Here is a 72089-nt window from a genome sequence, read left to right as displayed (position 1 = left end):
GTCTAAGGCAATTAGTGAGGGTCCATTTTATGAAACTAATCCACGCTTTCATAAATTTTCGTGAATACTATACATGAAGACGTCTGTTCCAAGATATCGGGTAATTATTCAGGCTGATAAATATATTCCCACCACCTGCTCTGCATAATTAACAAGTAAACATAACATATGACAAACTATAAGCAGACACATAAATGGCACATGCCCTAAGTTTACACATTGTTTTCTTATGAGACTTTTCCAATGTATCAGAGCAAGAGAAACTGATATCTCCTCTGCAAGAACGTTATATTATTATTTAGGAAAAATATATGCCCTTATATATGATGCATATCAATGTTTAGGGCTAAATTATTTGTTTATTTACTTTCTTATTTATTTATTATTTCTTCTTGTTATTGCTCTTCTTCTCTCACGGGACGAACAGGTATGAAAACGTCTACACTGAATACTTATGTACAAACTGAGAGGATGCTATTGAATACGTGTCTAGAAAGAAACTCCAAACAGCTTGTACGCTTTATGTATAAAATACCGTTCCATCAGTATCATGAAAATTGTCGCTAACTCAACTTACGAAGACAAGTTCTTATTGGATATTTAACGTCAGCCATATATATTACTCTGTACAACAAAATGTAAAAGCTTTTAGGGGAACAGTGAGTTAAGAATACTAACACCAATTTTTTCATTAGCTTATTTAATTATCGACACACCCGTAACTATGTTTGAAAATGATATATAAATATGAGGTGGATGGGTAGTAAAATGGGAAACGAAATTAAGCAGAAATCGAACTGCTTGAAACTTATGTTCTTGAACTAGATTGCAAACTTGATATTGTCACAATATTCTCATTGAGAGCTAGAGTGCAAAAAACAGCCAAGAAATGACCCGTCGATTTCTAATAGGTAAACCCAATGCTAACAACGTTAAGTTTAAAGATATTATGTTCTGCAGGCTGTTAAATATGACCCATCATTGATAATTATAATCACACCCCATCGATATTAATTGTACCAATCATTACCAAAAAAATGAAAGAAAGCAGTTTTACTTTATTTAGTTATTATTTATTAAAATAATTACTAAATAGAATGAAGGTACAATTTAAAGCGTATTTAAATAGTCACGTTCTTAAATTTCTATAAAATATCCGAAAATGTTAAATGCATGTAGTAAGGATAATTCATTTCATTTATATTTGTTATCTTTTGAGTTCTTTTGACACTAGTGGCATTGCTTTTACAGTTAGGCGCAAATAGAAACATTTTGACATGTCTTGTATATTCAGTTGTACTCGGTATATATTTTGGACCTTGATCCGTATCCTGCTTGCATAACTGTGGCATTAAAAAAATAAGAAGGTCATTCTTTTCATACAGTAATTGTTATAACGTTAGTCTTAGATTCTTGGCATAACTTGACATCTTTATTCAAACTTACGCATATATAAGGCAAATATACCAATTCATTTCGATATAAGATTATTATTAAACTATTATTAAATAAAACACTCAAATAAAATACAATTCTAAGATTTATATCAATAAGGTTTGTAAAACAAACTATCACATTATTCTTTAGATCGAGATTTATAAAGGGTGTATTATGATAAAGACACATACTGCATGCAAACCGATTTGGATGTCACGAACGCATGATTAGATTGGTTAAATTCTGCCTTAACCGCGTGTTGGAAACGTGATAAATATATGTGGTATTTACGGTATAAAGGTACACATAAAATTATCAAAATGTCGAGATAATCGACCTTGAACAGGTAGAGACCAGGGCACATTGGATCTTAACTTGCAAGTGATACAGCCGTCTTGTTTGATCTCTTATCTACATAGGTAAATAATCTTAGTACATTTCTACTGGTAATTACATAAAAGTAATAACGTAAAAAAACATTCTTAAGAGCATATAAATGTGTAAAAGTAACAGGAGTAAAACCCCAAAGAAAACATACAGTTGCATGATTAATAAAACAACATAGCGAATATTCTTTTTCTTCTTTTTTTAAAATTCTTTTTCTTGATATTACTTTGTCTTTCGTTTGGAAGGTACAGTCATATCAATTATCACAATCGTCACCAGCATTATTCGCCATTGTCATCAAAATAATTGTCTTCATCATCAATATGTTTGATAAAATCATTTAAATCATTGCCATTTTGATCGCATATTTACAACTTCGTACTCTTTCTTCATCATCAATATGACCATCATTATTATTATTACCACCATCATCGTGTTTGTTATCATATGTATATTCATATACACTATCGTCTTTCTTATCGTTAATAATATAATAGCGGAAATGTAAATAATAGCATTACATATGAATTTTATGTTGATGTCAAAGTTATGATATTATTGTAATGATTTTCATGTAATATTGTTATTGAAGTATTGTTTTGATTTCAAAATATGTTCTTTGTTGTACGAGTTCAACTCTCATTTTTCCATTTGCCATGTTAATAAAAGGGTAACTCTAGCTGTTCAGATTGGATTTCTGCTAATTTGTACTTAAAAGTGTCTAGAACTGGACACCTTTTAAAAACTATTCAGTCGTTGCAGTCCTCCTGTATCATCGGTAGCAGCATTAGTTGTAGTAGTAGCAGTTGTAATCATGAATCATAATCATCAAAATGTATTAATAATAGAGGTGTCAGTGATGGAAGGAATAGTAGTAGAAAAAATATTACTAGTAGTAATAATATTATTGGTAGAACAAGTAGCAGTTGTAGATTCTGGAAGAAATATATAGACAATGAAATATTTAAAGTGCTTACAGTTTTAAAACATAAACTGCTTGGAGTTGAAAAGAATTTAGCAAACTTCTCAAAACACCACGTGATTTCCACTTACAAATCGACATATTACAAGATGTAGTGTGTAGGACACAGAGGTGACCTCAACCATGATATAAATATGCAAAGTGTTTATCTCAAATCAACATAGATTACTTAGAATGTACTGCTGATGAAATTCTAGGTACCCCACCGAAAATCTAGCACACCGTACAACAAGTAGGACACAGAACGCAAATGCAATATCTCCAAGACCATGTAAGGAAATCAGGTGCGACCGTGACAGGTACCATGATTATTGTCCATTACAGTTCATCTGTATGTCCACTTGTGGTTAATGACCAACTTAGACATGAATTCCAGTTTAATCATCGTTCTAACCATTCATTATTTTATTTCACTAAAACTGACGATCTGTGATGTCTTATTAGCCCCAAATCCCCTACCAAAGGAAGAAAATAATCCCATTTCGTCAAATACATTTTTGCTTGTTTATTTGAACATTTCATTTTGTTTGCATGAATGTATACAATTATGGAAGCGTATGCACATCATGTAAATGATATTTGATATTTCATCAGCGTCATGATCGCATTGCCCCTCTCTCTGGTGTTTCTGGTGGCCGAGTGATATAAAGCGGTCACCATTCAAAATCCATGTTTTTCCTATTTCTGTGTATAACAAGACAACAGCCATTTTCAAATGAAAGGGTCTTAATCACGTAAGCACTAAAATATTTGTTTATTTAATCGCCCAATGACATCACATCAGGAAACATCACGTACTTGACTCCATCATCGATTTTCCTTGTTTCGCATTTAGTATGATTCACGAGAAAGACTTTATAAACCCACTATTATAAGTTGTCAGAATGCGATAAAAACACGTCTACACTCACAAGATAATATATTTTTCATTCATCATATTGGTAAACACGTATATCTAAAACGATCAAGATCATCACTTGTCTCCAGATGTTAGGGAGGGTCCATTTTATGAAACTAATCCACACTATCATACATTCTCTTTATTACTGAACATGAAGACGTTTGCTCCAAAAATTGGGTAATTATTCAGGCTGATAAATATATCCCCAACACCTGCTCGGTATTTTTAGCTTGTAAACATACAATATAATAAAACTATAAGCGTACACTTAAATGACATTTGCCCTAAGTTTACTAAATGTTTTCTACTTATATTTTTTCCAGTGCATCAATGCAAGAGATATTGACATCACCTCTGCAAGAATGTTATATTCCTATTGAAGAAAAATATATGCCTTTATATATGACGCTTCTCTATGTTTGTTGAAAAATTGTTTATTTATTTATTTATTTCTTCTTCTTCTTCTTCTTATTATTATTATTATTCTCTCACGTGACGAACAGATTTTTAAACGGCTACACCTTTTGAGAATCATGAAAATTGTCGCTACCTCAACTTACAAAGACCTGTTCTTGTTTGATATTTAACGTCACCCAAGTTGATTACACTGTGCAACAAAATGTAAAAGCCTTTTGGGGAACAATGACTTTATGATAACAACACGAATTTTGTTTCATTAGGGTATTTAACTCTCATCACGCCCATAACTATGTTTGAAAATGTTAAATAAATCTGGGGTGAGTGGGTGTTGAATGGGAAACGAAATTAAGTAAAACCAAACTGTTTGAAACTTATATTACTGAACTAAATTGAACAATTGATATTGTCACTTTATTGAGAGAGAGAGAGAGAGAGAGAGAGAGAGAGAATTTGCATCGAAAATGACAGTATAAAGTCGGTGATTTACAATAATTACAATGATAAACAATAAATATTTAAATGGTTGATATCGTAGTTACATTGGAGCATAATTTCTTATAGCCTTAATCGAACTTGTCTTCGGTGGGAGGTAGTTTTAGACGTGCAATATTTTGTCTGAAGTCTTATAAATAAATAAATGAATATATTTGCAAGATGCCTTGCAATGTGTGAAAGAGAAAGCATGAGGGTTTGCAAATCGGTATACAAAGAAAATATTTGAAAGTTTAATACATCGCACGTGTTATAGACATATTTCTGAAGCCAAGGAAAATGTTATATCAGTGTTGATCTCTATCAAGGTCAAGCTTTTTGTTTATGGAGACCACCGTGAAATACATTTTGAACGTTTCATACACGTTCCTGAGAGAAGTCGACAATAAATTCAATTTATTATGTGTATTGACGGATGACATGCAGATTTAGAGGAGATTTAAAAGTATCTGTCAATGTATTGAAATAATAAAGCGTGTTATACAACAAATTAATTTGAACAGCATTTCACTTAGAAGTGTAATAAATTTAAATTTGCGTGTAAGAAAGTATTTTCTATTAGAACACAACTGGTGAATTGAAATTTGACATGAAACCGAAGAAAAGCAAAATTCATAAATGTGTGGGCAATATAACAATAATAGGCACTCTTGCCTGAATTCTCATATTTAATAACACATGCAATGAGACTAAAAATAGAGAAGATATGATAATATCGAATTATTAGCAGATTAAAGTGTGTCTGATTGAGGTTTTGTGCAAAATTGTCGTAAAGGTGCTAGCCCAAAATTGGTTTTTCTTTTACGAATGAGGTATATTGATAGATGGCAGATAACACGATAAACGTACGTCGAGATAGCGCAAATCAATGGGCAAAGGTGGAATAGATTCCACTGTTATTTGGTTTCGAATAATTTATCTCACATAATTCCTTGGCAAAACAATAAAGACGGAAATTCGAGTCAAAGATAAATATGAGTTAAAGGAATGTATAGCACTGAGTAATTTGCATTATCAATGTTGCAAAATTATTTTGGAATTGAAAATAGTATAATAAACTCAATAACCCAAGTTTTCTGCATGTAGATACACGGCAGCATTTACAGGGCTGCAGGGCTTATTTCCCATGTAAACCTGTGTACTGGGAATCACACATGATACTTATATAACCAAACGTCTTCCGTTTCAAAGCTTTAAATCGAAATGAACAAGTTTCAATGCATTTTCTTCTGCTTTAGTGTAGTCGTAAATGTCATTGCTATACAAAATTAATTGAAAAATATTCACAAGTGACATCATTTAAACTGACACCATATATATTGGATAATTAAAATTCAGGAGGTGGCATGCCAAGTCTAAAAACGTTTCCCTTCCTAATCCAGCAGCATTTTTCCACATAGAACCTCTGTTTTCTATATCCTGTGTAACACATTTAATTCATAGGTATCTTGCATTCTGCACTATTACACAAATTTGATACGTGTGACTGATATGTTAGAATGACCATTCCTTAATCAATTTTATAAAGAAAGAAAACTCTAACGGTATACCTATAGAAACATAGCATTGGTACATTTATAAAAAACACAAATAGTATACTAATTTTGTAATAGAAACAAACAAAAGCTTTGGTCAAAATAGTAGAATTAGTTCTGACACGGCTTTTATTCCTGATATTTTTGGAATGTAAAAAACAATTACAAGTGATATTTCTTATTGTGATATCTGGGTTTTGTCTCATTTAGCGAGTAATGTAAACAACAATAATATAGCAGTGCTCTAAGTATACACTTGCCTTTGCTCAAAGTTAGTTTGCTAATAAATGTATAGTAAAATAATCAATCTAGAAGAGTTTTCCTTTTATGGACTCTTACCTTGGCTATAATTAGAGTTTCATCCCTTTAACTTAACTGCTGGCTTTTAAACAAATGGGTCATTTAAATAGAAAGAAAATCTCGAACCGTATAAAACGTCTTGGTGCCTATATGCAAGCTAGTCCGAGGAAGGACAAGGCTGCGTCGCGGGCACCAAAACATTTTAATTACGATAGTCATAAGTTTATGAAAGCAAAAATTATGAACCCCCGCAAAAAGAAAACGATATAAAAACAAAACAAATTGATACCGTACTGTGTAACAAGTATATAATTTGAAAGAATCGAATCACCTTACGATGTAATAATCAGTGCAGCAGCTACACATGGATCAGTAGTATAAATACCACTAAAATATCATTTCTTTATTTTATCACTAGCGTTACGTTGGTCAAATTTCATTGCATGCATAAGATTATTCGGAAGTTACATGCTCAGTTCCGATACACAGCGGGCGGAGTGGCCACCCTTTATAGTTAATTATTGTGACTGTTAATTTTGTATATTATGCAATATTAACTGCATATAAAGAGCTGACAACTATAAAGAATATCGCGAGGAATATGTTGGACAAACTTAACAAGAAGTTTGTAAAATAATTATTAAGCAGTTGTGTTCATATTGTCAATTATATTGATTATTATGTTCTTGTATGGTTCTCATTCATGCTCGGATAAATGAATAGACTGTTTAAAGACACTTAATAGAGCTCTAATTGATATACTTTATATGCCCTCATTTATAAAGTACAATAATAATAGCACCTTATACAATTATGTTTAACAGGTTATATATATATATATATATATATATATATATATATATATATATATATATATATATATATATATATATATATATATATATATATATATATGTATGTATGTATGCAAATTAATGTCGGGGTATATATCTATGTTTTATAAATTTAAAAGACTGGTTTGTCAACAAAGATATATAAATGCCGTCTATGTGTGCTGTATCTTTGATATACCACGAGATGCATAAAATAATTGACATATTTCATATACATCGTAAATACTATATATATGTAGTTTTTATACTATATACGAATAAAAAGCTATGTACCGAAAAGGTTTAAGTTAGATTTCCGGAGTTAACATTTTACACCCTTTTCAACAGGTCAACTGCAAAAAATGTAGTTATTAGGGAATGTAGATGATCACAGTTCTTTCTGAAACTGTTAAACAATTAAAGGATTTAGACATACAAATTGAGCACTAGGAACATTATGTAGTAGCACCCCTATCAGTGAGACCTTTTCTTTCTTTATCTGTCTCTTCCTATTGATCGTTAATTTCTGCCAGTTTTACCGCCATCGGGTAAACCTTAAACACTGGCTGACAAAACAACAGAGCGATGGAGCTTAACAACCACGTACTGTAAGAGAAAGTGAGAAACCTTCAGTTATTTCCATATTTGAAAAAGAATCCGTTTAAAAAACCTTTTGGTTGGAACATACAAAAACAAATTAAAACAAATAATAGATTTAATTTTGAAAATGAATGGCAAGAAAATTTCCTTTGTATCTACTCATCTGTACATGCCATTGCAACTTGTATCATGTAGCTCTGTTTACATAATTCCGTGGAAAATATTCACATACATACGGACTCTGGTTCATGTAGGGTACTTGTTGGACTTTCAAATTGAAAGTTTTCATCCAACTCAAATTATTGCTTCTCCCTCATTACAGATTCCATACATATTTTTCCCTTACGGAACTATATAGATATATAATAGAGAAAGCAGATAGGATTTTGGGGAAATAAATTTTTTAGCATATAATGTGTTGCTCTTTTTATATCCTCTTTTATCACTGCTTAGTAAGGTGGAATTCACCAGCGTGTTAGAAACTCTTAGAAAACAATCTGTAAATTTTGAACACAATCTAGTTACATACGTTTGTTTGTGTGCAAAGAAAATATCTATTTTTGTTTCTTCATCTAGAAAAGAAATTGTCCCTTTCGTTTTGAATGCCGTACACTATTTTATTAGGATCATGGCAGTGACACTCTACCTATACAGTGGTTTCCATAATTGTTGCGTGAATTTTGTGAACGTTATACGTGGTTTTCATTTAATAAAATCACCCAATTTTCCCGTTGGAGAATAATCACTATTTCTTTGATTAGGACACTTATCATCTGCATGCGTACACAATGAGCAACTAATCTGTCTCCCTTACATGAAAATGAGGACTCATGAATAACGATCTTCGCTCCATCATAATTCAAAATCGTTGGTGAATTGTACAGGTAAATATTATTAATTATTTTAATGGAACGAACTTTTGATCTGGACAGTTTACCTTTTGCTGTCCAAACCTTAATTTAATTTTAATTTATTTAATTTTTAAACTCTAGTTTAAAAGGGTTATTGCTACTATTATAGTTAGAGCACATTATTTTGTTAGAGACAATGTTTCGTATCACTAATATCAATTAATGTCTTTGACCATGATCATTCCCGTTAGAATATTACGTTCAAATATAGTGTAGCTGTCTGGTCTATATAGCCGTCAACTGCATATAAATATCATTTAAAATGAGTCCCATTTGAACATAATGCATTTTGCATTTAATTCATATAAAGGTGAACTGATACTAATCAGTGTATAACTGTCCCATGGGAAACCAGTATAGAATGGTTGGAGTTAAATTAACTATCTTTCAAACTGGATCATGTCTTTATTGCAATGTCAGTTTTTGTGTCATTTATTTACACAGAACACGAGATGTATCACTAACTGTGAGTAAGATGATTGACATTGTGAAAGTAGTTTCCAAAATTAGTCCACTTAATAATTAAGTGGTATACATACGCCTATGTCATCGTCTTAAATGAATCGGAAATGGAAAAACTTTGAGGGTGACGACCAGTGTCACCATTTGTATGTCGGGTTTTCTTTCATTACCCTTGCATTGTCGTTATCATATGCCTCGCTAAGGTATTGACAGTATCCAAACTTCTTTGCTTCTCCACTGCAGACGGAATTCTGAAAGTGTGCACCAATAACTCAACAACAGATTTCGTCCTTCACATTTTTGTGATTCAAAACTCAGACTTAGAGAGGTCATAAAGCATACCTCACACCAACCCCTGAGGACCTGTCAGAGTTATAAAATGTTGTAGAGCAGCAAAGAAGGTGAACATACCACTTTTTAAGAAAGCTATTTCGCGACAATAAAGCTTCCTATGAAACGTGAGAAAGGAATAATTCCGACAAATATTTTTTAGACAAGGTGGAGGGTGAACAGACCACTTTATAGAGCAGTTCATTTACAAAAATTATGCATTATACAAAAATGAAAATACAAGTTCAATAGCACTAAACCTAAACCTCTAACTGGGTTGGCGCATTTATATGTCAAATTTATTTACCGACCTGGGACAGCCACCCCATGTGTGTAAACAAAATGTAACGATTCTCTCAACCAAACATTTTATCGAGACCCATGCGATATCGCGACCAAGAATTATGTCAATTGATCGAGATATATCCATGAGAAATCGCTTGCGGGTGCGAGAAGAAGTTTGTAACCTTAATCATATCCATGTCCCTTGAAAGTCAAGTCTGGTGAATGTTTCTTAGTGTGTGGGTATCGACACCATTAAAAACAAACAGAAGATTGCAACTATCTCTGATCACTTTAGGTATTTGAGTATATCTCTGAGTAACATATTATATCGGTGTTAATGTGTGTGCCTCGGGAAAATATTCGAGCTGGATTTGTTTGTTTGTCTTGTCAGATTGTCATACACTACACAATTATTAATAGATCCATTGAAATCATCCACAGATGGAGCATAGCTGATGTCGGTGATAAAATCAATAATATCATTACCGTCCTCGTTCAATGACTTTGCATTTTCATTAAAATCTTTAAGCACGTTGTAGCCTATCTGATCACATACAGATGGTGCCACTAAATATAACTTGTCCCACTTGAGCCACCTCATTATCAGGTTAAGTAACATTCGCGTCTACAATACCCGGACGAACCTATGATAATTGCTGAGAATTCAATGACATTCATGTTGTAGGAATATATAATAAATATTTGAATTTATATTGTTTTCGAATGCATAGCGCCCACTACCACTGGAGGATTAAAAACAATAACGACGCGGAATAAAAAGCGTCCACTTACAGGCAAGTGTGTGATATGTTGTAAAATGGAATATAAATTTTTCTCTCATGAAACAGACGGAGATATGGCTGCTTCAATGGGAAAATTACCAGATTTGCAACAACGACATATTGCCGTCGTAAAGTTGATTCACACTCTAAAGTCGGTAAAATATTAAATATGTCAGAGAATCGCTTGCTAATTTTTTTTATAAGATCTGCGATGAAAGGTAAACTGGTGCTAGGGACTTGTAATTATATGGAGTTAATTTATTATAGCCCAAGAGGATACTTGAAGGGTAGAGGAGCGATTAGTAATCTTTCGGATACGGCAGGTTTCGCATGTTGTGTTGCTGAAGATTGCTTAGAACTACAGGCAATATGCTAATTTTTATCTACCAACACCTATACAGGTTCAGTACGCACAATTTGATGTCAGCACTCTCAATGAAGTTCATGAGGCACATATTTTGTTTTTACCACATGATACTATTAACGCGTTGATTGTTCTTGACGTTGCAAGTAGATATGAAGAAGCAGAACAATTATCAACAAAGACAGCACCTGACGTTGCATCTGTGATTTACAACAAATTATCAAAAAGGACCCTTCTGATGGCCATAGTTGCTATAGGTTGATCCTTACAAATAATTTCTTGGTGCAGTAACGTCGATGATGAAACACAATAACGTCAAAATCAGACGAGGACACACTACAATTATTCGGGACCAGGCAATTTAATTGAACACTTCCTGATCAATTGTTTGGATATCAGTATGCGCAGGAAATATCTTTGAACAGAGTTCAGGCGGAGAAGAGAGATCTCGCGAATGGGTTGCAAGATTACCAAGTGTGATAGCCGCATTAAATAATGAAATTACTCCTCGAATCTATGACACTTATCCATGCAATCACGAAAAAACACATACTAATAGAACGACATGACTCTTTCTCAAAACAACGAGTACTAGGCATTGTGACTGTCAAACATTTATATGAACCTGCTGAACTTGAAGGTGGTAAATAAGAGCGACTTACCAAGTCTGGAGTGTAACCACATACAATTTCCGGCGTGGTAAGATCCATGGGTAGACCTGAAACCTACAAACTAGCTTCAACTGCTCCTCAATGTGGATTTGCGCGTGAACAATTACAAGTAATTCCTGAATATACACAATTACCACCGCCTTCACGTTTGTGAACTGGCTCCTCGATTACACTCAAGACAGTTCAGAATCACATTTTCGCGTGTGTGGCCGTGACTACTATTAATTATATTCACCGTTAAAGGTCTTGGATTATTAGTCGAATACTGCCACAACATTACTGTGCTGTTGCAAGCAAAGTGATTATTCTGTCGCTGTTTCAGTGTCATGATAAATTCAGCATCGAGATCAAAGTCAAGTTTCCTTTTTTGTCACATCGCCTATAACCAGCTGATTTTTTCCTCACTACATCACTGCCATTGCACGTAGTTTGATTAATATTCACTGCGCAGTCTATAATAATCCTCCGCAGCTGAGACATTCGTCTGACTCGATACACTGCCAGATAAACTAAATCTGACCGTTCAATACGACATCAACAATCCAAATAATTGTATCGGAAATAGGTAATCCGTGTGAAAAATGAATCTTTATAGCATATCCTAACGTCCATGGAGATTTAGACATCGTTAGCGCGGTCTCAAGAGCACTCACAGGAACTAAAACAATATCATTTCACAAAAGATTTTGTTTATCACCGCCACCTTAAATTTTAACATTAATATTCTGCTTTCGCGTATCTGCTGGGCGATAACACAATGGCACAACTATATCTGAAAATTTTTCTTTATGGAACAGAAATATTTTCTGCTGAAGTGAATCACGAACTATCTTTCGACTTGAAACTATCAAATCAAGAGGACTCCATAAATGCCAAAAGACATTTATAGGTGTCTCCGGAATTGCTTCCCGTATTTTTCCACATTGAATCTTGTCTGGTTTTAGTCTGATTAATTTCTTAAACTCTCTTAGTTCTGGACCAAGCGCTCGGTAATCATCAGTTATTTCCTCATAATAATCCACGAATGTTTTCGGCAATTCATGTGGTGATTAAACGACAAAATGTGGTGGTTGACCACACATTATTACAACAGTGTTCATAGTTAATAACCAATCAAGAAATAGTTCTAACGCATCTAAATACGATGTGCATTTGTCGTCCCAAATAATGATAGTAGGAACGTATTTTTCGACATTTCGTTTTGGAGTCCATTTATCTTATTTTCATCTAAAGTAGCTGTGATAAGTGTGGGATTGCATTCTTTGCTCTTTCATTTCTCTGGCGAGCCTATGTGTAGGCGTCACAACAACCATTTCAAAATTCCGAAATAATTCAATTGCACGCGTTGTTTTATCAGAACCACTGCAGACGTTAAGATAAACAGTTTTAATGACTAGCTACGGCTTCATACACAAAAGGTACTGATGACAACGCTGACATAAGATTATTTTTATAATAAATATCCTCTGGAATATAATCAGTATTTTTTTTCTCTTTTTATTCTCCATTCGCCCCATGATGCATCGGTACCAATCTTCAAGACTTCCGCATGTTTGCATCCACATAAAATGAATTTTTAGCAACTCTGACTGTGGTATCATGAAATATGTTTATCTTCGATAATAAATTAATTTGTAGAAACACACGTACGCGAGTGTCGAAGATCTTAAATAAATTAAGTGAGGTGAGTCACCATCAATATAGCTCTCAACTGTGCATAATTTAGTTCCGTCCGACAAATAAGCATTATTTTAACTGATAAATGTGCCTTTCTCTGTTGTATCAGCAACTATAAAATCGAGTTCGGCATCGTCGACAATTAATCTTGTGCAATGTCGTTTATGATGACATAAACAACCCTGAGTAAATTTCAATTTCATCCCAATTACGCTCATTGGTTTCGTCGAGATCAGTCATTTCAACTACTGGAGGTGGTTTGGTAACCAGACTTGTTTCTGTGGACGAGACGATAGTATTGCTTCACTAACAGTCATCGATGCTAAAATTTCAGCATCAATCATATATCGTAATAGCATTGTTGGAACCCAATCGCGTTCGCTGAAATGACGACCAAACTAAACATAAAAAATCGGATGGAGAATTTCCCAAAACTCAAATTATTCAATTATGGTAAACCAGTTAAATCAAAATTTGGCAAAGATCATTTGTCGCAACTCTGGTCATCTCGTGTGTTGAATGTCCAAATTGCTTAAAGTATTTTGCACGTTTCGCTAACTCCAATACTAAGGTAATTTTTTATTTACAGCAGAACTAAATTGTGGATACGAATTTTATAAATGCAGATGCATTATGTACCGAGTTCCAAATAGAACCCAGACTACCCCTAGCGGTAGAAGACTACATTGTTGTTCAAACGGATGTTTCCTGATTCGAAAATTGCAGAAAATATGCATGTGCAAGAACAAAATCATCCAATATTGTTAGGTGTTTAGCAGAAGATAATTCACATACAACTACAGAAGCCATTAAAATTGGACCGTTTTAATATTGCAACAGACACGAGTAATGATTATGACAAAACGTTGTACCCAGACTGTGTAAGAGACTTCGACAATGAAAAGAGCGCAGTCAGAGTGCTCTTCTTTCATTACCAGAATTAACAGTAGATTCCACTGGAAAAAGCACTTTTTTATTTGCTTGATAATGTTTTGAATACTCATAAGTTGGCAGAACTGTATTTGGGTTTTCAGCTGATACTGCATCGGTGATGACTGGAATTCATAAAAAAGTTGCATTCTGTTTTGTTTTAAAAATGTTTCTATCATTGAAAAAGTCAGGTTGTCTCTGTCATATGTTGCACCACGCTGCAAGAGAAAGACTGCTAATAAATTAGAATGAGAACTCCCAAGTATCAAATTGACACTCTACCTGACAATGTACTTCATGCAGACAGAGTTCATATTTTTTTCATCTTATTTTCCAGCTAAAAGACCCAATATCTATAAGATATGAATTTCCTCTTCTTTATCAGGTTATGAAGGAATATTTTTTCTATACCATTCTACCGCTCTGGTGGCCTAGTGGTTAGAGCGTCAACCTCGGATGCCGGAGGGCGTGTGTTCGATCCCCGACCGAGTCATACCAAAGACTTACAAAAATGGTATTAACAGTTGCCTCGCTTGGTGCTCGGCATTAAGAGGTATGTGTTAAGACTGGTCGGCCTATTGTCAGGATAATGTGCCTGGGTGGGACATCATGCCACATGTCTGCCGCATGTTGCCGGAGTGCAACACATCAAAAAAACTGTCACACTGCAGATATAGTAGCGATATGACTGAAAAATTGTTAAAGCTGTGTTAAAAATCCAAATCACACACACACACAATTTACCATTCTAATGCTGACTGTGAGAGATTGTTCAGTATTGTTAACAAAAATAAAACTGAATTCAGATCCAGGCTCAGTAACCCAGCACTTAGTGCTCTACTCGTGTGCAAAACGTTTAGAGTCTCAGCTGGTACAAAGTGATTTGAAATGCAATATGAGAGTCTGTTGCTTTTTAAAGCTCAAAGCGCTATACATGAAAAATTGAAGCAGTAATTGATGTTGATGGATAAATAAATTATTTTGTACATATGCTCATTGAATTTATATCATATTGTGGATTACTCTTTTTCTGCTTGGATTACTCTTTTTGTCCATTTGGATTAAACTTTTTCCTCGCCAGGGGTTGGCATGTATGGGCTTATAATATTATCTGTTGCCTTTTTTCAGTACTGACCTAATTTCGATGTTAGACTCTTTACAGATCAAAATATTCCTAAACAATTTTGCAGGGTCAAATTTTAATGCTTGTTAATATTGTGATGAAGTTCCATGGATAGTTGTTTTGTTTCAAAATTTGGCTCAAATTTATATTAAAACTGCTGTTTTATGTGGTTGTTTTCAACATTAAACATGTGAAATCTTATTCTTCTTACTGTCTCACCACATTATTTTAAAATTAGAGTCCAGCATGGACCCTGATTGATCATGTTAAATTTTCCATTAAGTTTGTTTTATTTTCAGTGTCAACAGGTTTTAAATCACTTGTACTGTCACCCATATAATCGAACACCAATGAGTGTATGAAGGAAAACAGCCCTGTAAAAAGTCCCAAGATCGTGAGATTTTACAAGTCGGATGGTGAGTCTTGAGGGATGTGTTTCTGGACTGTTTTTTGTTGACATGGTCATAAAATCGAACAGTGTCCATTCTAGTTTACCGATTTTTGTCGTTTCTTTTGTGATTTTCTTTAATCGCTTTTTGCTGAGAATTTTGCAGCTTACATCTGTGGCATATTTGTGTCTAGAAATAATAGCCAAAGTGGTCCAAATGTTTGTGCTGATTATACATCGGGGAATAGCTGGGAAAGAACCATTTCAACTTCTTTTATATCTTCAAATTGTTTTTTTACATGCAAACACGTGCAAGTTGATATGTATAATTTTAGCAGAGAATGTCCTCAAGCTTTGAAAGATTCTGATGATATCAATTTTCATCCTATGCAGGTAATGGATATGACAAAGACAAACAGTCTTTCCACACATCCAAACCCGAAAGGTTGGTAGGACGAGAGAAGGAGGTTAATTAAATTCATGCTTTTCTCAAGAGACACATGATAAATAATACGACTGCTGGTAGTTTGTACGTATCGTGGGCTGCTCGCACTGGCAAAACAGCAAATCTGATGCACCTTCTTAATCAGCTTCAGGTATATTTATATCAGCTCCTGCTATACTTCTATCCACTTCAGGTACACTTCTATCAGCTTCGTGTATACTTCTTTCCACTTCAGGCACATTTTTTATTGGCTGCACATATACTTCTATCAGCTTCATGAGCAGCAGAGAGACTTGACAGTCTCTAATTGGTTCACTCTCCGTTTCGCAAAATAAGTCTTTCTCCTGGAAAATCGCGATTTTTCTCAGTATCCGATATGAGACAACCCTGGTAACGAACTTAATAAACACAAATTGACTTCCCGGTGTCCCAAAAAATCTCAGGAAAAACGCGATCGCGTCTGTGTCAAGTTGAGAGCCCAGCCCCTCTACTGCTATTAATTAAAAAATTATTATATCATAACATGGTGCATCCGGAATCTTCCAGAGCTAGGTTAGCTGGAGAGCAACTAGAAGCAATAAAAAAATTTGTTCCTGTTAAGACGAATTTAGAAAAAAACTTACAAGCGCGACAAGAATCACAAGCTGAGTACGCAGCGGAAACGGAACAGTTATTTAAACGCGTTACTGCGGTTACTGGAAAAGTCTTAACTGCTATTAGGGGGCCTGAGAAAAAGCCGGGGAAAAAGTAAGAGAGTCTTCTTCAGGTATTAAAATAGACTGCTGAAAAAATAGCTACAGCTCAGCCACAAGATGTCGCAGTTGACCCTACCACAGGTACAAAGATGGATGGTCCCTTTACGGAAAAATTTACTGATGGTGGTATACAAGAAATAAAAAGATTTATGCTAAAAACTGGTGAGGATATAACGAAATTTGGTTTGTTTGCTGCTTCAAGTTTTCCATCAAGACATAATTTTTTAAAGCCTGAATATGCTAAAATATATTAATCGTGAAACATGGATTGATTGGGTGTATAAAATAAACCGGAATATTAATCGGGTATCCAGATATGACAGTATTCATCACACTTTTTTAAACGGAGTAGCATTGCATGATGAAATTCAACAGAAACAGCGAGAACAAGAGCGAAAAGAAAGGGAACAAAAGAAACCAAAACAGCGAAGAAAACACCAGGAAGATCCTTCCTATCAACTTCCTCCTCCGCTGCAACACACGGAAAAAGAATCTGGTGCTACTGGCAGTGGTTTGGGAAGTAATATTATTTGTCCTGATAATATCCTCAACGATGTGCAGCGGTTAGAAGTTCTCATCGGGGGTAAACGAGCTGGAAATAACTCACCAGAAATACTTAATGAAGCAGCTGATATTTGTCGATGATTATTTCAAGGCGGTATTATGAATATCGATATTTACTGAGAAATTATTGATGAGCTCGTTGATGATTATCATAATGACTAGTTGTTAGATAAATAACAAATAAAATAAAACGATCATGTACAATAGGCATTATAGACCCGTACACGTCAGAGCAGTAAACTCACGATTACCAATCTACAAAGCAACTTACGGAGATGGACTTGGTGATGTTGTTCAGGGGTTATTCGCGGGGTTAGCATCAAACGTTGGGCCTCTTGCAAAACAATTATCGATGAAAGCTATTAATGTTGTTGGTGATAAGGCTCCTGGTGCAATCGTCGATGTTGCTGGTTAAGCGTTCTCGGCAATCCAAGAAAGACTAGCACGATTAATAAGACGAAAATCACCGCCAGTAAAATTACCAAGTACTACAGATATGCCCGAAAATGACAGTAAGGTAGTAAATCAAACTGCAAATAAAAATCTAACAGACCTGGTTAATGAAGCAGAAAGAAATATAACAGCGAATTTGATAGCGGGTGGAAGACTTCGTGTCAGACGATAATTTAGATCACTATTTGGAAAATACGCAATTATAATAAAATTTTGAAACGCATATCTGACACAGCATTCGACATAAATGAACCGGTCCCCAAAGATAAATCAGTACGTGATTATCAATTTTATTCATATGATGCAAACCAACCAAATTAACGGGGACGTATCGAACTTCAAGTTCATGATACAAGTAGATATTTCTTACCCGCTGAGACTTTTATTGAAGTAGAAGGTGAACTTTTAAAGGCGGATAATACTGCATACGATGCCAATGCACGAGTTGGTTTTGTCAATAATGGGATCATGGCATTATTTGATAGCGCCACATACATGATTGATGGAAAAAATATCGAATCGATTCAGAAGGATGTCGATGTTGCTACAACAATAATTGGTCTAGCAAGATATTCTGACGACTTTACAAGATCAGCTGGTCCATCAATGATGTTTGCTAAAGATATTATCAACAACGCTGATCATATTCAATATATTAGGTTACAAACAACACGAAATACTGCAGTTGATCCACAACCAGCTGACCCTGGATACGAAGATGGACCACCTGGTGCATTTGATATTATAAAAGGTGTTAATGCGACTTACAACTTAGGATTTGCAACACGCCGAGCAATGTTGTCAGGAAATAGAAAAAGTTTTTCGTTTGCGATTCCACTGTCTCACATCTTCGGATTTTGTAGAGATTTTAGAAAGGTCATCTTTGGGGCTAAACACACAGCTATGCTTTTTAGAAAAGGTGATGATAATGATGCGATCTGGCGAGGTGCTTGTGTTGCTGATGCTGGTAAAGTAAATATTACAAAACTCTCACTGTGGATGCCGGTATTAACTCCATCATTTACAGAAGAAGAGACAGTATTGTCTTTTATGAATCAAGGTGGTAAATCGTTGCTATCATGGATTACAGTAACCACAGACACTATTCAAAGTACCGTCAAGGGTGTATTTACTTGGCATATAGCATCACAACAGGGTGTTTCTGCCCCACGACATAAAAATCGGACGAATAGTCAGGAAAGTTCACATAAGATATTCGACCAATTCGACGTTACCGAGGTTTCATTTATCATTAAAATTCGCACATAATCATGTGGCACGCGCATATCATTGCTTGCTGACATTCCTGGCACGTAATCTAAATATTGATACTGGGTTGCAAATATCACAGTTAGATTTTACAACGCTGTACCCAATTTATTATTTTCCGCTGGAGCATCTTGATTTATCCAAACAATCTGTCGTTGATATACACTTCCGAGCTCGTGTTGATGATCCACCAGCTGGTGGTCCCGACGACGGCTACAGAGCAATCGCAGTTATACTCAGTGACATAGCAATGTTACTTGAAGGCGGTAGTGTCGAATGAGAGTCGTTGATGCACCAGTAGAAAAGATGTAGACAATTAGATCAATCGCATTAATTATAAAAATGTCATATAGTCACGTTAATGTCACTCTGACTCCAGGTCAGGTGAAAACATTACAATCGAAAAAAGCAAACGAATGCGGGACAAAAATAACATTAAAGCGAGATCAAATTGCTAGTGGTGGTCCAAACAAGCTATCGTCGACTAAAACTCAACTAAAACATTTCAATAAAGCGCAACAAGCAAAAATCGGAGTTCAACTTTCATCTTTCTCCGAAAGCCATCAGCGACATAATTAAAAGAGGTCGTATATTTCCACTTCTCGCAGCAATTACCAGCCTTGATCGCTGCTGCGGCCCCAGCTGTTGCAAAAGCATCCGCGTGAGGTGCTGTTGGAACCGCTGCTGGAATGGCATTAAAGAAAGCAACTGGGAAAGGATATAGAAAAAGGGAGCGGGTCTAAAACTTCAAGGAACTCCGCCCTCATGGTATCCGAAACGGTTTTGAAAACCAGTGGTTTTACACCGATGTCAAATTTTGATTTACTCGATGCCGCTAAACAATTAAATGTAAAAAAATTCAGAGGTGTTTTTATGCGAGATCAGTTGCTATAACAACCAAATAATCCAGAAACAGGAATTATTAATCTTGATATCAGCGAACGCCCTGGAACTCATTGGGATGCTTATGCGATTGATCCATGTGGGTATTTTACCGTCAGTTGAATTTCTGAAATACATTGACGGATTTCAAATTCTAGTTTGGTAGTCAACGCTACCAACACAAACATTAACCGATCCGCCAATATGCGGCCGTGAAGTAATTAATGTACTTAACGCGTTATCGAGATCAACTAAACCACCTCACAATGTCGTGCAAGATTTAACATTTTAAATAATCCTTAAAGATAATAATGGTTGATATTTACGGAAGATCTCTCGGTGAAAGCAAAAGCAAAAAGCAAGATATTGATTTATCAAGATATGCGACTAAAGATGAAATCGACGATCTTTTAAATTTATACGGGGTAGACCCAGATGAGGTTGTTTTATTTCAGGATCGATATGGCAAGCTAAAAACCAGCAATATCAAATGGAATGACATAGTTCGACAAGTACTCGGTGCTGTCACGGATAATATCCCTGTGTTTACTGACAGCGGCAGAATCAGAGACTCAAGTATATCGTCTACAACCATCAGAGATTAAATCACAAAATATGTCGCCGACCGCTTAAAAAATACCGGTGGCACAATGACAGGTGAATTCAACATGTACGGAAATAAAATAGTGGTGTTAGCGGATCCAACATCTGACGAGGACGCGGAAACAAAAAATATGTTGACGTTAACTACAGCATCGTTGATGGTAAATTATCCACGTTGCGGGCCGAGTTTGACGTTGACGTAAACGCGTTTACAAATCTCCGTAGAAACTTTAGAAAAATTAATGAAACCGCAGAGAAATTCTTTGGTACTCCGCACACCGCTGATATTAAACTCTCTGATATCAAGACAAATATTGACACGATTAAAAAAACACAAGAAGATGTCGTAAGTGGGATTCCTGGGATCGTTAACAAAATTAGTCTGATTAAAATTCCACCCGGAGTTACTCCATGGCATATTACCAACATAGTATACACAGTATCATCCGGATTCGCAATATGGTCAAAGCAAAATAATGCTATCAAATATACCACAACAGTCACTGGTATGTATAGACTGTGTTCAGTGCTGCAAAATTTGAGATATTTACAACATACCCCTGGAGGCATTCAACCGACAAGTTTTCTGGAGTTTTGACTATCATATTAAATAGCGGAAATGAAGAAACATTTATACTGGAAGCAGCCGATAAAAAATTAACCGGAACATCTTACTGGTGGTGTCTAGAATTTGTAGCTGAAACGCCTCAATTGGTTAATGCGTAAAATAATAATGTCAACATTAGATGCACAACAATATAGATACGATTAAGTACGCGAAAGGCAGTCAGTGTTAAAAACCATCATTGACCAGTACACGCTAAAAGTAAAAACATACCAGCGACGTGTAACCGCGTTGGATCCTATAGTTTATTCAGTATCTGTGGTAGTTGCGTCCACCGGAGTAATATCATCAGCGTTAACGCCAGTAACAACTGCAATCGCGGTAACAATATGTGTTTTATCATCGGCTACAATCGCAGGTGTTTTTAATATTATCGCGAAAAAGATATCCACGTGCACAAGCACAAAACTCAACAACGCGGTTGTAAAATTAAAAACAACCACGAAAGCGCACTCGAAAGTATCATCGTTGATATCATCAAGCCTCAGCGATGAAGCGATATCGGATTGTGAATTCGCGTTAATGGTTAAGATAACGATGAAGTAATAAACCACCATTTGAAAGAAAACGAAAATAATAATGACAGAACTAACTCCGGGTCTCATATGCCAAACATATATATGATCCACGTAGAGAACTTTTAATTGATATAAAAAATGCAACGTCGTGTGATTTTAAATTTATCAGCAATGATAATGTGAGTTGGAATTTTCCTTATAAATCAGTTATTACATATGTTAATTCAAGTAATCTTTATTTTCTTTCTGAAGGTATTAATCGTGAATATAAACAACAACTACAACGACTAAGAAAAAATGTTCAAAAATTTAACTGCAACGGAATAGTTAAACAAGTTGAAATATTAATACAACTCGTATCCGACATGGAATATATTAACTAGCGGCTGATTCAAGCAATAATTAATAACGAAGACGAAGAAACAAAGTTTTTAACTGCATACTGGCGTATAGGAGAAGAAAATCTACCTGATTTTAAATTTCCTGGATATGACGCACCCGAGTTAAGAGAATCCACCGCCGTGATATGAATTATAAGTTTCTTTTTGATATATTTATCTAAAAAAACTATTTGAAAGCAACGAAAATAAATAATGACAGAACTACTTCAGTAGATAGCCGCAAATACAACCCCGGCAAGGACCACGATGATAACAGTAAGCTCAACCAAACCGGAATTCAGTATTAATTTTCCAACTGCGATTCCGGTAAGCGAAATCGCGTTAGCACAATTACAAGTATACCACAGTTGGCCAAATATCAGATCAAAATCATTTGGTAGATTACCAGCAAATAATTTGTTTGTGTTTGCAAATAAAAATAAACCAGATTGTACACCCGACTGGAACGTCATTGGGATACCAACCGGGAGCTGTGAAATTGAAGAAGTCAATGAGGAATTGCAGCGTCGAATAAAAATGTCACAGAAAAAGAATCCAAAAAAGAGCATTAACAGCTCATGAACCAATGCTGTCTTCCGCGGTCGAGATAAACTCTCCCGACTACGCCGTGGACATATATCAATCTTCGATCAGAACAGTGTTAGGATGGCCTGAAATTTCACCTAAAGTACCGCCACCACCGCCTGAACCTAAACAGTCTGATTTCATCAGGGACATGCAATTATACCACGAAATTTCTCTACCCTACCCATACAGAGAACAAATACGTGATATAAAAACTGCAACGTTGACTGGTTATATTGGGTTCATCGATAATAATATATCTTGGCATTTTTATGCTGGACCAGCCTCCACAGGAGGAACTAGATATACTGTTATTCGTCTAGATGAAATCGCTAGATATTTCAGAGATATTAATCAAGAACATAAGCGACAACTACAGCGACTACAGCAAAGTTTCCAAGAACATCATTTTGATATAGCAAGTTCACGTAGCGAAATCGTTAAACAAATTGAAATATTAAATGAACTTGTATCCGACATGGAATATATTAACCAGCGAGTAATTCAGTTAACAATTAATTCTGTGCCTGACCAAAGACAACGAATTCTTGACAAATAAAAAATAACAGAAGCTGATCTGCCAAATTTTAAATTTCCCGGGTATAACGTAAACGAACTAAAAAATTAAGCAATGATATCATCGATGATTACTTTTCTGACATACTTGCCAGGTACAGAGAATCACTACCGCGGCCAACTATTCTTAGACACAACAATAGTCCACAGGGGACAGGAGGATATGTTTCTCCTGAAATCGTAAATATAACCCCGGTGGTCGCGGTCAGTCTTCTGTGTGATGTCATTGTTGGAAGCTATAGCACGGATACAACAATATCAAATCAAGCCCAGCAAGGATTTATTCTTTACTCGTTCACACCAAAAGAGCCACCCGGATTTCTGATTGTTCAGGAGCCGATCAATCCGGTCTATCTACAATGTCATAATCCACTGTTATCAAGAATATATTTCAAACTAACAGACCAATGCGGGCACTTGCTGGATTTGAGAAATAAGACAATTAATATTAATCTATTTGTAAGTTCGTAAAAATCTACGAATTTTAAGGATTTCCAATCGTAAAATTCAGGCTGATTTGTTAATTCTGAAAGTATCAAGATAGTCAAAGTCATAGAAATCCAACATTTCAGTGAAAAACAAAAAAAAAAAAATATAATAAATATAATATTTTACTGAAATCTGTCAGTGTACAAAAATACTATAAGAACTTTTTTTACTGAAAATCAGGCTGATTTGTTAACGTTGAAGGGTATCAATGCAGTCAAAATCGCATAAATCGACTGATTTCTCAACGTTTAAGGGTATCAAGGTAGTCAAAATCATGCAAATTCAACAATTTTCAGTAAAAAAGAAAAGAAAATATAATATTTTACTGAAATCTGTAAGTGTACAAAAATATAATATTTTACTGAAATCTTTCAGTGTAATCAGAAATTTATTTTTACTGACATATTACTTTCGATTTCATTTCCGCGTACTTGATTTTATCAATGAGTCTAACTTTCGTTTTCGTTAGACAGAATTTTTCTTAGTTGCCTCACACGAGTATTAATTATCTTCTTTGCTTTATATTCATGAGATAATTCTGATCTATTTTTTTCGATTGCACGAGACAACGAAACAAATTCCTTTACTAGCTCTTCTTCTATTGTAGCAAACGATTGAAACATAGCCGTCTGAATCCTCTTTATAAATCTGTATTGAGATGGTAAAATGTATCTTCCCTCGTCTTTACCCTCCTGCAGTGTTTCAAAATCAGAAATAATTTTTTTCAGGATTTAATTCATCAGATAAATTTATACCGTCGTGTTCTAATTTTTTAATAGCAGAAATTACATCGATATTTTCGTAATTCATTATTTAGTATATTATATATATCAAATATTATATATTTAAAAGAAAAAAAAATTACACTAAAGACCACACAACTCCATATGAATCTCTAGCTTACCAAATGATATGCTAGCGGGTTCAGGAGCACGGAAACACAGCCCTCTGTGTAAACCTCTAACCTGTCAAACAACAGTCTAGAAGGTCCAGGAGTGAGTGTTTGCGAGAGGAATACATATAAGGACAGTACAAACGTATGTGTGCTCCTAGATTGTCTTATAACATTCTAGCAGGATGAGCAAGTACATGTATCTTGTCCTAAGGACAGCACAACATATAATCTTAATTCTAACTTATGCTAAGGACAGCACAGCATGCATTTTTTAACTATAACTTATACTAAGGTCAGTACAACATGTATTTTTTTAACTATAACTTATACTAAGGACGGCACAAACATATACGAGGTTATTTTCTACGCTCATCAGATTTGCACACCCTCCCCCAAATCAATCCCGTGAGGTGAAAAATATCACCGCCTCGTGGTGTTATGGTGGAAAGGTGTGTTTGTTGTTGAGCGTAGAAAACCTCTGTAAATGATACGGACCCTATAGTATAGAAACTAACTGGTACTTGGAAATTCAAGAATAGCTCATGCGATGGGCATGGCTTATTTGCTGTTTTGTATTTCTCTTTTTCTTAAATATAATCGCAGATAAAATATAGATAAACCGTAAAACCAGACGGACTCAGGAAAACAAGGATATTGTCTGTGAAAAAAATATTATTTATCTTAAATAAGCGATTACATCTGTCCGTGTTGACAGTCCCTTGATAAAATCAGGGGGGAAGTAATTGGAGACATTTACTTCCGTGTTAATCCGTACAGGTAGAACGGAGAATTGTTTAACTGTACATGATTTGGTGTAGTGTGTATACAATAGACGGTTCGCCACAAGACCTTATTTCAGAACATTTATTTTTGATTGCAAAAAAATAATTCAACTTGAATTTAGTTCTCGAAATTTATTTACTTTTTGGATAATACCTATAATGACGTGTATTGTGAAATTTTGTGTCTAAGTCAAGGGGAGGGAATTATATCATCGACTTTTACACATTCGCTGCAGAGTTATCTCCGTTATTTGTATCTAGCACCAACGAGACATAAGAAAAGGAAATCCAGTTTCCAAGCTGGTATGAATACGATGATTTAATTATATTTTCTGCAACACGTTGGACTGAACTCGAGTGAATACCGAAATTTTTACCAGCCGCGCTCATTGACTGAAATATCATCTCTTCACCGGTATCTACATTGAAAGATTTAATTGCTCTATGAATTTGTCAGTCCCCCTCGTGCAGAATTTTCACTTTGTGTAAGAGCTTGAAGATTGTGTAGAGAATTATTAAATTTATCTCCGTCAATATGAGCGATTACAAGACCGTCTTTGATCTCTCCATGATAAACCTCAAATACGAACCTATTCCAAGATGACCTTTTCTTCCCAACGTTAAATCTAAGATAACCGGAACTAGCAACAGTAGCAACTGGTTTTACAACCTACTATGTCTAACAACACCATCACGATATGCTTCATAATTCTTAATGATAGGATGTCTGACAAATTCTGTTTGCTCGATTTATATATAATTTATTTGTCTAAATTATAATTTGTCTGAAAACTTATTTAGATAATCCTCTACACGTTTTATAGCTTTATCGCCACCTTGTGCACATAGCTGTGTTTGTCCTCCCACTCTGACACCACATGGTAGGCAGGGTTTTGGACCTACACTATCCCTACTTACACTTTGCGAATGTTTTCCGCAGAATTCATTTACAAGGACTAACTATTACTGATACAGTTGTTTGGATGGTTGATCATCGTATCGAATGGTTAAACTTAGTTTATCTCGCAGTGTCCAGAGTCAGGAGAATATCTCTACTGCGAAGGATTGTCTTGGACACGTCAGAAACTATCAATGATGACCTTGGTGTCAACGATATAATAAGAAAAAAATTCGCTGGTTATCAACAAAGTGACAAAAAAATAAACGCGATTTTGACCTTGATGTTGAATTTATTAACACGCTGAAACAACAGCAGAATAAACATTGTGAAAGTTGTAATTGTGTAATGTTATGGCAGTATTCGAGTAATAATCCAAAACAATTTACCGTAGATAGAAAAGGTAGCAGTCGCGGTCATAACGAGAAAATGTGATGCTGAACTGTTTTGAATGTAATCGACGTCGGGGTGCTAGTTAAGTGATCGGGGTGGTAATTGTGTGCCATTTGGGAATTACTTGTAATTGTTCACGTGTAAATCCACGTTGAGGAGCAGTTGAATCCAGTCTGTAGATTGCGGGTCTACCAGTAGATCTAGTTATGTTAGATATCTTGTGTGTCGTGATGCTCCAAATAGGATCAGTCGCTCTTTTTATACCACCTTCAAGTTCACCGGGTTCATATAAATATCTTACAGTCACATTACCCAGCACTGGCTGTTTTAAGAAAAATCACGTCGTTGTATTGATATACGTGCGCTTTTGATTGCATTAACGGGTTTCAAAGCAGTTGTTCGAGTTATTTCATTATTTATCGCAGCTAGCACACTTGGTAATCTTGCAACCCATTCGCGAGAGCTCTTGTCTTGAATGAATTCCTTCGCGTATTAATATCCAAATAACCGCTCAGCAAGTGTTCGATTAAATCGTTCAACGATCGCTTGATCACGATGAATTGCAGTATGTCCTCGTCTGATGGAGACGTTTTGCTGCTTCATCAACGATGATACTGCACCCTGAAATTCCTTGCCAGATCAACTTGTAACAGCTTTTGCTATCGTAGACCACCACGTTGATAAAGTCGTTTAAACGCAGAAGCAACCTCAGCAGCTGTCTTTGTTGACAATGGTTCTGCATCTTTGTATCTACTTGCAACATCAACTACAGGTAGCGCGTACTTGTATGTTATTTGACGTCTTTGGATTTTAACGGTATGATGAGGTAAAAATAAAATATCAGCCTGATGAACTTCATTAGGAACTCCAGCATCAAAATGTGCAAAGTGAATTCGGTTAGGGGGTGGTAGATGAATTTGCCATATTGCTTGTCGTGCTAACCATTTTTGAGCAGTGGCACGTGTAACCTTTGCTGCTTCGGCGAGTTTATTGATCGCTGTGTTACCTTTCCAATATCCTCTTGGAGAATAATAAATCGATTCCATTTATAATTAATTACCAGCACCTAGCGCTAATTTACCTTTCATTGCAGATCTTACTAACCAATTAGCTACTTTTTCCTTGAAAGATTTATCAGTAATGGAATTTAGCGCATGAATTAATTTTACATCTGCGATATGTCGCTGCTGTAGATCCTTACTTTCATAAGCTACATCATGAGCATGGCAACCTCCATCAATTTCATTTATCGGATATTCACTGGGTCTTGGTTGATCTTGATATAAAGTCTGGTACCGGGTCCGCAGTAATTATATCCCGGGAGATGTTTTTCTCCTGGTAACTTTGTTAATTTTGATGAGATATCACCTCCTCGTTTTTTTTAAACCCGACTGTGCGGGAATAAATTTAATTTTTTTGTACCGCATCATTCCCACTTACCTGTAACCGCCGACCTGTTATTTTTCATTGTGATAGTTGTTAGATCACCTGTGGGGGTATGTGTCGTGCATTTCACAAAATATAGATCCATATTCTTTAGATATATTTCTATAACATGGAAATCACTGACTTTTCTGCAACAAGAAAACGAGAACCGGTCCAGCATTATCCAACGCTGCCAAATTCCATTGGAATGATTATCATAGGACCATCTGGAAGTGGTAAGACACAACTGATACTTAACTTGATAATGCAGCGGATGAAGTGGGATAAGTTGTATTTGGTAGCACCATCAGTTGATGATCAACGATGCTACGATGTACTAAAGGATTTTAATGAAAGCGCAAAATCGTTAAATGAAAACAACGAGGATGTTATTGAATTTATAAACGATATTGACGAAGCACCGTCTGTGGATAATATTGATGGATTCGTTAACAATTTGGTCGTTTACGATGATGTGATGCTGGATAAACAATCAAACCTTGCTCGGATATTTTCCAGAGGCAGACATAAAAACACAGATGTGATTTATGTAACTAAGCGATATACACAAATTCCTAAAGTGATCAGGGATAATTGTAATATTCTTGCTGTTTTTAACGGGGTCAATGCACATACACTGAGAAATATTCATCAGACACCAGGTCTGATGTAGCGGTTGGATATAAATAAGTTTAGAAATTTATTTAGACAGGCTCAGTTATCCCCAGATGGATTTATCATGATAAACTTATACGACCCACGGTCACTTTATCGAATTAGTCTTGATAACATTTTTAATTAATAGCAGCAGAGAGGCTAGGCTCTCAACTTGACACAGACGCGATCGCGTTTTTCCTGAGATTTTTCTCGAGACTGCGTAAGTTAATTAGAGTTTATTAAGTTCGTTAACAGGGTTGTCTCATATCGGATACTGAGAAAAATCGCGATTTTCCAGGAGAAGGGCTTTTTTTGCGAAACGGAGGGTGGAGAGTGAACCAATTAGAGACTGTCCAGCCTCTCTGCTGATTCATGTATACTTTTATCAGCTTCAGGTATATGTCTATCAGCTTCAGGTATGCTTCCATCAGCTTCATCTATACGTCTATCAGCTTTATGTATACTTATATCAGCTGCAGGTATACTTCTATCAGCTTCAGGTATTTTTCTGTCAGCTTCAGGTATACTTCTATCCACTTCATGTACACTTATATCGGCTTCACATACACTTCTATCAGCTTCATGTATACTTCTATCCACTTCAGGTAAATTTGTATCAGCTTCATGTATAGTTCTGTTACATGTTAGAGAGAATGAAGGGTCTTGTCAGGATATTTGTATAGCTTGACAGATATTATGTGTAGTAGACGTGTTTTGGAGTTACATCAATTTCACTTTACAGCATAAAAACAAATGTTCCTTGCTCTGGCAACGAAAATGTTGGCTGTGCTGATATCTTACCACAGTATGAAAGATAGGTTGTTTCATGCACTAGCCTATTATAAACATAAAATGAGTGACAACGATGTATGCTGTTAACAGCATTATGAAGTTAGTGTTAGGATTGGTCGGCATAGTATCAGGATGTGACTGGGTGGGACATAATGCTACATATCTGCGGCATGATGCTCCCGTGCTTGACATTACTATAAACTGCCATACTGCATACATCGTAGCGATATGACTGACATTTTTTAAAACTACGTTAAAAATCCTAATCACACACACAAACGTATATCTGGATTTTCTGAATGTTGTGACCAGTTTATTTTTATAGAGAACATTATTAGGCATCATATGCATTAGGCTGTTTGCTATTCAGTCACATTTGTTTAAGCACCTAATTGAATTGAGACTAGAAAACATGACGCGTGCTAGCTAAATATGATCAGCTTTAAATGATCAGCTTTATAGTAATCATATGTTTTTCAGACAGTCGCGTATTATTAATGTAACTGTAGAATTTGTTGTTGAGTAACAATAACAGTTTTTAAATATTTTTGAAAGAAATGTATTTAGACACTACATCTGCTAACCTCTGGTAAATTGGGAGGGGTGAGTTAAAGGAATTTGTGCCATGAAACAGATTAGTGGTAGAGTAAACAGTAGGAGGGCTTTAAACATAACACAGCTACTGTACCCTCCACTGAACCACTAATCATTTTCGGTATGTCCTAGATCCCTTTGGAAATTTGTTATGGGTTTCATGCTCAAAGTAATTGTCTAAAAGGTGACATGTGATTAGAGCACAATAACATCACAGACCTGCACACAACTTTGTGGCTGACTTATTCCTGGGGTATGGAGGAATCCTGTCGATTTTGAGTCATTGGAACACAGGAAGTAAATGGTTTCTTGCTGAAAAATATCAGTTTTGAACCATGTTCGAAAGTTTCTGAATGACTTGCACCTTGGGAAGAAAGTATCCTTTCGACTCTTGAATTAAAGGTCAAGGACACTGACTGGAAAATAATTTTCAAATAACTTAGTTCTATACCACCTTCCTTGACTAAAATTTGTGAATGGCTTTGCATTTAAGGTCTATTTGATCTTTGGGTCAAAAGTCCAAGTGACAGTGCCATTGTGGCCCAAAGAAAAATGAGTTTTGCAGAGAAAATTTTGTTCTTTTTTAAGTTTGTTGACCAAATTTAGTATGTGTCTTGAACATAGGGTAATAAAGAAATCTCTAAACTCTATCGTGTATGATCTTGTTCATTGTAAATCTGATAAGACATTAAAAGTTTTTGCACGTAAATGCAATTCATGACTGCATACCTTCACCAAATTTCCAAATGATTGAGACACAATGCTTAATGTACACAATAACGCAGAATTGCCTACATGACTCGAAAGTAAACATATGATGCGCAATATGTTATTTATGAGTCTCTCGTTATACAATGACCGCATTCTTGTTTGCAGGCCTGGTAAGGTTTTGTTTTTCACAAATATTTATTTTGTATGTGGGCCTGTGATTTATGTTTTTGCAGGACATACTTGGTACATAAATAAAGAACTATTTGAATTGACAGCTTCTTTCCCAAGATCTTAAGAATTTCCTTTCATGTACACAAACTGTAATGCTTAAAATAAACTTATTTTTCACTCAATTATTTATGTTGCCCAGTCATTGACATTTTCATAGTTATTCCTATACGAAGTTATAATTGCATCAATTCCTTTCTTATGTTGTTAAAATATAAGCTTTTATCCCTGTTTCACTTTTTCTTTTACGGTGTTTCCAGCTAGAATTTGAAAAAGATAGGGTCATTACATCTTAAAGGGGAAAACATGACATTTTATAAAATGGCATTTAATTGTATGCAGTGTTAAGAGACATTACATATTCAGCATTTAATAATGATATTTTGTGCACTTTACATACCATAGTGAATAGATATACTACATAGTTTATTACTGTGCTTGAACGTTTAACATTTGGTATTACGTAATTCTGGTATCCAGTTTATGGAGTGTGTCTTCAAAACATCTTTTAGTATCGTTAATCTTTTATGTGGTGGGGTTTCTGTATTTCGATTGTGGTAGTGATTCAAATTTCCACTGAATGGAGAAGACTTGAATTCTTGTAATGTTTACTGAAAACGATATCTTTCCTTTCCAAAGTTATGGTTCTTGATGAGAGATAGATCAATTAGAGAGCAAAAGTCAGGAGATCCTGTATACTATCTTTGAATGGCCATCAGTTCCTAAGTCGAGGCTTATTTTGATTGGTGAGTACAAATTAAGAATTTGTGGCAAATGAATGTAAATAGAATTCATATGAGAAGTTCACATTTAAATTGCTTGTCAAACATTTGCATTTACGACTTCCTTTTATGACTTGTTCTTTTTTCTGGATGTGTGAATGTTGAGAAATCCAGAGATACGGTCAATCAGTATAACGTCAACATCTAGGTTTCAGAACCATATTTCACTTGTACAGGTGTAGGGAGTGCTTAAGTAAATCAGTAGGATTCAATTAAGTGTTATTGAATAAAATCAGTATACATAAGCTACTGTTGCGGCTAATACAAATGGGACTGACCAAATTACACTTGTACAGGTGTATGCTGTACTTAAGTAGATCAATTGACATATGTTTTTGTTATAGCATATACATTAGATTGGTCATATTACACTTTTGCGGGTATCGGGTACCATTAAATCTAGCCTGATAAATCGGACCCCAAATTTGTATCTATTCTGATGGACAATTTGTGGGTCAGGTAGCACATAATCGTAAAATGAAATAAACATTTTCATACAAATTTGTTGGCAATATATCGGGATACGTTTTAGTCACCACTATATCTTGTCCCTTGGGTTATTGTTGTTGTGATTTTTTTTCGGGGGGTGGGGGCAATATGTGCAGAATATGTTCAGATCACGTCCTATGTTTGGTGACTTGTTAATCCTCATGGTATAATACAATCCTTTTTCCTGTTGCCATTTTGAAGTTTGTGCTAGATATGACTTTAAAAATATATTGTTGTACGAGGGAGTGTTCCAGAAAAATTTGCATACAGCAGAATATGGTGCTGAGCTGACATCCAATATGTCCACCACAGAAGCAAATTTAAAAAGAATTTTATTCATGAAAACCATTAGAGAATGTTCTAACAATTGACACTACGAAGAAATGGTCCTTTCTTGATTTCCTGCATTCGTTTTACCCAGTAGTGTCAGTGCTCATGAGGGGTGCTTGTGTTCATTGTAGAAAAGCAACAGTACATGCAGAATATCTGTACAAATGAACATGGTCAATTTTGTTTTAAAGACTTAGTCATTAATATATTCCTTGTCACAGGTATTGCAAATGCCATATATCTGTCAGATCGTGTGCTGCCTCGACTATAAGGAGGCCGAAGTGCCGACCTCAGCTGTTCAACTTTGCCCCTTACAACAAAGAGCAGATGACAGCAATTCTCAAAGCGAGATTAGAAAAGGTGAGGGTAATTCATATAGAGTTCTCTGTACATTAAGAACAAAACTGTGTTTCATTTTCAGTTAACTGCATGAGAACCTCAAAGCTGTATACCACTGTCTCTATAATAATAAGACAGGGCAACATAAATATAAAATCCCTCTATGCCTTATGGCAGAAGTGGGCAAACTACGGGCCGCCAAGGGTTTTCATGCGGCCGAGGAACAAGTCATCATTCACACTGACTGTTATGTTACTCGGTTTATCATATAAATGTGCTTCTTCTGAAGTTTAAGTTTTCAAATATTAACAACTGAAAATTAATTAGATGTTTTTTAGAAAAGCCTTTTGTTAAAATATTAATTATTTTACTTAATGAACTATGCGACCCGCGACAAGGTGTAAATTTGTGTATTCGTCACTTGCACTGGAAAGTTTGCCCACCTCTGCCTTATGGCATAGTTTGCATTCTCTTTTGCTGAATATCATTTACATTACTAATAACCATAACAAACGTTTGCCTTATTAAAATTAATACCAATTTATGGATAGACTGGCCTCTCGTGTCAGTTTTATTACCAGAGAGGCAACACAAGTTTAATGATATATTTATACCTGATAGTCAACATCTCGTTTGGATATTACACCACTAGAAACAGTACAAAATTGTTTTAAAGAAAATTTTACACATAATATTTCAATAGTTAATATAAATTATCTATGGCCATAAACCACTAATACATTTTTAACAAATATAAAATAAATTTGTAGCAATTTTGTGAATGACGTTAAGAAAGACCTTTAAGAGCAATAAATGTGGACCTGCCAACCCTTAGAATGTTTGCCGTATGTTCCAAGAAAATTACCATTGAAATACAGACTTACGGAATAAAAGCAAAAATATACAGGAAATTATTGTTGCCTTAAAATGCAGATAATTTGTTCATTGATGCTTTGATTTGGATCCATGTTTCATATTAGATTTAGTGGAGTTAGGAGGCCAGACTAACTTTACAGCAGTCCCTTGGACACTTTAAACCGCATTGTTTCATGAGAAGCGTCTTGATGATCAAATTGTTGAATAAAGATTTTGAAAAAAATTGGGTCCAGAAGCAATGCATCTTGAAGATGAAAATGAATATAAGCATCTTAAAAAGTGTTAATAATCCGCACAGAAGTAATATTCAAGTTTTTGTGAATAAAAGTGGGAAGGGACATAATTATGTTTATTGGACATCGCGTGTCAGTTTTAGTCTCTTATCTTATGGGAGCTATGATTGACGACGTCATGTGAAATGTAAAACAATTCCAAGCTTATAAGATAGCAAGAATCCACTGAGTTGCATAGTGTTTGAAGTTTGTACAAGTGTACCAGTGGTAAATAAGGTTTACTTGTACATTCCAAACTGTACAGTTGAACATGTTTACTATCGCTGCATGTTTCTAATGCCAACTTTGTAAATACATATTTCAGCTTGACAATCGCAGTTTGTGCTATTTTGTTACACCTTGTTTTGTTTTAAATTCTGCAAGCATAGCATAAGTATAAACAGCTATTTTATTTTTAAATATAAAAAGGACAAATAATTGAAGGTAATTATAATCTACTTGTTTCTATTCTTAAGCAAATACCCATCATAAATATATCCACTTGAATATCAGACTTGCATCAAAATGTTAGAGGAATAACGACTTTACTTTGGATTTCAGCTGGAAGAAGAAGGAATGGTTGTGATGGAACCATTTGCTATGCTGTTTTGTGCAAGAAACATGTCTGCAGTGGCAGGGATGCAAGAAAGGCACTGAATGTTTGCAGCGAGCTATTTAACGTTTTGAGAATGATGACAAAATGCAGCAAGTCCTGAAAATCTCATCATTAGGTGTAAGGTTTAGTTAATTCATCTTCCAAATTGATTGTTATTGCTTAGATATGGATGGAACACGAACCTGCCAACTCTTACGATTTTGCCGTAAGACTTAAGAACATTACACTTAAAATACAAACGTAAGGCATGCTAGTAAAAACTACGGAAAAAGGAACGTTGCAGAAAATTCCGGATAATTGTTTATTAGAGTTAGTGAAATTATTCAGGGAACCAGACTAATTTTACAGCAGCACCCCTGACGCTTTAAACAGCACTTATTTGTTCCTCTGAAGCGTCTGCATGATTATAGATTTATTTTAAATGGTGTCCATAAAGAGATCCATGTTTAAGACGAATGGGAAAATAAGCTTCACATGCCAATTTGAGTGTCGCGTGGCGGGAGAGTTGATTGCCGTCGTTATGTGCAATAGAATTTCCAAGAATGATGTCAAGTTGAGAGATAGTAAACAAGACGCTGAGTTTCATATGTATGTATACGGAAGCCGTTCTGCAGCTGATGAACAGGAGAGAGTTCCACTTCAAAAACAAGTAGCTGTGTGTTCTATTCTACTTTTCCTCAAGGAGGGAAAAATTGAAGGAAGTCACTGTTGGAAAGGTATTCTTTGAAAATGGCATTATCGAAAATTTGGTTCTTTTGGTTAGTTTTTGGTGATTTGTTGTGTGTTGCTTCAGAACATGTAGTTCATAAATGTTTCACAATTGTAGTGAGATTTGAGGATTTTTAATCGATACATATTGTTTGAAAATAAAATCTAAATTTGAAACTAATTGCCTACTTGCCAACTCTTTCGATTTTGCTGTAAGTCTTAGAAAAGAGAAATTAGTCAGGGAACAGCAGCATCCTAGTCGCTTTAAGCTGCACCGTTTTGTACATACGAAGCGTCCACCTGATCAAACTTTTGATTTTAGAATTTTTAAAAATGGCGTCCAGAAAGCGATGCATGTTAAAGACGAAAGGGAAAAAAGCTTCTAGAAAAGTGTTAACAATCAACACAGAATAATAAAATGGAGTACTTAAATTTTTGTGAATCAAAGCTGTAAAGGACACAATTACTTTTATTGGACATCAAGTGCCTATTTGAGTATGACTTGTCATGGGAGATATGAGTATCGTTGTCATGTGAAATGGATTTTTTCCCCATGAATTATGTCAAGTTGAGAGATAGCAATAAGCCATTAAGCTGCATAGGGTTTGGTAATAGAGTTTGTGCAACTGTGCTATTGGTAAATAAAGTCTACGCGTACATTACAAACATTTCAGTTGAACATAATGTTTATCGTCGATGCGTCAAACTTTTAATTACGTTTTCCAGCTTTGCAATAGCATTTGTTGATATTATGTTTCGCCTGACTGAAAACTGGTCAATCTTACGGCAAACATCAACTGCTTTACTGAGACGGACTCATCACCATTGGCATGTCTGCAACTGTTAATCGTTTGCATAATCATTATTTTCATTTTATTGAATTCCATGTTGCACTCACCTATGTATATATTATTAAGCTTTTAGATATATTGTTCAAAATGATATGATGTAAAGCAGTAAAAAATCTTGTTTATTACTTTTAGAAATATTATTCACCTATGTTAGTTTTGTTTAATAAAATAATAAAAAAGAAGGGTTCTATTGAGCACTTGCACATTCAGAAACTACATAACTTGTACTGAGGACTATTCCATTTAAACATACATGGCACCCAGACAAAGCACTTTACAAAAATTTATGCCAGGGTACTATGATTACTCTGAGAGTTCATATGAAAATGATACAATGTTATAAATTCCATCTATGGGTAACCACTCCACATTAAAATTGCCTTCCCTGTGTCCCAAGTAAATTTTACTGCAACAGCCCTGATCCTGTAAACAACGTTCTCATGACGTCTTGAGTAGCCAATGAAACCATATGTGTTGTAAAAGTAGGCTACCAGCAACATGAAGCATGATATGAAGGTTGTGTATGCATCTCGAGTATGGATCAGTTGCCCAAATGTAGTGCTCCTGGTAATTTGCGATGTTTTAATTGGTTTTCCAATTATGTCAAGCATTTTACTGACTGCATTTTTTAGGCTGTAAAATGGCAGTAATTGGTCGTAATATATCTGATATTATTACATGCAGTTATGATTCATGATCAATGTCATTGTTGCTTTACTGATAAGCAAAAGATAAACTGTTTGATCTTCATACAGTTTTTTTAAAACACAAGCCCTATGTTCATGTAGATAATATTCTAAAATACATATTTTCTCTCCTCAACCCACCACCACTCTCCATCCCAACAAAAAGGAAAAGAAAGAGGTAAAAAAACCCACCCTTATGTAAAATTATTGTTACATGTTTGATCAGAAGTAATACAATCTAATGTACTTGACTTTACTGTATTCTAATTCAGCTTCATGAAGTTTACCGCAGTGTATGTCAGATTCAGCAGATTGATAACATAGACTTTCCTAACTGCAAGGTATCACTACACTGTTGGAAGCTAGGGAAATCTTTGTAATAAAGAAAGCAAAGGAAGCTAGAATGTCAAAGGTATGCATTTCTACATTTCAAATTACAGGAAACAATAGACAAATTATTTATTATGCATACTCCAACATTAGGTTTTGACTTCAAGGATTATAAGCAATTATTTAAAACTATTCAGTTATATAAATATAACAGTTTTCTAATCCCTGTGAAATAATTGGCTTTATTTGTATTTTTTCTTTTCTAAAAATGTCTGTCAATATAACAATATAAAGGTAATTTTATCTTGACACAACCAATAATTTTATGATCTAGTTTTCATGCTGTACTTTGCCTTGCAGATTTTGTATTACACATGGGCAAATAATGCAAGACAGCATTGCGCAGAATATTGGTTCTGTTGTATTTGATCAAATTTTCTAAAAGGTGTTTATAGTGTGGGATGAAACATTTTATAACAACATGATACTAATTTTTATTCCTTTTAAGCGGGCTATAGTGGCATCAGCATTAAGATTCTATATTAAAGATTTGCAATGGTTTTCTGCGAGACAAGGGAAAAGATACTGCACAAGTTGTTAGTGAATCGCTGCATTGCTTTGTAACTTTATATAATGAAATGGACTAGTAAAGATAATCACAATGTGATTTAATTTCCAGTGACCTTGAAGCTAGATGTGAAAGAATGGAACACACTCTTCAAGACAAAGTGCTTATGTCAACAAGTTTGAAGCAGGGCTTCAAAAAATGAACTGATGTTTTATAAAATAAATATATATAATTCTTTGAATTAGGTTTGACAAGCTTCTTTTAACCTGTATGATGACAGCTGCAGATGACATAGCTTGATTACAATTAGGTGCAGATAATGGACACAGAACATCATTCTGCAATTGATGATTGTTTTGATATTTTGGAGAATTATGTTTTCAGAATTTTTAATACAGTAGTCAAACCTTAGTAGCAGTAATAAGTGTTTCATTAAGTTTACGGGCTTTTATGCAGCTTGAAGTAATGTATATACTGTGACATTCCTTGTCACTATGTAGATAAGTCATGTTTCAGTAAATGTGCATTATTTTATCAGCATATTATATTAATCGATGATAGTGATAAACGTTGTGACATGGCTGTAGGAAAATCTGGTCTCATTGTCCTTAATTTCTTTGTTTATAAATTCAGCACTCATTTGTATTGTAATGTTTTTCTTTAAAACAACTGATGAAAACCCGTCAATACAAAATCGAAATCGTATTTTCAGCTGGCCCATTTTAGAGGTAAAAAGTATATTACTTATCCAGACTCATTGAGAGGCATGTCCAGATTATATTTTACCTGGATAAATGCTAATACATGTATAAATTGTGTACACAGGGTACACTGTTTTGGTCCCAATGGTCACTTTGTTATTGGTGCAGCATGATTTACGTAAGTATACGTTGCACTAGAATTGTGTTTGTAAACATTTGTTCTAGTAAGTTGCATCAAAATGCAAGCATAGCATCATATCTTGCCCTTGCACAATGTGCCAGTAGATCTGTCTATCCAGTTCGTTCAGAGTAATCATTAGAACGCACAACATATATCCGGATCTGTGTGCACCGTATGCAACTGCAGATTATGGCCTACGCAGTTTATAGTTCGACTCGACTCATAAGTGTTTATATATGGTATATTTTTTCCCAAATCTCCTGTGGTATTTGATTGGAGCATAAATGGCACTTTCAATGTTGTATTGCATTCAATGCTTGCTGTTTATCTTGAAATGTTATGTTGTAATTGTATTCTCAGTCGTGATAAATAATTTGGGTGAACTAAATGGCAGTTTCATGTCCCACCACAGATGTAGTCGGGGTTTAAAATGTTACCCTTGTGTATATGTGCATGACACCTTAATTATGTTTCCAGGCATTGTTTTAATGCATTTTTGTATAAACAATTTTAACTGATTTTAGCTATTTTAAACCTAGACAACCTTTAGTCAGCATGATGTGTATTTGTTCCATAAACAATCATGCATAATTGTCTCTACAATTTTAATCTTTTATCTTTATTATATATGTAGACTTTTAATTACAATTGTATTTATAATATATGCAAACATTTTTGTTTATTCTTAGAATAGATTTTAGTGACAATTATGTTTGTATGCCGTTGAAATGTGAATATTATTTATTTGTGTGACTGGTTAAAACATTGAAGCTGATACCTTGACAGTTGCTGTTTGTGTGGGGGAAACAAGAAAGTAAGATTGAAGAACATTTTACACAAACTGCTGTACATATTATAATGATGAATGAGCCCAACTTAAGAATCAATTAAGAATTCTGCACACGAATTTCCTTTTGACATGAAAGATTAATTTACCAACTCATATAATATGCTATTATTTTAAACACGATCATATCGCCATCCACAATAAATTAATTTGGAGTTGAAGGTTTGTGTATTTGTCATTCAACTGGTGAAAATCTCATGAAATATGCAAACACAATGTTTCAACTTTAATGAAATGGTGACTGATAAGATGCTGTTTTTACATATTTTACCTGTTTTCTCAAAGCTTCCAAAAACCAATTAATGCAGAATACGTTGAAATGTATAAATGAGGAACCATTAGGTGTCGTAAATTAGCAAGTAATTAAATATTAAAGTAAAATCATATGATTAGTATATATACATATTTGAAATTATATAATTTTGTATTTATAGTGATACATTCTGTCAGGTTTGTTTAAACATTGTAATATTGGTAATATTTGTATGTATTTGAATATTTCTGTCATATTTATGCTACAAACCTTGCTTATTAGTGATAAATGAATAACCTTTAGCCATGCATGTAATTTTTATATAGTTTTATGTTGAAATTATGTTTTCGAGAATGTGCAGTTTATGTCATCTATTTTCCATTAAAAACAATAGGTAATACAATTTTAAAATTTTCTTAATATTTAAAAACTTTTCTTCTTTTTGAATTAACTGTTTTTGTAAGCAGGAAATGCGAATGTGTTATAACATAATGATGAAATGAATTGTATCCTGCATGACTTTGTTGAATGAATGTGGAACAACAAGTTTTAATGTATACAATGGAATTCTTGATATATGTTGTAGTTCATACTTTCAAGTTGATTTACGTGTGTTATGCATGATAGGATTTTAAGTATGCATGAATTCCATGATGCAATAAAGTTTGTTTTTAAAATTGTTCATTATTCTTATTAGATTGGCTGGCCATTATGTCAGTTTTGCTTATGTTTGGGTTGAATCAAATAAATTGCATATTCATAAGCGATTGCTGTTACCACTCTTGAAGCCATTTTCTGATCTGATTTTCATCAGTGTTGGAGTATTGGGTCATATCGTCAAGATTTCATACAAGTTCAGCAATAAATGGGGTCATTGTACATCTAATAGGCGGAACTTTCGACAATGTAGCAATTTGTTTCTGATCTTTATTTGTCAAATTAGGTGAATTGGCACATATGAACACACTCTCAAATGAACATAATAATGAGAATATATATGCATATTAATGTGATGATATTGCATGTGATGGAGATCAATATATATAATGCATACACGTATTAATAATATGATTCATGGACAAGTAAGACGTATAATAGGTTTTTACACGTATACCGATATTGAATTATTTAGAAAATGGATCAAATGGAACTCCTTGTACGTAGTTTACAGTCATGGCGTATTTCCGATTGTTTGGTTCCACAACTGTTATCAAATAGTCAATGAGTACCCATGGATAGCCCACCCCTCAGACTGGCAAAGGAACCCTTGAGAGCTTTTTCATTCCGTTGGTCCTAAATCTTTGGTCTCTTACTGCTAGTAAATCAATTGTGTCCTCTGAGCCAACGTCACCAATGACAGCAACCAGTGGGTTACATGAAACCTCACCGAGTTCTATGACTCCAATGAAACAGCTTAAATTACAACGACTGGTCCTTGTAGTACATGCGGTAAAGTAAAATGTCAATACAATATAATATACAATACAACATGCAATACGATACAATATACAATAAATACAATATGCAATACAATACAATACAATATACAAGACAATATAATATTCAGTACAACATAATATACAATATAATCGCACAAGCATGCACATAAACTGGCATTGTTACTCGGTGAATTATTAAATCAAAACTATTGTGTAAGATTATTATACATTTGAACATTATTTTACGAGAATAATTTCAATGGGTTATAGGGGCCCCGAGTGGCCGAGTGGTCTAAAGAGCTCTCCGTTACGGAACACTGCCATCTCACCTCTGTCTTCTTAGGTTCGAGTCTCGGATTCGGCCAATGTGGGTATGTGAGAAAGCTTGCCAGTAGCTTCTCGAGGGTCGGTGGTTCTTTCCGTGGTTTTCCCGGGTTCTTCCTCCACCATTAATACTGGCCGCCATGTATAGCCTATCGTGTGCTGAAAAATGGCGTTCAAAAACCCTACCCTACCCTACCCTTCAATGGGTTATAATAACTTTAACTTTTCACGTTCTTTAATGTATGCAGCGTATAATGAATTACTTATCTTTTCAATTATAAAAATGGTTAACTTTAAAAACAACAGTCTATCTGATAGCATGGCATTATGTGACATAGGATTGACTCTCTACAATTCACAATAAATTTTGAAACGTCCATTATTTAAAAGAATTATATCACAGGATGGGATGAAAGAATACATTTTCATTTTCACATACTTCTCCGGCTAAAGATTGTTTCTGCAAAGTGTACAGCTTCCTGACATAACTCGTATTGTGATAATACAGTGAGAATGTAATTTATAAGTTCTCTGGTCAATTATGCAGCCATGGAACATGATCAATTGGGTTTATCACTGCAGGGACTTTGTGTGTGAGGCAGTTGTTGAACCAAATTCTGCATTTTGAAATGACTACGGCTAAAAACAACAACTATCTTCATTTAATGTTCCATGTGGTAATTAAACCAGAGTATATTTTTATTCATATATCATGGATTGACGTTAAGTACACACAATTCCTTTTACCATCCACTTCTCTTTCAGTCTCAGAAAATGTATTTTTTAAATGTTTTAGTATTGATAGGTATAAGATTGTGAGGTTAATTTACATGAGGATCAACAATTGTATATGCCTGTGTTAAGTGGATGTAGCATGTTATGGCGTTTTCCATCAGTCTGTTACCAATTGTTTGTTCAGGCCATAACTTTGTGATGGTTGATAAACTATCTTTATATAAATAAGAAACAAGCAAAAACTTTATGCAAGGATATAGCATGAATATAGGAGTTGTTCCACAAAGCTTAACTATGCCTTCTGCCTTCAGATCATGGTCACGACATGGGAAAATGTAATTCAGTGACTTGCATCCTTGGCTGGAACATAACTTTTGAATTGCAGGAAGTATTTTCATGGAACTTAGTTATGGCCAATTATACATAATACAAAGATGGTGTCAACCACGGTGTCCCATGCCTCCATATCTTCGTAATGTAAAGGACAATATAAATTACTACAGATCTTTGATTGAGACTTCACCCAGCTCCACGCCTTATGCATAGTCAAATCCCTAGCTAATAGGTCAAGGTCGTTAGTTGTATAAAGGTCACAAGACGAGGCTTCTGAAATGTCATTTGCAGTACGCATGCTTCTTGTAGTTTTACTGTAAAGTTAATTTACATGTGAATTTTAGGTTACAACTTGTGTTGTTTTGATGGAAACTATATCGAATATGGGGTGGGTTTGGGGCTTAATGATATATATCAAATGGATTCATGATGAAAGTTTGCCATATGATGTCGCCATGATTGGCGATTCATCGATTTTGATATGTTTCATATTTGTTTGTTTTTCTGTAATTACGCTTTCATCGTTATAGGCAGTGAATGTTTGAACGTGCATTCGAACACCATAATGGACAAGACAGAACATGATGAGCATGTGTTTGTGAAAGTATATTCAATAAAAGAGGAGAGTGTATTTTTAAAGAATTAGATAATAGTTAGTGAAAGACAATAAATTATGAGGAAATATGTACTTGGATGTGACAGTATTAGTGTAATGGAGAGAGAGAGAGAGAGAGAGAGCACTATACAATAACTGACATTTTAGAAGATTTATATAAATATGGTGATATATATATATATATATATATATATATATATATATATATATATATATATATATATATATATATATATATATATATATATATGTGTGTGTGTGTGTGCGAGAGACAAAAAGAGATATAGAGAGAAAGAGAGAGAGAGAGAGAGAGAGAGAGACTGAATTTCCAGCGCCCTATACTTTGAAATGAGAGTACCAAACGTCTGTGTTGTAAATACAAGAATATTTTATTTTCAAAACTACAACATTTATGTTATACAGACAATCTATTATCAAACAATGTTTTACATATGTGCAAATGGCTGCATTTTTATATTCAAACAAATATGTGTATCCTTTCATTGATAAAATAATTTTTTTTCTTGAAAAAAGCCCACATGTAGCTCATTTCCACTATTAAACAAGAGAATGCTCACGTTGTCCTCGGTTACTCGCTCTTAATCACAAACATAGCCTCCTTTAATCAGAGGGACTGATCAAACCCATATCTATATTCATTTGTTTTCGTGGTCTTGTGAAAATAATATTTTGGTCAATACTCGTGTTCGTGGATTGGGTCAAAGCCCTATTATTGTTCATTTGATATTGAATTTGATTGATTTTGTAGCATCCACCATATTTACCAACATTGGTATCAAATTTGAATTTTTTTAATTCAGTGTATGCCGTAGAGTATATGTGTACAGCCATTTCCAGTTTCCAAAAGTTATAAAACTGTCACCAATATAGAATGTTGTCAACTATATTTTTAACAATGGCACACCGATATTCAACATGCTTATGATAGATATGATCTCCTTTATTTCGAAAAGATGCAGTTCTGATTATAATTTAAAAAAAATAATAAGTAAAATGTATTGGGCTAAGTACGATAAATAGAAAAGAATACAATGTTATGAAAATTAAAAGAAGAACAATGAATGTATTTGCAAGATGATTTAGGTTAAAAAAATATTACCCCGGTGTCCTAGTTCTGAAAGAAGATCGTCATCAGCCTTTGGTGTAAAATAAAGGCCTTTATACAGATATGAACTACACGTTTCTTTTACTGTTTTGGTTTTAAAGACTCATTTGAAAGTAATCGGAAACGAACACCCTACAACACGTCACTTCCATGCTTGATTATGTTCAAGAGTTTTGACGAGTACCATTTTACCCATTTCATCTGTTTTACACAGGCGTGTTGATGGCCTTGTTTATCATGAAAAATGGGATTCAGGTTTAGAATCATGCTGAGCGAAGGTAAAACAATATAAGAAATGTGATTTACACTGGACCATATTTTTGGTCACACGTGCCATATGTCTATTAGTAAAACTCCTTACTGTCAATAATCTTGTCCAGTACAATAATCTAACAGCATCTAATATAATAAAATAATCCACTTTATTAAATTATTGCGCGTGATGAAGGTATTGTTCGTGGTTACGGAACTAGTTTTTCTGCCAAACAGTCAAAAGGTTAAAATTGATATCTACTTCTAAACAAGCAGGGTGACTATCGCCAATTTTTCGGAAAAGCTATATCCTTACGGATATGCTCTTACTATTTAGTGAAATAATAAATAAACACACAATACCATATAAGGATAGAAATTAGTTTTCATGGGTCTTATGATTCACTGATAGATAATTACGTCAAAACTAAACTTAACCAAAAATGGTAAATAGGAAACTAAGTCAAGTTATGTAACATATAAAACGTATCTGACGTGATGGTAAACATGAATAAAATACTGTGATATTACATCGAGATTGTGTGCCTAATGCATGTGTGCATGCGGATGTGTGCGTGCTTTTTTCTTCTTCTGTAAATTATATTTAATATTCCTAGATTATCTGATAACCAGACACATTTGATTGTAATGTGACATTGGGATGGTTACCCGACCCAGTGGGCAACCTATTACGGGGTTAAAAAGATTCATTTCATGCCAATATATATTGTGCATTGAGAGATGAATAGACTAATTAGAGTTTCTATTTTCATAATTTACATAATTTGTAACTCAATGGTCTTTATAACAAGGTATTGTATATAATTACATAAAAATTTCAGAAAAGAATTGATATGTTGTATATCCATTATAAATATATAATTGCTTATACAGCTGTCTCTATATTATTATTTAATTGATTTAGTTTCTTTAGAGACTCTTGTATCTTTTTGATCCTGATATACATATAAAATTGTTATGATGATGCATATAATTTATGAAGATAAGTCAATGACGTAATTGTTATTTTAAAACATAAAGACGTCATCCGTTTCTTTGAAAACGGCAAAAATAAAACTTCCCTTCCTCGTCCCATGAGTTCACTAAAGGTTAGTTTTTGGTTCTGCTGAAGATCCCCACAAAGCATGCTCTTCACTGGCTTGGTTTGGACGCTAATCGGCAGATCCCCACAAAGCATGCTCTTCACTGGCTTGGTTTGGACGCTAATCGGGCTTTACGATTGGGGGCGATACTGACATTCATCATTGCACCAAATCCACCTGAAAATAGAAATGTCGAATGCAATATTTTACTGCAAAAGCTACGACAGAACCATTGTAGCTCAGTTGGTAGAGATTTATACCCACACTCCAAGTTGAAGGTTCAATATCCATTTAGCTCATCCAAGATTCGAGGTTCTCTTGGGAACAACACCTAGCTCCCACTTTCTTGATATGATATATTCAACAACGTGTTAAAAGTGCAGGTAAAACGACAGTAAAGGAAATAATAATATTATTACTGCTTGCAAGAGACATGTTTGATTGGTTAGGGCAGGAAACTCAGTCTCGTCTCAAAGGGTTATGATTTATATGCCTTAACATTGAATCTTCTTCTAATTATGAATCATATTTTATTCTCAGTAAAGTATGTCATTTCCCTGTCGTTATCTTTGCAAACATATATCCACAATAAGCGTGTTTAAAAGTAAAGTTGGCATTTTGGAAGATGGACATCGAGATATAACTGTCCCTTGCTTCTTCAGTTCAAGATTTAGTTTTTAAAAACATAGGTAAAATACCATTTAGAAAAGCAGCAAATCACCACGCAGTATGCTTCTCTCATTCTTGACCTTTTGTGACTTCAAGATTACTAATTAATTTGGTATGCATTATTTGCAATATTTCGTTGCATAAGAATAACATTTCAGTTGTATCATTAGGTTCCGATAAAAATTACGAATCATAATTATAAAATCTAAGTTAACGTTTAGAAGAAAGAGCCGAACAAAAAATCTTTAAAAGGTTCTACAAGTAATTAAATGTGGGTTTTTCTTTGCTCTTTTTGAGGACACGTTATATTGCATCAATGCACCCACCCCCAGAAAGAACTACTGAAAGATGAGATAGACCTGGTTATATGGATAATTTGTGAGACAAAATGAGTAAGACAGGAACAATCAGGAAAATACAAAATAATCTGAGCAGTAAAATGGAAGATTGAGGTCGAAAGTAACGGTGAATATTGAGGTCGACTGAAACTGTGAAGATTTTATCTTACCAAAAATGAAAGGAAGATCATAAAAAGATACACCAGCTAGATTCATTGGATAAAATACGCAGTAATTCGGAATCCTATCAGTTTTCACTTGCTCCGTTCGAGTCTGCCCAATTACATTTAGTTGTCTCGTTTTAACATTATTCATTTTCTGTACGTTTTGATGTTTCATTAATGTATTTGTTATTGCCTGGTCCATACGATACACAGGTACAGTGTTGTGAATTCTCTATGCGTGGATTTTATGAGTGAGTTACAACTGCTATATTATCCACTTCTGATCTTTTATTGCCGCACTTATTCTCGAGTTGATTAAATCCCTTATGAATGTTTGAACTACAAATGAAGTAAACTAGTAATTCTTGTTGACTTCTGTCTCCATGTTTTATTATTGCATGAAAACATGGGGGCAAATGCAAATTATTGCTTTATATGTAAGCTTCCAGCTATATTAGCTGATAACATTTGAGGTATCCCCTCATGCGACGCAACATTTTCAAAGGATTTTATAAGTTAATTTGGCCCCCAAAGGTCTGTGATGTTGTAACTTAGTAACAAATCAAAAAGAATTATTTGGATATAAAGCTTTATCTGACTATTAATTTAGAATTTTGGGTTGATCTTTCCATGCCATATTAGGTACATATCAGGGTACCCTGTCGAGGTACCCTGTTCAACAACGTTTCGAAGAGTTACAAATTGATATGATGGTGGTCGTACTTCCCAGTAAGAGAACAGATGTCTAAAAGTCAGGTTGCTTCCCCCAGCTTCTCATCATTGCTAAGAAGAAAGAGTTCACTAATATTCACCGCTCTTACTTGGGGTGGGTGTATTGTGATTATTTAACTGTTTCTTAAGAGTCTGGTAACAGCTGCAACATGATAATCGTTTTAGCTAATATAACACTGTTTTGAGAGGGTATTTTGTCTTGGTCGTGGAAACCCCGGTAAGAACAACCAGGCTGGGCCTGAGACTGGAATTCACGCTGACAGAGGTGATATAGCAATGATCGGTAAGGCGAGAGCTTTAGGCCCGTCCCCCAGGGCCCCTACAAATATAGTTGTACACGGCTTATTACGTGACCAATGCTTTCTTTATTCGACTTCATTTCCATAACTCATACAGGTGCATGCTAAACAAATCCTCTACTATGCTTAAAGTCAAACAATAAAGTACTTCGTTCGATAATTAATTATCTTTCGCTTACCTTTTTCATAATCTGATTCTCGTAGCAAGACATCAAATTCCTCATCAGTCCATGGTTTGAATTCTTGATTAGGTAGTTCCTTCAGGAGCTCTGCCTGCATCTTAAATGCTTCCAACATCTCAACTCGCTTTTGCCATCCGTATTTAACTTCTCTCTTTTCGGCTTCTATGAGTAGTTCTATGTATTCTATTTGGCCCAGAGGGTTCTGTTTTAAGGCTTTCTGGTTTAATTCATTGATACAGTTTCTAGCCTGCTTGATCAATGTGAAAACGTTTCCGCACACCTGATTAAACTGCACCTTTACTTTTTTTAAATAAATAGAATGCTGTCTTTCGTTGTCTCGAGCGATTTCATATTTTTTCTTTAAATCTTCAAATGCTTTTGTGACCTTTTCGGGGTAGAATTCAAAACGGTATGGATTATTTACATGATGTGACCAAATACACCTTTTGGGACAGCTGGTGCAGTAGCCGGAACTATCCATAGCCGAACACTCGCGTTTGTTATCGTCATTTGGAATCTTGCATGGGTAATGACATGTTCTATTACATGTTAAGCAATTGGTTGTATATTCGCCTGTAGCTAAATCAACTTTCCTCTGATGTATTTCTTCAACTTCATACTCAAATGCTTTGTTTGCCTCGATGTCAGCCATGTGTTGATCAATGATTATTTTCTCCTGCTTGATTGTATTGATCACGTGTAAGCCTTCCTGCATTTGTGGCAGCAGTCCTTGAAGTGTTGCTTCCAGTTTTTTTCTTGCATTTAACACGTCGGCGGTGAGCTGAAGACTTCTTGTTTCCGTTTTGTCAAGCTCATCAAAGAATACCCTGAAGCTTTCCTTCCCCATGTTCCAGAACATTGGTCCAAATGGTACTTTCTCTGGCCGTTCTGTGCTGACAAATAGGGCGGAGTTGTTAAATTCAAATGTGTTTTTAAACGGTACTTTAGCAGCTTCTAAGGCCTTTATTACGGGTGGATCAGTGCCATCCGCAAACGTTATGAGTACAAATATGTTCTTTGATATATCTTTGCCAAAGATAGAAAGAATAGAGTCAAAGATGTAGGTTTGATGTGGTGTCAGTCTTGCCAAAGGTGCTTGTGTCACAAAACATACAGCATCCAGAGTTTCAATGCCCTTCGGAGGAGGCATCGTGAAGAAATCCTTTATCTGATCAACTGTTGCTTGGTCTCGTTGGATTCCTCTAGTATCTCCAAAACCAGGAGTGTCTATGATATTTAATATATAATTCGTTTTTCTTGTGTCTGGTACATGCATTGTGTAGCATGTAATCCAGTCAGTCTGGGATTGACTCTGAAAATATGAATATTACAATGAAATAGACAAGAACCAAAACAATCGTGTGCCAAGAAAGATTTTGTATTATCTGCATCTCATACAGTATCCGTCGGTTATCCAAACAGTTCGAAAAATAATTTGGAACAAGGATAAATGACCATTCTATTACCCCGTTAATATTAAGAACATATATGAATATCCAATTGGAATTAACATTAGAAAAACATATATACTTACTAATTATTAGAGTCAAACTGAAAACGGCACGGCACGATGATCCGCCAGATCAGGGTCTATGTTGCTTGTTCCACTATCGACTCCTAGCAATCTGCATAGACCATGAGATCTGGGCATGTGCCGCTTGTAGTTGGATTTCACTTGTAAGATAGTAATAACATTACGTGGTGTCGTAGTTTAAAACTGATATTAGTATAGTGTACCATTGTGGTTCAGGCAATGATTGATTCATGCTTTGCATCAAGCAGACCAATATCTATTTTAAATTGCAACTAGTCGCTTTAAGATCTACTCTTCATGTTGATGTAGACCGCTGTTAATTTATAGTGTCATGACACAACTATATTCACCACGGTTTCATGTCTCGTTATATTCAACTTTTGTCTTCTGTTTATCAGTTTGTTTGTTTTACAAGATATTAATGGGTTTAATAGTGTTATATGGTGATTTTAAAAGGAGAATTGTTATCGTACAAGGTGTGCGAAAGCATCTTTATGCAAGCTGTAGAAATGCATCAAGCGTAAGAATCAAACTTCAAAATTAGATAGAAATAATTGTGTTGTCCAATTTGATATACACTATCTTAATTTTCATTAATGAAGAAATGTCCTGACGATGAGGTTCAGTCGATTTTGATATTTTACCTGGTCACTTTTCTTCCCTTTTTCCTCGTCCACGAGGTCAATGATGGTAAATCTAGATTTATCTTCCCAGTTCACACCCAGGAGGTAATTCACCATCCCGTCAATCAGTGTACTTTTTCCAGATCCAGTAGCACCCACAACCAATATGGTCTTCTCACTTATGGCGTGAATCCCTCTCTTCCCTACAAAATAGTACAAAGGAAAAAATAAATACAGATGAGTTGTTGTAACTCGTGAAATGTGAAAATTCTTCTCTTACATGTTTAGGCGGTAGGCAAAAATATTGAGTAGATAATACATCAGAAATAAAATTGTGAGAGCGCCGGAGAGTAAACTTGGTAACATCATCATTCCCTTTGAACGTGATACACGCGCACAGATATACATGTATATCTATTAACACTCGTTTGAACGCAATGCAACAAATCACGATTCTAGTATATCGCGAACAAATTGCTGAGAACGGGGTTACAGACTAAAGTCAGAGTCTTACCGGCACTCTCACACACTCCAGTATCATTATGTACTGTAATCGTCTCGAAAAATAATTGTTTTGAACAGCAATTGTCATTAATGTATTATGGACACTTTAACTACAGCTATATTATTGAAAAGTCACGTGATAATTGAAAGTAGATCAGTTCGATTCAAATGAGAGGTACCGTGGTATGAGGAATCACATTTTCCATGAACAATTCCTATATTTAATATGAGTTTTAATTTGAAATTGGGATCATATGCATTGCAGTAAAGAAAAGGAACAATACCCTAATTAAGAAATCTAAATATTTGCAATAAAATAGTTACAATTCTCTTCAAATGTGAATATGAATCCAGTACACAACTGACACTTTCTGATACAGGTGTCCCTTGAACTCATGAAAGATAATTAAATATCACACTATTTACCTTTAACAATCTTCGATTATTAATGATTCAATTTGACTGTTTCTTTTAAGTTTATTCCATCGCTCTTTATTCGATATTTATTTTTTGTCACATAGGCTATATGTCTATCTCTCCGTACATCCTCATGTAAGTGTATGGTCATAACACCTCTAATCGCCAATGTCTCTGTTACGTAATTTTTTTCTTATGATAAATGTTACTATTCATCCTTTATCGGGGGTATACTCTATTTGCATTTACCAAAGATCTTCACGTTTTTTCTGTGCTGTACTTAAAAATGATTTACAACTGATTTAAAAAAAATGTTCTTCTTTGATAAGCCGAAGGAACGCGCATATTTATTTTTCATCCATTGGACGACGGGAGAGAAGATTTATAAAAGAGTATTATTTAAAAAGAACAGGTAGGAAGCCTACCAAAAATACATTTCCTTGTTTTCGATTTATGATTGACAGATTTATCGTTTCTGTTCAACGGAAGCTTGTAGATCGCCGGCTGACCATCTTTGATCTTTTCAGCATCAGGGAGTATATCGTCTATCATAGATTGTCTAGTCACGACGTGTCTGCAGATGTCACTGAACGGTCCTTCTTCGCCGTCGTCAAATATGGCTCGCACTTTAAATTCATACTCTGTTCTGCTTCGCAATCCCTGTACGAGTAACGAATTCGAATTATCCAGTGTGTTTGCGCTATGCCAATGCTTTTCGTCTTTTATTTTGTACTTCATTTCGTAGCGCTGAATATCATTGTCAACGCTTCTTGGTTTATCCCACGCCATTTTGACAGAATATGACAACCGATCATTGCAGCGGAGGTTCGTCGGTTGTTTTGGGTCATTTTGATTCTGGAACCCTTAAAATAAACAATAAAAAATTCACATGTTTGGAAACGCTGTGTGAAATAGCGTAGTGTCGAAATTAAATACAAACAACAGGACAGAACCTAGTTTTTGATAGAGTTGTTTTAAAAGTTTAATATGATAGTATCAAAATTGCTGGGATGTAGATGTGTATACATGCATTTATATGCGTATCTTTGTTATTATGTACTTACATACGTACGCATCCATGCTTGAATGATCGCAGCAATAAATCTACATATTTATCTGTTACGGGCAGGTGGGTAGATATCCAGACAGATAATTAATATAGCTGATTGAACGGAGAAATGGATTTTTTATAGGCACTATGTTTTTGATCATCAGGTGCAAATGTCAACAAGAGAAAGGTATATCTTTATTGGCAGTAAATGTAAATTTCATATAGTGATGAAGAAAAATAGTCCATATTTCATATAAATATGAAATAGGCACCGGGTTAATCCCTGCAAATACCATTAATTGTCTATGAAATATGTCTTAAATTACAAGCAATTAGTTCTTATTTTATGACCTTCTTTCTTTAACAAACAGTTATGATTTATGACACTACCACACAACTGCGTACACTATTGATACGATACTGTTCATACAGAATTTTGATATCATACTACCTACACCTACTTCAGAATTTCGGTTATAAAATGAACTGTCGTTTAAAGGCACCAAAAGATTGTCGAACTTTGTGCATTGAAGTTTCTTTTGGTATGAAAGGCGTTGATGTCACGTAATATCTGATGCTGCATTTGGCAGGAGATAATCGCTGATTGTATTTATGCATTGATTTGTGCCATCCTTTAAAATTAGATGCAAATTTAAGGACATTGACCTGGGATACAGTATGTTCCTTATCATAGCGAATATCTTATATAAAAGGCACCTCGATACTACTTTTGTAAATTTGTTCAGATAGAGTGACAATTATTCATGATTTAAAAATAATTACTGCTGATTCATTGCTTGAGGGATTTGTTACACCAGATGAAAAAAGACTGTAAGACACATTAAATCAAGTACAGCCCCAACAACAGTTTGAGAAGGCATTATCAAAAAAAAAAGTATGAAGAGAATTGGATACTAATTTATTCTCAGGAACGGAGGACGTTTGTTCCTTCTTGCTTTTGGTTTTTCACAATTAGGTAAGCTTACTTTAGCATAGCCACACGATATCACATATTATGTATGTTCCTTTAGCATAGCCACACGATAACACACACAATAGGTATGCTTCCTTTAGTTTAGCCACACTATATCACCCATTAGGTATGCTTCATTTAACATAGCCACACAATAACACACATTAGATATGCTTCCTTTAGCATAGACACACGATATCACACATTAGGTATGCTCCATTTAGCACAGATACACGATATCACACATTAGGTATGCTTCAGTTAGCATTGTCACACGATATCACACATTAAATATAATCACACCATATCACACATTAGGTATGATTCCTTTAGCATAGGCACAAGATGTCAGAAGTAAATTTACAAGAGTATGCTTCGCATGAGTAATAAAGGTTCGTCAGTCATTTTACTTTTAGTTATCTTGCCTACCTTGTGTTCATTTACAACAATTATAGTGTTTAAAATTAATCATTAAGTACAGTTTGGATGTTTTATGTGGATCTTAATTCATAATAAATAAACACGAACTTTCTCCTGACAGATACCATGACTGTTGGAATTAAATTTAACTTATCGACCAAAATGTAGTACCCACATTAAAATGGCAGTCCTTGTTAAAGCATACCTGATGCATATTCCAGATTGGTGTTCAACCATGTCATCCAGGTAGCCATCAATAAAATTGTTGGCAATGTATAGTTCGATTTCATTCAAATACATCCAAAGTTTGTGGGCATCGGTCGCATGAAAAAACGATAACTCATACAATGCGCCTTGTTTCAAGATTTCTCTCTTGTTCTCTTTAAAGACATGTTTAACGTGAAAACATACAACAAAGGCGATTTCAAATGTATAATGTGTGCAATACTTACCAGTAGTTAGCTGCTTAAATAGAAATTCGTGTGCTGCGTTCCGTTTGCTCATCTTATAGCGTCTTCAAGGACTGGATAGTTGTTAATCTGCAAAACTTCTGACATGGTTTTTAAAGCGCAGAAGCTAATTAAATAACAATTAATTTTCTTTTCGCTATAAAAAGCATGTCAACACGTAGATAGTACTAATTATACAAAATACAGACAATTAACGTCAAAGATGCAATACATAGAACTTCACTTGCTACGAAAGGATTCATAGCAGTAATTGATTTTAATTGACTCAGATATATATCCTGTCCGTCATGAGTTTTCGCTGATGTCCAAATATTTCTCTTTGTTTTCTTCATATTCATCAAAAGGCTACAAAACTACGTGTACAACAAATGATTGAGGATGAATATTTTATGATACCTGTAATGGGAAGTACATCATAAGTTTTCATATTTAACACCTTAGCCTACAAAATTCGTGAAAAAGTTGCATGCTTACGAATCGCCCAGCACAAGGCAGCAAAGTCGCACCACAAGTTAAACACTATCTCTTTTCATTACATAGAACATTTTATACATTTTTTCCTTATTAAACAACATTATATTAAATACTTAAAAATTTTCGCAATTTGTGCCAACTGCTTTGTCCATTTTTCATCTGATCTATCCTTCAGCATATTAAATGGTAGAGCAAGCAACTTACAATGTACTAAATGGTACAACAAACAACTTACAATGTACTAACTGATCCAGCAAATAACTTACAATGTACTAATTGGTACAAGAAACAACTTGCAATGTACTAATTGGAACAACAAACAACTCTTCTGCTTGTTATGCTGGAATTTACTTTTCAGTTACCGTAAAAAGGCATCTGATAGGTTCCGAGTGGTTTAGTTACTTATGGATTTATCCTTAAAAGCAGGCTTGGTCAACAATGTGAAATAAGAAATGTTTACAAGGACCACCAATGGCGATACTTAATTGTTTTTCAATAGTATATTTAAGCACGATACAGCTTGCTCACTTTACATTTGTCTTCTGCCAGAACTCGAACAGACAGGCAAGTGAGAGACTGTAGCGACTGCATTTGTTGTAAATAACAAACAAAGCATTTGCGAGACTGACCATTTTGCATTATGTAATTAAATAGATTTAGGAACATATTGCGACTCTTTCATTCACTTACTAGTCGAAATTCAAGTGTATGGTCTCAAAATGTGCAGACGAGTGGGCAGAGTATTGAACTTTATTTTTCCTGTGTAGGCACGTAAAACTATCGATCGCATCATTGCTGGTATATACGTACATATTTTGAACTGTGTACTGAAACATATTGGGAGCGAGGTCGTCAGTTACGGACTATTAGAAGACACTTTAACAAGATATATTTCTTTCATACAGTGAATATAACAAAATGTAAATAAAAAAATCATTAATATATACGATGCTATTTATGTAAGCTGGACACATTACATGCTTTCATCAGGGTGCGGACACAGTTCTCCGGCATGAATTCAGCATGGAACTTTCGCCGATGAATATTCCGGCTGAATATATGTCCCTTATCATAATAGGCACATAAAAAATAATTTTTTTTTCTTCTCAAGATCACACAAAAATACAAGCTATAAATTCTAAAGCAAGGAAAGGGCCTCGACAAATGGAATGGATGAAAAGGAAACTCTATATCTGCATTAAGACAGCCATAAACGTCAACCGTGTGACAAACGGAGAGTCTATATAATGGTGTCGTTGTCCATGTTAACAACATTATTTAAATCTCCAATTTGGTGTTGATCCTACTGATAAGTCTGCATTTGAACCAGAGATTAGCAGAATGTTCTTTTTATTACAATTCGATATGAAGACAATAACAATATTACTTGATACAAGGTGTGTAACCATGTTAATGTCATTACGGAGTATCGAACTTTGTACCTTCTATAAAGAGCTCACTTAGGTACTTTAATGTAGATTCAGAAGAAAAACATCGAGAAACCCCAACGAAGCTGTACTTCAATAAATAACAAGTTAAAGTATTGGAGAAAGCATGGTGCAAGATTTACGTGCCATCTTTGCTGAATGTTCTTGTATAGGATGCAGTTGATGGATTACAGCAAAAAATAGGTATAAAAATACATTTAACGCGCTATCAATGCAGTTTCCATTTCTACACGAGAATCATACAATATAATGAATATATCATAAGGCCATTTGGAAATATATAATAACTAGAAAAGAAAAAAAAAACACTAAGACAACTTACTCACATAATTTGGTGATTAAAAAAAATTATAGCTTTTAGCCCTGTCCATCATTCAAAGTCATTAGTTTCCTTACCTACTGGACGGATGCATGTGCAACTGGACTTTGCCTTACACGATTCCAGGTAAATCATCAATATCTTTTGCCGTATGTCGTTATCTTATCGGGCACGTGTCGATTGTCGTTATGCAGCATGCATTAGCCGAGCAGAGTTACTGAAATATGACTTATTGTCGACCTAACGGTGTCGACGTAGCAATGCAAAATATAAAACGCATTCTTCCCGCTGACTTGAATCATAATACGCACAATGTATGTAATTTTATGTATTTTCTACCACCGGATAGCAGATTTATTTTCAAATCTACGAAGGGTACGTTAAATTTCACCATGTACTTCCAGGAAGTGTCTTATGTATCAAGTAACACGAACGGTTTCTCTTTTATCTATATAACATAAATCGCATGGTTGAACCAGACCTAATCATTTAATTTCATAATTTTAGCTGACAAAGTTTGTAAAATGACTTGAACATACGGTTTCGCTTGCTCATTTAAAAAACCCAAATATAGATCTATTATAAGAACGCAATTTGATTCTCCGTAGGGATGACACGCATTTACGGGGCTCACCATATATAATATTATTTATGATAATCTTTGCTAACAATTGGGATTTGCATTAGGACAATACGCACTTTGACTTGACATCAGTATATTAATGCATGGCAGACGCAATTACACCTACTCTGGCTTGCATTACTACCACAGTCTGACGTCATAACACGTGACAGTATATATCATGTGATGAACTAAATATATTACTGTATTCTACCTTGGTTCAAATTATTTTACAGAGTTTTCTGACGGGATATAGTACCGTCACCTTCAACATCCAAGCCACCTTAAGTTCATCTTTTTTCAACGCTTTTTAAGAAAGGTTTGAAAAGACCATTTCATTAGATACAAAACAAGAAATCAGATTTTAATGTGTGAAACAAAAAAAAAACAACTAAATCTTCTATCTAGGATGAAGTGATTATAAAAATGTGATGACTTGGACCTTAGACTTAGAAAACGTCATGTTCCAAGCCACGTTGAGTCTTGAGTGGTAGGCAGATGGTTTGAAGCATCACACGTTATAACCGCATGCTTTATTATCTTATCTAAGAGGTACTTAATCAAACTAAATTAGTAGATTGTGTGCACCCAGACGTAAATGACAAAACAGGATCAGCAAATATACAAGCACAATAGCTCTATTTTGTCTGCAACCAAAGGAAATGAAAGCACAGCAGACGATTCGTAAAAGCAAATAAACACTTTAAAGTTGCCTCGGCTCCTTTGCCATTCAAAATACCTCCTTCGTTGATATATCTTGTTTAATGCTTCATTCATGGCCGTCCTAATATCGTGATATTCTTCACTATTGTCATCATCATCATCATCATCATCATCATCGCATCACCATCATCAATAGGCATCGAGTCATTTTCGTGGCCATATTTATCGCAATAATTATCAACGCAACGTGTCGTCATCAGTACGACTGTTATTGTTACCACCATCGGCATCATGACCCTTGCCATATCCTAGTCATAGGGATTATCATTACACTCGTCATCACTGGTGATAATATCCAACAATGAATTTCTGTTGAAATGTTTTGATAGTTGTTGGAAATGCGAGTATAATTGTTTTTAAAATTATATTTTCATGCTTCTTTCTAAGGAATGCTAAGTACACGAATGTTGATTTTCATTTTACATTGTCATTCAAGAAGACATTTTGCTTCTAAAAATGATACACATTTTTACTATATGGCTCTGCAACTATTTCTCAGAACAAAAATGGTGTACTTCTTTCCATTAGTATTACACACATATATAATACAATAATGAGTGATATTTGGAAAACGGGGTGGGGATGGGATTAGTAATAGGAACAGAAGTTGTAGGAAATAAATAGATAAACATCTCTTCATTTATCTAAGCAGTTAAAATTGATATAAAGTCCTTTCGATACAAAAGGAATTTTGCATGTTACATACAAACTGATCTGCTTTTAAATTTTTGTGTGTGGGACATTATGAAACTACTACAGCAGTGCACCAAACGATACAAATTTTGACCCTAAGTATTGAGATAATATGAACAGTCAGTTATCTTAAATAAACACCAACTACCTGGATCAGAAGATAGTGAAGAAAACATGCACATTCAAGTCTAACTGATATAGAAGCCATAAAGATATGAGAAATTCTTGAGTTCCTATTGGCTAACTACAGGGACTTTGCCTTAGGACGGTGCTCATTTTCACCTGACTCGGTTATATTATGTATTGCAGCGGTATTTACACCTATGACGGTCTTCACTATTGCCACAGTCCGACGTCATAAGACGTCACATTACGTCATGTGATGTACTGAATTATTATTGTCCTCTGCCTTTTGTCCTACTCTCCTACCATGTTTTCCGGTGGAATATAATGCCCTCACCTTCATTACACCCAAGCAGACTAGACTAAATGTGAACAGCAGTCTCATTAGAAAGCAATAATAGAATAATGTTGTCTCGGTTTGACAAAACTGTAGGAAAATAGCAATCCTATTCATGTACATGTCCTTTAGATCTGAGGACACTTATTTTACACATCGAATAAAATTTATTACAATTGATTATGTCATAGATATCTACACTGTTTTATATAATAAATCGATGCTATATACATGTTCATCCGATAAAGTGATACTAACTCCAGATACATCTGAAAGACTCCTTTAAAACGAATACCTGTTGACCTCCAAAAAAAAGATGTTCACTCAATACCCATACTTTTTAAACATGTAACGAGCAGGATCACACTAATTTATAACACGGTTATAGCTCCTGTAATAAACTACATAAGTGCCTTGTTTCGAGTGGGCGGAAAATAAAAATAAATAGGAAGTGAAGAATACGTGAAGGCATCCAGGCTATAAAGTTTTCCTATGCCATATCAGCCGAGTTTCTTCCTAAGACTCGGAATAAAATAAGAATGCGGTTTTGTAAATATTACATAACTCTCTTTTTAACGCTTTCCCAACATTATGAAGCTGTGGAATTTAAGTAGGTTTGAATACAGTGGGATTTATAAACATTCATTTCGGTATATCTTAGAACATCGACACGCAGACGTCAGTGAAAACACTTAAATAGTAACAAGAAGTTGGTGATAATACAAACAGACTGAACATATTGAACGCCCGATTAATTTTTTTCATATTAAATGAGTTTGTAATGAAATCTGAGAACGTGTGATGGATCATCATTTTGTTTCCAACTAAGTGCTAAATCAACGTCTTATGGTATACCATACTGGATGAAAATGAACCTTGGTCGCAGAGAAGCTTCTGATTACATCTAGCAGTAAAAAGCTTTTCTGTACAGCAGCAACGTCTTTATTTAAAATTACTTTAATCTCAGTCTCATACAGTACCTTGATCGCATCATTTTAATACACATTTAATTAATAATTTTATGGTAATATTATCAATAATTTTATGCTAATTGTATTATTAATTTTACTCTAATGTTATTTAAACTTTGATGTAATTGTACTAATAATTGCATGCTAATGAATGTTAATAATATATTTTATACTTATTTTATGAATAATTTTATGCTAATTGTATTAATAATTTTATGCTAATTTTATTAATAATATTTTGCTAATTTTATCAATAATTTATTACTACTTTTATTGATAATTTTATGCTAATGTTATTAATATATTTAATGCAAATTTCATTAACATGTTCTAATGAACTTGGTAGTGGTTTTTTTGTGGTAGGTATTGATATGCAACTTATACTAAGCAGTGTCCCACGTTGAACGAAGAATACAGAGGAAAAAGCCTCGCCGAAGAATAAACTAAATCAATTGAATGCACTGACATTTGGGAGAGCAACTGTCATCCTGAAAAATAGATAGAAAGGTTCAAAAGGGGATCAGTGTTATTAATGCTGTGTTTTGCAGGCTGAAAAACAAAATGCAAGTACTTAGATGTTTGCCAATACTATTTCTATTATTGACTTACAGTTCGTCAGCTTCTTTCATTTATTTCTTATTTTACAATTATGATAGAAACGGTATCCCAGTTTGGTACTTATTTGAATACGAATAGTAAAGTATTATTGAGAGATACATTGGAACTAGTACATTTAGATAAAAGCATTTTGAAGGAAATTAAAGTAAAGGAAAAGTCGTGTAATTTACTGACAAGTTAACGATACTCGTTATGTGTCAGAATATTCTACTCTTATATATATGTAATTTAATTATTTCTTTGTTTGAATTTTTTTTGTTATATTTCATACTATTTTAAGGTGACTTTGTCTACTGGACTTTTTCTTCAGAAATTCAGTTCAGTTCGGTTTGACCTGACTGTTATAATATATAAACCCTGTATCTAGTCGCTGATCTTTATTCGGAACCAGTAAGGGTTCTGGTAAACAACCTTTTATTTTTTTAATTATTTTTTCCCATGGTATGTACCAATGATTTCAGTTAAGGCCATACTAGGAGTACGTGATATTAAGGATGTTGAAAGCTTGTATTTTGTTCTGGACGGGAGATCATGTGACCCTCATACGGGAATCTGTTATGTGTCTTACATTAGTATATGACTGTTTCCTGGATATAATTTGGGGATTCGGGCTCTAAACCATTTATGCTTAAACGTGTTTTGCCGTGACAAGTTTGAATTGAAATTTTATTTTATGGAATTCAAGTGATTATTTTTCCTCGAAATATATGAGTGCTATTAGCCTTCTATTTTAGATTTCATCGAGACTCGAACTCAGATTCGTTTAGGACTTTTTAATGACAGGTCTTCCATTTTTTTCTTGGATTAATTTTGAATTTTATTTGCAAAAAAATAATTTTTTTTTCTTCTCATATTTACCTTGCTTTTTCTAGGGAAATAAATTATTTGTTAAATTTTACAAAGCTTGTTGTTTTCACTCTTTTTCGTTACGTTTTGTAAGAGCCTAAATACGCAACACTACATATCCTATTAAAATGACCATTTTGAAATTTCGATTAAGAATTTAAAACTTAGCAAGTGGACTGTTACGGGTCTCATTTATGAGGTGCTAAGATTATTTTTACATATAAACTTATATCGATCTTCTCCATTTGAGTACTGTGCATTGGTAAGATATATCAACTCCCTCCAATATGTGTTGTTATTGATGTAGGTCTGATGTCACCTGTTTATTATTATGTGCAGTTTTAATGCATGCAAATCTTTCTGGAACACACCTGCATATACTTTAGACATGTACAGGTATTAGATAGCAGCCGTATCTAGTGCTCTATTCAAAGCGGCCAATCGATATAGGGTTTTGATATCCCATGTAGATTTTACAAATCGCCAAACATAGGATTGGCTCCAGAAATTTAATGTACATGTCAACAAAAGAACTCTTAACCGACGGTAGTCCAAAGCTGTGAGAAATACCGGTTAGTGTATAAAATGTACACTGATGTGTAATGAGTTGATTACATACGCAATAATAGTTGACGCATCGCAATGTTTGAATTATTATTTCATTTTCATGTAAACTGAGTTCATTTTGTGGAAACAAAGTAGAGTGAAACATAAAAGTCTGCCCTGGAAATAAACATGGCCATGGCTACGAATTGGTTTGAATACAGCATATTTGGTAGCATATATATGACCTGCTTATCTGAGTGATATTCTACGTACTTGTCATATATGCACACCCGGTACAAAGATCCTGAACAGATAATAGGAATAGCGGCAGTATCAGCTGGATGATAATGACCTTTATATAATCAAATCGAAAATTATTTGGGTCGTTTCTTGTTCAACAAGTTTTACAGCAGTGGCGCACGCAGTGCAAACTGCGCCCTTGGTCAGTGGCTTAAATGGCACCCAGGACCACGATGATGGCCCAAATTGCCAAAAATACGAGGCCAGAAGGGTGGTTGGTAATCCTCCCTTCCACCGTCGGGTGTTTGGGTAGCGTTGGTAGCTCCCTCACCGGGGCCTTGGTTGAGGCCGTGTCCGCTTACAACTTTCCTGCAATGTAATGCCGTTTGGGGTCATTTCCTGATATCTGAATTCTACTTTTCACACAAGACAATCATGCAACATTGTATGCATATCTGTCATTTCCACATTAGTCCCATTAAACGAAGTGAAGACTCATGTTACAAATTACATAATACAAAAACACCTTATAGCTGAGACATTTAATTAATAGATTAAATTTAATTACTAAAATTATTTTGTTTTAACGTTGTAGTTTATTTTTAGGAATACTGATATATTGTTAAGTTTAAGAGCAGTTTAAGAACACCTAGTTAAAGCACAGACTGAATTTTGATATTCTCAACGAGAAAGTTAGATGAATGGAAAAAATTAAATTGTGTTCAATTAACTTTAGAAATCATCTGGTGAAACATTTATCTCACCGTCTCAATATGTTACTCACCATTTCTAGCAACACGTTACTCTCTCTCTCTCTCCATTTTAATAGGCAAAGTAGGCTGTCGAGTAACGGGTCGGCATTCCATTTATAATGCATAATGGTAACAATTAGTAAAACATTCTATCATCATATCGAATACTGGGAGTAAGTGTATGTTCAAGATGCTTTTGATAATTTTCCTAACTTTTGGTGACTTTTCTTTCGTCCGTCCCATACTGGTGTTTTAAGCTTTCGTTGCAACAACGCTGGACCTAATTTCAACCACATTTTGCACAAAGCTTTTTTATCTAAAGACCTCTCCACTTTAGTCAAATGATGTCAATTCGTTATCAAGTTTGGTCGTTATTACAAAATATATTAAAACTTTTATACCCTCAATAATCAAAAACCGCTCAAGAGAAAATTATCTTAGACACCTAGTATAAAGAATGTTCAGGTTTTGACAAATATTGCCGATCTGTTGTAAAATACCGTCGCTGTTATAAAACAACAAGAAAAACAAAAAAAACAAATTAAGTTGACCATTCAGAAAGATAATGAAGCACCAAATAAAGTTTGTTCAAAACAAATTGACAAATCTCGGGAATGAAGAGTCTCAGATGTGAGCAAATAATATCGTTTTGCATTTCCATATATGTTCCGCTGCACAGATATGTTGTTTGAAAAATGATGTCCTAGAAAAGTGCATGAAATGGCTTAAAAAAGTAAAATATGTGAATGACTTATTGACAAGGTTAACATCCCTTGTCACTACCAGCGTTATTTGTGGGACATGAAAGCCGCTCATCATAATTATACCAACTGACAGAAAGCACCATGGCAAGCAGAAGTTTAACATTTGAAACAACAGAGTTTACTAAATATGGACAGAAAGCATTAATATCAAGCATAATGTTAAAAGCTGCGTGAATGACACATATCTACGCTCAGATATATAACGTTTAAATAAATTTGGAAAAAAACTTTAAAAAAATGCAAAAACAACCAAACCGTCAACAAATGGCTAGAAACATTATATTCACATGTAAAACATAAATGTGGACGATGTTAATTATATTTAATGATGACAGACTTTCTGTTTACGTCTGAACTGCCATTAATTACTTTGCCAAAGAAATCCCTGCAAAATGAAGAGCCATTAAGAAAATGTTCGTTTCAGAATGTTTGTGAATGGGTGGGTCAGATTTATTCTTGATTGGGCAGAGTATGGTACGTTAGAATTGCATAAATTGCAGCCTGAAATAAAATTTTGGAGTTTAAGGAATTTAATAACAAATTTGTTTTTGTTTTCAACTTGTACTCGTTCTGAAAATAAGTACAAAACCTAGTAATGCATGCCTGTTTGGAGGGACCCCAAACACACACCCACCCACCCGAAAGAACAAAAAAAAAAAAAAAAAATTAACCGCAGCTACAGGGACGCACCAATTATATCCCCTGGAAAAATGAAGCGCTTGGGCGCTTTCAGGTCTTGAAGTTATGAAAGGTTTTAAACATTTTTCGTTAACGCACATTAACTCTTCTTGTTATCATTACAAGAGACAAATCATCAATAATGTTCTTTTTGATTTAACAAACTCTAGGTGATACAATACTATTTGGTAATATGGTTATTTTGTTTTATTGATTGAAAGTGCATTACCTTTACAGCTGTATTGTATATCTGCCGGTGATTCCTAACTCATGAAAAATTGGAATACACTCACCCTGAATTTTTGTTAGCTCATGGATCTAATTCGGCGGATACCTGCAACCAGGAAGAAGTATTATGAAACCTGGACTTTGTTTTATATAAGGGAAACAACTCTGACACGGCATGGCACAGAGATGATCTACGGAACCTGGTTTCAAGACGAACACATAATCGTAAATAAAATATGTATTTGAGCATTTGATATTACGGTCAAACATAAAATAGAATAGAATATGACACTGTGCATCATTCCAAGTATGGTGTTTTACTTAGAGAAACTACAACCTTTACAGATTGCAGGAATTATATATTATGAAGAATATGATGCATGTGAGTACATGGCTGTGGTTTCATACACAAAAAATATTTTCATACACAAAGTAAGCCAGCCCTGCATGCTTGAAAAATACTACTTGTAACTCCATCCCAACATTAAAAAGGACAGTGTCCATGTTGTTAACGACTACTCTAACCTCCCGCAGTCTCATAATCACAATCTCTTTTTCTCGTACTCACTTGGACTGTTCAAGTTTACGTTATACGTGTATGGTACGTGCAAAGAATGACATTTTCGTTGGTTCTTGAGTTTTTGGATTGGGGAAGGGTTGATATTAGTTCCAAGAAAGGATTGTTATTTGACCGTGAAATCCACAAAATTATATTCCAAGAAGCACAGTGAATTCATAATATTCTCTAAAGTACATGTATAGTAATATTTCAATCATTCCACAAAGATTAAAATAAGTCTCTAATATCGGATGGCATGCACTACATAATTGCTATTGACAATACAATGCTCAAACAAGCTTACCGTGAAGACACTCTTCATTTGCATATGGTGCTGCGATTATTATATTGAAATTATCATATTTTATTTACGTAAAACTAACAAGGTACTAATATTATTCTTTTATAAACGTCGTGTGACCTCTGATGTTTATATGTAGATCACGCTGCATGATGCAGTCATCTGTGTGTAGATTATATTTCAATGTTTCTTGAATATAACAGATAGTAAGTGAACTAGTACTATACTTTTCATTGTTTACTACTACCATAATACTTCAAGAACAGCATCAACTCATGCTAGTATTAATACTAATACTTCTGCTATTACTACTACTACTACTACTGATACTACTACTACTTCTAGTCATAATAATCATTTGATTCAAAGACAAGAGTTACATTACAGCACAGCACTCACACATAAAAGACCAATAATACCCAATCGTGCAAATGTCATCCTTCACATTGTCATGGATACATCTGCTTAGAGTGACACACTTTTCTAGTCTTCTATTTATTCGTTATTTACACACACACACACACACACACACACGCACACACACACACACACACGCGCGCGCGCGCGCACGCACGCACACATACACATGAGAAAAAAGAACTTGCCGTTCTACGAATCAAATCCAAAAATAAGCCATGAATAATCCAAGAATTAAAAACTAAACGTCCTATAAATAAAAAATCCTAAACGAATCTGAGTTGGAGTCTTGATAAAAAAAATCCAAGATGGAGGACAATGACGTATGCTGTGATCAGCGTTGTCCTGGTGTGTCAACAGTTCCTTGCTGAACCACAGAAAATGATAATCAAGTTGTGAATTCCGAATAAAATTTCAAAAAATGTCTTTGTCCAAGAATTCTGTATGAGCACTTAAATATTTCCTAGAAAAAGAATCAATATTTCCATAAAATGGAATTTCAACTCAATCTAGTCGCAATAAAACACCTTTAAGTGTTAATGGTTTATAGCCAAGTGACTAAATTCTCCATACAAAAAGGTTATTCACTAATTTAAGACGCAAAACAAAACAGATTCCCGTATGAGGGTCGCATGATGATGTTTCTAGAACAAGATATAAGCTTTACATGCCTAACATCAAGTACTCCCATTAATGCTTTGACTAAAACCATTGATTTTACTTTGAGGAAGAATAATAAATAAAGTTATTTCTTTCAATTTTTAATGATTCTGAATCAAGTTCTGGAACTAGGTCAGCTTTTGATTCAAAGTTTCTATTATTAAGTATTTACGAAAACAACATTCAGGTCAAACTAATTTCTGAAAAATGTCAAATTCAATAAATAAAGTTACATTATAATAGTATATAATGGAATAAAAAAAATTAAAGCTAGCAAAAAAGCAATTAAATTAAATCAAATATAAACTAAATAAAATATGCAAACACTTCCCCCATAAAGTAAAAGAAGATGTGTATAATAAAGCTTTCTTTTTACCATAAATTTGTTATATCTGAGGTTTCACAAATAAATAAGAACTCTCATGAATTATGCAAAGTATACATGAATTAATCCATATCTATACACGGTAAAGTACATTTGCAATTAAATTATATTTTCCCTTGATGTGATTGATGTTACTATTATATTCCTGTAACAACAAACTCCACCTAAGTAGTCTTTGATTTTTTTCATCTTGCCGATGAAAGTAAGGGGGTTGTGACCACTAAACACAGTAATCGAAGAAGGAGCTGAACTAATGTACACTTCAAATTGTTGCAATGCCAATATCATAGCCCTGACCTTAGCATGTATAGGTTCAACTTGTCTATGTCCCACGATGTGTCCTAGAAACGTTACACTAGCACGGCAGAACTCACTTTTGGGTAAATTAATTTTCAAACTTGCATCTGTGAGTCTGTCGAAGAATTTCCGAATCGTCGCCAAATGTTTCTTCCAGGTGTCTTTGTAGATGATGACATCATCGATGCAAGTATCACAAGTACCTAGACCAGAGGTAATCATATTCATTAGACATTGAAACGTATTTGGCGAACTCCTCATCCCAAACGGCATCACTTTATATCGATAAAGTCCATCTGGAGTCACGAATGCCGATATTTCATTTGCTCTTTCCGTCAGTGGAAGTTGCCAAAATCCTTTCAGAAGGTCAAATTTGGTGACATGCTTGGCATTTCCGATCTTATCAATGCAGCCATTAATTCTTGGTAATATAAATGAGTCTGTTTTTGTCACACTGCTCACCTTTTTAAAACCTTTTTCATACATAAAGTTTTATCTGATTTCGGAACAAGTATACATGGTGAACTCCAGTCACTCTAATTTGGCTCTGTAAAATCATTCTACAGCAAATAATGAATTTCTTTTTTCAAGTATTCCTGTTTGAGAGGGTTCATCCTGTGTGGGGGTTGTTTCACAGGTTTGGATTTACAATTTCAACGTCATGGAAAAGTTTATTTGTTCTTGTAGGAACATCTGGAAATAAGTGCTCATATTAAAAATATAACTGTTTAAGTTCATTCGTTTCTTCTTGTTGCAAATGTGAAAGTATGTGGTCCAGATCTTTCATAATTTCTGAATTCCGTAGATTTGTCACTCAAAAATCAGTAGAGTTCGATAATATTACTTCACTTAAATCCTCACCGAGTGGGACAGGTAAACTAGATTAATTGCATGTTTAACCTGTCTACCTCTCTCAATATACTCCTTTAACATGTTTATGTGGCAAAGTTGTATTTGTTTTTGCCTACCAGGTGTATTTGTGATGTGATTTAAATCATTTTGTTTCTTTCCAACTGTGTAGGGACCATAATACTTGGCCTGAAGTGGATTTTATTGTATGGGCAAGAGAGCCAGAACTATATCACCAGGTTGAAAACTCCTTTCCTCTGAGCTTTTATGATACCTTAATTTCATTTTAGATTGAGTGGACTGCAGATTAGCTCTTGTAACATCACAAGCCTTTGACAACGTATACTTAAAATTGGAAACATAATCGAGAAAATTCATTACAGTATCTTCATTAGAAATAAGTTTCTCTTTCGACAACTTCAATGGTCGACGCATAGTGTCAAAAACCAGTTCAAAGGAACTGAATCTTAATGATTCTTGAAGTGATTCCCTAACAGCGCAAAAGAGTAAATGAATGCCTTCATACATTCATCACAGTTTTCACCTAATCAAAAGAATATGCTCGAATCATATTATTCATAGTCTAATGAATTTTGTCTAAAGCCCATTGGCTGTCAGTGTGATAGGCAGAACATTTGAATTGTTGGAAGCCTAATTCGTACATGACTTGCTGAGAAATTATAGACATGAAATGTGACCCTCGATCGAACTGGACAGATTTGTGAAGGCCGACTTGAGTAAAAAAAACTTCATCAAAGCTTTTACGATTGTTTAAGATCTAATATTCTTCAACATAATTGCCTCTGGAAACCTTGTTGACGCACACATTACGGTCAACAAGTAATGGTTACCTGACTTGTTCTTAGGTAAGGGACCGACTCAATCTACCATAATTGTGCTAAATGGTTCATCTAATTCAGGAATAGATTGAGATGAGCCTTAGGTATACAATTACATTACAGTAGCATGTAATGGAATAAAAAAATTAAAACTAACAAAAACAATTAAATTAAATCAAATATAAATTAAACCATACATAACACTAGTGCATAGAGAAGGTTTTGATTAGATGTAGCCGTAAAAAAGCATTCATTTCAGTTTTAAAGCCCAGGTTAAAAAATTATATATAGTAGGGACATTGTATCTTTTCGGATTGCGTGTGTGGAAGTAAATGGATTATGATAATTATATTCATATCTCTACTTCCCGAACATAATAATAATAATAATAATAATAATAATAATAATAATAAAGAAGAATAAGAATTATAAAAGACGATGATGTAGTGTTTTTTACGATAAAAAAGGTAGCGGTTTAATATATAGCAAGCATCTTTCATTTCTCTACATATTTATCAATGAAATTTGAGCTTTTAAAAGACACTATTCAATATAGAAATTGAAACTATTACATTAATTCTAAGGCTGACATCAAAAGGTTGAAGAAGTGACATTGATCTTACTATTCCTCATACATATTTACCAAGGATGTCTCAATGTAGAAGTTACATATTCTACACAAACTTAAAAATATTTTAAGAACAACGGTCATAAAACCCTAATATCAGCAGGTAGCTCAGATTATCAATATATTTCGAAATCTTTTTATCTATCCTGATCCTGTGATCACATATTACTTGAAATCGGTTTTCGTAAACTGATCTAAACCATCTCATTAATGTCTGCTAAAATACAGTTTTCATACCGATTTTATTAGCATTCAAATTACATTTTTTTTACACGTTCCTAATGAAGAATGTTTAAAATCCATATTTGTTACGTATATATATATGAGAAATCGGTGGAAAATGGTAATAAACTGCGAAATAGCAGAAGAGGATAACGTATAACGTGTATCTATTATTGAGAATCAGGTGATTATCGAAATGTGGAGACGGGGACCATACGCTTAACATAGGTCGCGTTCCAAGGCTCCTTTTAACTCGAGTGGCAGGCAGATTACTTGAAGTATCATGTGATACCACCACATGCTATAATACTGAATACGGTGTTACCTGGTAGGATACACACCCTATTGCATTCGTGTGTGTATATGACCCCATGTCGATAGGTCGATAAGCTAGGCACATAGAGTTATCAACTGCAAGAGGTTATAGATCCACATCCAGGAGCAAAACTTGTGAATAATATTATTGTGTTCTGTCGAATAATGGAAACATTACCACCCGCAGAGACTCAAATGTCCAGTTTATTCCATCTGTGAAGAAAAATGATCTACGAAATCAATGGACTGTTGCTTAAGTTGTGACAAGGGATCGCTCATTACTAAAAGATCAACAAGAACAAGCAGAAAAATCCTTAAACATTTCAACATCATTATTTATTTGCAGCGATTTTACGTTACAAAAATCAAAACCAGAAAACCCCGAAAATCCCACCCCCAAATATAAAAAAACAATATTTCAACCCAAAAACAAAAAACACCACAACCCCCAACTTAGTCCGAGCACATCTAATCTGGAATTTTAATACAAATTTGTGACATGTTTATATTTATATCATGGTGAAGTTCACAAACCCACCCACCTTTAAAACATCATCTGGATTATCAAGCTTACAGTAACACACACACACACACACACACACACACACACACACACACACACATATATATATATATATATATATATATATATATATATATATATATATATATATATATATATATATCACATGTTCAACTGTAGAAACTCGTAGGAAATATAAGAAACACGCCTTTAAAACTTAACGGAATATAAACGATACGATGGTCATAAATACCGCACAAATACATTCACAGATAAAAAATTATATTGTTAATGATTTGACGAAAAGGACAAATAAGCACATATATACATGTGTGTTTGTGTGTGTGTGTGTGTGTGTGTGTGTGAAATGTACTGGGCAGCGAACGATATTTCATATGTTTCATAATATATGTCCTTTAAAAATGAACAGTTTATGATATCACTTACGATGATAGATTGTAATTCCAACGCGTGTTTAATTGTTTAAAAGTGGACTCTTAAGGGTCTCATTTTGAAGATAGTTCGATTTCTACATGTCACCTACATTGATCTTATTCATTTGAGTACTTTGCGTTCACAAAAGTCCGAGAAATCACCCCCCCCCCCGTCTGTGTTGATACTTATAGACAATACGTGTACATTAAAATATGTAATTTTGATGGATGCAAATCTTTCCAAAACACACCTGCCATCAGCAGCAGAGAGGGCGAACCGGTTCACCCGTGTTTTCGCAAAATAAGCCTTCCAAGATCGTCAAAAAAAGAGACCCGGTATATTGTTGATGAGTTTTTTTTTGTATCAAAAAACGGCGACACTGTTGGTGTCAGGCATGAGAGCTCGCCCTCTCTGCTGCCATGAATTAAAAAATTATGTTATTGATAATGGCAAATATCGGAGAAGCACATAGTGCTAGATTAGCACGAGAGCCACTAGAAGCAATAAAGAAATATCTCCCTGTGAGAGATTCTGTTAGACAAAAAATACGACAACGACAAGAAGCACAGGTTGAATATGTAACGGGTACAGAACATTTTTTTAGCCTGTGACAACCGCTACTGAAAGAGCTGCTGCGATCACTGAAAGAGCTTTATTGGGAAAACCTAAGGAGAATATTAAGGAGGAAGAGGAAAGAAAAAAGGTATTCTTTCATTGCTAAGACAGACTGCTGAAAAAGTAACAGCTCATCCTCCTGTCGGTGAAGAAATACTGAAAGAGGTTAGTGAACTTGATACTGAAGTTGCTGGTGTAAA

The 72089-nt window shown here is 34.6% G+C and overlaps 1 protein-coding gene and 1 long non-coding RNA gene across 8 annotated transcripts; one reads left to right on the top strand and one right to left on the bottom strand.

The window, feature by feature from the left end:
* The first annotated feature begins 31920 nt into the window (after nucleotides 1-31920).
* Nucleotides 31921-36546, top strand: LOC149789961 (uncharacterized). Its single transcript, XR_016424016.1, has 3 exons — nucleotides 31921-32075; nucleotides 33152-33290; nucleotides 34979-36546. It is a non-coding gene; the product is annotated as an uncharacterized LOC149789961 (long non-coding RNA).
* Nucleotides 36547-43975: 7429 nt separating this feature from the next.
* LOC149789960 (uncharacterized) lies at nucleotides 43976-64948 on the bottom strand. Of its 7 annotated transcripts, none has more exons than XM_089972043.1 (6): nucleotides 64846-64948; nucleotides 54445-54531; nucleotides 51974-52411; nucleotides 50649-50830; nucleotides 48468-49782; nucleotides 43976-46263 (listed from the first exon to the last, which is right to left on the bottom strand). In XM_089972043.1, the coding sequence occupies exons 2-6, from the start codon at nucleotides 54494-54496 to the stop codon at nucleotides 46187-46189; spliced, it is 2064 nt and encodes a 687-aa protein (XP_089828169.1). In that variant the 5' UTR covers nucleotides 54497-54531; nucleotides 64846-64948; the 3' UTR covers nucleotides 43976-46186. The 7 variants fall into 7 exon arrangements, with proteins under 7 accessions (XP_089828169.1, XP_089828170.1, XP_089828167.1 ...); XM_089972044.1 differs by having other exon boundaries at nucleotides 64910-64934; XM_089972041.1 differs by lacking the exon at nucleotides 64846-64948 and adding an exon at nucleotides 56781-57058.
* Nucleotides 64949-72089: the final 7141 nt, after the last annotated feature.

Source organism: Sinohyriopsis cumingii, chromosome 10, assembly GCF_028554795.1.
Source record: "Sinohyriopsis cumingii isolate HCF-2022 chromosome 10, ASM2855479v2, whole genome shotgun sequence".
NCBI lineage: Eukaryota > Metazoa > Mollusca > Bivalvia > Unionida > Unionidae > Sinohyriopsis > Sinohyriopsis cumingii.
This window is presented reverse-complemented; position numbering and strand designations above follow the sequence as displayed.

Coding starts and splice junctions, on each gene's coding strand:
- LOC149789960 (XM_089972043.1), bottom strand. CDS start 54,496: ATGAGCAAACGGAACGCAGCACACGAATTTCTATTTAAGCAGCTAACT. Junction 52,412..54,444: donor ATTTAAGCAGCTAACTACTG/GTAAGTATTGCA, acceptor GTTTATTTTAAG/GGTTCCAGAATCAAAATGAC. Junction 50,831..51,973: donor AACAAGGAAATGTATTTTTG/GTAGGCTTCCTA, acceptor ACTATTTTGTAG/GGAAGAGAGGGATTCACGCC.